Consider the following 56861-nt stretch of genomic DNA (forward strand, 5'->3'; position numbering starts at 1 on the left):
AGGAGGCTAAACAAGGCACCTATTCTTTAAGATCACAGACTTGTAGCACTGCCCAGAACCATTTATGTGGAGAACAGCAGTGCATGATTAGTGCCAATCATAACTACAGCTGTGATTTTTAGACTGTGAGCCCTATTGGAATAGGGAGCCATTAGTTGTTTGATTTTTCTCTGTAAACCACTTTGTGTTGAAAAGCAGTATATAAATACTATTAATAATAATGCAGCTGCAACTTCCATACTGGCTGCTGACACTACAACAATAAAACACAGTTGGCTCTAGCCACACCAAAACAAGCGTGAATGAAGATTTTCTGACTTAGGGCAATCTATGCATATTTTGTCACACCACAAAATGAAACAGCCTAACCCCACGTCTACCCTGACCGGTTTCAGATTTTGTAACATGTAAACATAATTAGCTGGCTAAAAGGCAATCTATTAATAAGTGTTTCATTGGTTTATAATTGGGGGAATAATTAATTCGTTGGTTTAAAATGGGGGGAGGGTTGGTTTCTAGAAGAAGCTCTGAGGGTGGCATAGCTTAGATCATATTGATTTTGAACTCCTACACTTTCTTCTCCTTCTGCTCCCATTAAGTTCCACTTGAATTTAATGCATCAGGGCCTTCAACAATCTTATCAGCCAGTACAACACCAGTCAGTCTTGCTGTGATGGTGGGTCAACTAGAGAAAATATATACATTTTGTACGTAAGAACTTTCACAGGAGAAGAAAAGGATTTGCAACACCAGGGTTGCAGTCATTCTCATTCTCAGCCAGAGCACCCCAGAGCAGCAGTGGCACCAGCAGAAGAAGGTGGTATATGGTGGCAGGCAGAAGAGGAAATGTAAGAGGCGTTGCCTATACGCTATTCTACCACTAAACTTGTGAGAACATGTTGGTGGGCTGGATACAGCTAGCAAGCTACAGTCTGGGGCCTCCCACCATAGATATAGGCAGCACAATCCTGCATGTGCCCCTTATGCAATTATTATCCTGGAAACACACGTGGAGGATCATACCAACTTTTACATTAGGAAAGATGGCAGAAAACCCCTGTCTCTGAAACGTACTCAGAAGACTGCAAAGTCACTCAACCCAAACAAAACTTTGAGACTATTAAAAAAAATTGCCATTCCACAGCTCTACCTCTCCCAGCTGAGCTAGGTTCAGTCCTACTCCCTCCTACTTAGCCCCTTTTGATGCCTGACTAGTCTTTTTCAACAAGTCTTCAGAAGTTACACTTTAGTCTCCTGTTAACTTCCTGCTATGTTTTCAAAAATTTCAACTGGTGCTACCCACTTTAATTGCATCATTTTGAGATGTACACCATTTTCTATATTCCAGAACAAGAAGGTACTAAATTGTTTAGATTTTGTTCACTCTGCTTATAGTCCCAGGAAGAACAAGTTGTCATCTATGTCTACCCCCCCCCCCAATGTAAAGGGGAGAGGAGAACCTAGACAAACGTGTTCTGAAATGACACACATGCTCACTCACATCTACAGATATCTACCTAACAGTCTTTTCATAATTCAGGCATTCTCCACCCTAGAGAATGAACAGCATCTATAGATTACTCATAACTGGAGTGTGATCAGTTGCCTCCTTGCCAGAAAAGGACTGGTTTGAATGTTAAGGGGAGGAAGAGGACTGATGTTGTTCTAAAAGTTGTGGAAGATAGTAGGAATTCCCTTGATGCGCTAGCAGAGGGTAGATGATAAACATGAAAACTTTTGATAGCCTTTCAAAAATGGCATTAAAAAAGCTACAGAAATAAAGTGGCACAAGTACACAAAGCAATGGTGGACATCCTGTGAATGTTAATTTCCATCTACAGAAGAGAATTACCTAAGAGTGAATTGCTCAACCCCTTCCAGAAGAAGGAAGAACAGGATTCCCAGTTCCAGATCCACCTTTTTGGGGTGCATGTGGCCAGCATGAATGACTAAAATTGTCAAGGAAACAAATATTGCTTTGACTCCTGTGTTCATAGATGAACCATCAGGGGAAAGAACAAAAAAAAAAAAAGAACTGCAGTGGACAGCTGCAAACCCAAACAAATTTTCAGAGCTGAAGCACTGTGAGAAAAACCCTGTGGCTTAAAATGGTCCTAATCCTTTGTGATGAGAGCTCCTCCCACTGAAGAGGACCAAGCAGGAAATAATCTGCACAGCTCTACCTCAAAGGTAAAGGAAGAGTGACCCACTTCTAGGTAGCTAACAGTAGAGAAGTTAGACGCTATATGAGAGTTACTAAAAAGATGTCTCCCTGATCTGTAGATTAGCTAAAACTAAGCCACCCTAAACTGAAATTTATTTAGTTTTTTGGATGCTTTTTAAACAATAACAAAAATGTCAGGTAATTCACATCTTCTCCCCTTCTCTATAGAAACCAAATACTGCTGCCCAAACTTTGCTTGACAAATTCATGCATGAAATTCTAGCATTGAACAGTCTTCTCTCCCTTTTGTGCAAAATATGCATAAGTACATTTTTCCTGAATAAGCATTAGCATCTCCCAAAAAGGCTTCAGTATAAGCTACAATACCGTTTCCCTAGAAGCCACATACTTTCTTCCCTGAAAAAGGCCTGCTATCAACATTGCAGTTTCCTCTGCCTGGGAATTTTTTTATTGTAATTTTTCTTTATTGTTCTTAAAAAAAAAAGAGCAAGACAGACACATAAAAGGGGGAGTTAAACTCCCCTTTCAACCAGGTTTAAAATCAAAGCCCTCTATAAATAGCAGTGGCTGTTTGGAGTCTTTCCCCCTCCCCCAATTAGAAACACCTTTAAATAAAAAGTCTTGTTATGACTGGATACAAAAAAGCAGTGGGGAACACGGGACAGGACACACAGGGGAAGGGAGCCAACAGAGCCAAATCCTCTTCCTCCTTGGATCACTGCTTTGAAGCCTTTTTTAAACCCTTCCAAATAGAATCCATGTTTAACACGATTTGGGGTTTCTGTCCTTCCAGGTGGCAAGGGCTGATCTAGGAGGTATCACGAAGAGCAGCTCATAGCTTCTCACTGTGTAGGTGGGACTGGTGTGGCCGTGCTGGGACTGGGAGCGATAGGATCCGACTGCAGTGAAGGTCCTTGATCTGAATTAGAGGAAAGGCAATGGGACAGGTTACAGCAGGTTTTTAATGACATACAAAAGAAAAGTGCATTGCCACAGACACAAGGAGTACTTTCCTGTCATCCTTTTTCTAAGTATGATGAATAAATATGGACACAATGTGGTTTTGGTTTCCCTTGTTGCAAGGCTTGGAGCAAATTCCTAATGAAGGAATATCTAAACATCACATCTGTTTTTAAAAGGCTGAAAAGTAGGTGTGACTGCTACGTTTTATATACTACCAGGCAGCCTGTTTAAGCCCACTGCCCGTTTAATTTGATCAGATATTTCAGTATGGCTTCTTTATGTAAAGAACTACATAAATGCCATTCTATCTGTTCTCTGTTCAATAACCCTTCTGCCTTCCCAGCAAACTTGAAAAAGTTATCATTTTGTGATTAAGTATACTGGGGTCTTAATGCCACATATCATTTGAGCAAAAACCCAAATCTAACATTTCTAACTGACTAGCTCAAACGATTTACAATGGAAGACAGATGGAATGTAAGAAAGAACAAGGTTCACAACATGGTTTTTGGGGTGCTAGAGAAAGCAATTAAACAAAATGGAGGGCCCAATCCTATCCAATTTTCCAGCACCAGTGCAGCCGTGCCAGTGGGGTGTATGCTGCATCCTTTGGTGGGGAGGCAGTCACGGAGGCCTCCTCAAGCTAAGGGAACATTTGTTCCCTTACCTCGGGCTGCACTGTACCTGCACTGGTGCTGGAAAGTTGGATAGGATTGGGCCCTAAGATGGCTCAAACAAGTGAGCCATGATAAATCACAAAGAAACTTCATTTTCAAGCACCAGCCCACTGCTATGCATGTAATATCCTATTTCCATCTGTTCTCATTTTTGGAGCTTAGAGCAGTGATTCCCAAGCAGTACACCACGGCACCTGAGTGTGCCATGGGATGTTCCTGGCTGCCTCTTCTTCCTGGCTCTCACAGGTGCCAGCATTTTGGATTGTGCAAGATCTCATGTGATTCAAGATGGCGGCGCCTGGGACAGCCAGGAAGGCCACCACAAAAGAAGGGCATGGTGACCATGATAAGTTTGGGAACCACTGCTTTAGAGGAATAGAAAAGGTTCAGTCTCCTAGAAAATTATTTATATAGTGATTTCAGCATACATGGTACCTTACAGAGTGTCCTAAAGTACTTAAAATGCAGGCAGTTTGGTTAAAATTTTCAGGATCAAAGGTAGATCCTTCCAGCAAGTCAAGAGGGTAGGATTGTTAGGCTGCAATTCTACACACACTTACCTGGAAGCAAGACTCATTGAACACAACTGGACTTACTTTTGAGTAGACATGCATAGAATTGTGCTGTTAGAAAGTTTCAAATGGCCAAAAGGGTCCGAATAAACTGCATATGTTTATATGCATGTAAAAAATAGACACATACATATATGTGTGCATTTACACTTATCCCAGCTGCAGAATACAATGGGGGACACACACCAGTTCTTGGATTACTGAAGGAGTACGGCAGATTCTGTCCCTAGTTCAGTAATTTTTGTCTGTTTCAAATGAGAAAGGTGCATAACATGGTCACACATGTTATAGGATAAACTGGAAGCAGAGTTCCTTTGTAAGGAATAATTATATCCTCTTTTCATATGTAGGAAATCCTCAGGTAAATTGGTGAGGTCAACTAGAAGCTCATGGATTTGTGCTAGTCTTTGGCTGGGCTAAGTTTGTCAGAGGATGCACAATGCATGCACAATGCTATACATGTTTACTCAGAACTCAGTCCCAATGGGATTTACTCCCTAGCAAGTGTGTTTAGCATTGCAGCCTTAGTCAACCCAAAACTTAACAGGTCCTAATATATATTACACACAACTTAGGTGTGGCATTTCACATAGATATACAAAGGGCGACTTCTCAAATGACACTTGTCTGACATGAGCATAATATCTGTGTAGGAAACAAACACGTAATATCCCGTAGTGCAATACAACTGCACGGCACTTGACAGAAATACACAAACTGGGAAGACACTGTAGTGCCAAATGAAGCAGCCCTGAGCCATTTTATGCTAGAGCCTCTTGAACTTCTCATGCATGAAATCACATCTTTCCCACTACCATCCCGCCAACATGCCTCAGCCAATTCTCACCTGATCCAAGACCAGCATTTGGAAGGAGGCTGCCCTGCATTGCCGCCACGATAGCTGGGCTTTGGGCAGCGGCAGAACTGTGAGGCAGCGGGGCGGCAGGAGGGTGCAGGGTGCTAGAGATGTTGATGATGGGCGGATTAGCCATGCTGCACGCAAGGTTACCATGCACTGGATGGATGGGCGTGTTAGCAGGGAAGTTAATGCCGATGGAGTCTGTTACGTTACTAGCCATGCTAAATGGGATGGAGGCAGGCATTCCAAAAGGCAGACCCGAGGGAATATTACCAGCCATGGCAGGGTGAACGATTGCTGGGACTGCCCCGGGGAGAATCTGGGATGACGGCTGCTGACTGGGGAACGGCGGCTGGGCTTCAGAGAGAGATAGAGAGAGACAGCCAATTGAGCATGACCACTATTAAGGCAGGCAAACATTTGACATAATTCATTAGCATGTTAGGATTGTAAAATTCTACTGCTTTGTGTTTCTAAGCATGTGCGATCAAGGCAATGCAAACCACAACCATCAACTTTTCAGTAGCATCAGACTAATCAACAACTCATCCAGCTTCATATCCTAAATTGGGAATGACGATACTTCAGAGAGAAATGTGAAATCCCCTACAAGAGATAGATGCTGGATGCCGGGTCTTTTTATGACTTTCACCACATCAAAGGAGTCACAGAGGAGCAACTCTTTTTTTATCCATTTGAAAATCACAATAGAAATTATGCCCCCCATCCCTGGCATTGAAAATCTGAAGGCTCTGAAGAGCTATGTTGATCTCTGCAAGGATTTCTTCTCACATCAAAACATTTGGGGTTTGATTCCCTGCTGTCAGTATGGGGCACTGCAGAAAAGGCAGAAAATGGTGGGAACTGCAAGGACATAAACATCTCCAAGTGGAGACTTGGAAGTGAAGGATGGATGAGGTTCTTGTTCATGCAGTGCCCCTTCAAGGCCATCCTTCATCTCATGTTCAAATGTGGTTAAAGAAAAAGCAGCTATTCTATGGCTAGTTGAATGTGGCCATAGTAACAAAGGGACCATCTCAGGAAGCAATCTGGAAGAGAGCTATAGCAAGGGAAGATAAAATCTGCTGCCTGAGAACCCCACAGCTGGAAGTATCGCAACTGGTCATTTAGTAGAATCCCTTGTTTTAAACTCCTCTCCAAAAATGCTTCTCCAACCATCTGAAAGTCTTCAGCTCTTGGATCCCATATTCTTACTCCATTATTAACACTAATAAGTATAGGGTAGCCAGATGTGTATCATCCAGGCACTGACCAGGCTACATCTATGGTTTCAGCTGCATAACTACAGCATATGCCTACAGACACAGAATAACAGCTTGTTCCATCAAGTACTCCCAAATTCAGAATCCAGCCCAGTCGATACATAAACATATGAAGCTGCCTTCAGTGCCTATTCAGTCCAATATTATCTAACAACAGGGACTCTCCAAGGCTTCAGCACATCTTTCCCAGCCCTGCTATATAAGATGCCAGAGAATTAATCCTGCACTCTACCACTGAGCTGCAGCCCTGTCCTTATCTTGGTGGGCCAGGCCAATAGTTGCTCTCACTTACCATGAGAACTTGCAGAAGGCTGCCCAGTGGGACCTGGGCCTGTCTGTGGTGCTCCAGCAGCTGTCTGCTGTGGCTGCGCTGCCCCTGGCTGCCCAATCTGTTCTGTCTGAGCCATGCTGCTGGGTTGGCCTACAGCACTGGTGGCCAGCACAGGTGTCTGAGAGATGGGCATGGAGTGGGCAGCGGATGCCAAAGGAGCCCCCGAGGAAGGGAGGGGCTGTGAGCCTGCTGGGAGAGGTGCTGGTGGCTGCTGCTGTTGCTGCTGCTGCTGCATCTGTTGGAAATGCTGCTGGCGAGCACGCATCTCGGCATATTTGAGCTGCTCCATGTGGAAGGCCTGTCGATCAGCCAGGAGTTGCTGCCTCTGGTACTCTAGCTATAGAGAAATTAGCAATGGTTATGGCATGCCAAGTCTCCCTGTTAAATCCCCTCATACGTGTTTCCCCTGTTCCCATTTTCTTTCTTCTCCAAACTACTGAATTCCACATTCTTATCCTTACTCAATTCTTACCCTAATTAACCACAGGCTTGCCAGGCAGTCTGTCATCCAGGCACTACGCAGGCCGACCTACTTAGTTTCACAGCAGGTGAAACTAAGTTTTGCAGCAGGGTGTCTGCAAACCATTTCTGGTGCCTAGAATGTGGATTACTCCCCGACTTACAAGTAAAATGAATTAGGGCTGTTTACAGTCTTGAAATCTAAAACAGGAGCAGTCATCACACACTCCGATGTACCCAGATTTAAGAAACATTCTTGCTTCAAACAACTGCAAAACAGAAACAAGCCCAGGGCACATCCAACTGCAAGTTGTATTTGAATATCAGGATAAATGGGCATGAATATAGAGATGTCAACTGCACTCACAGCCTCACGTTCCCGATCCATGATGGTCTCCAGTTCCTCAAAGTGCCTCAGCTTGATCTCAAGCTTCTTCATCTGAGTCTCCACCAGCAAAGCAACCAATGACTTGATTTTGCGCTCCTCCACTGCTGCTAAGTGCTGAAGAGAGGGAGAAGAGAATGGATTACAGTGCCCCTCTGCACTGTGTTCCACAAAACCCCAAAAGATTCAGAGAACATCTAACAAAGATGCTGGGACAGCAACATCTTCCTAAGACACATTTTCTTGCTACATCTTCAGATGCTTTTAACTACCACGCGCCTCTAAGTTTCAATGTCCAGAACAGGAATGGGAGAACGGCACATAATATCTAGCCCATGTTTTGCAGACTCCTTCCCTGGATGAGATATAAAGGGAGAGTGTCTGAATGCATGAGAAGGTGACCAACTGAGTGACTCCACTAACTACACAAAACATTTTTAAAGTGCTTCACACACATTCTCTCTCAGTAATTCGGGGGGGGGGGGGGGCCTCAATTGTAGAACACCTGTTCTATAAGCAGAGAGACCCAAGTTCCAGTCTGGCATCTCCAGATAAGGCTAGGAAAGACCCCTACTTAGAACCCTGCAGAGCCAGAACCCTACTCAATGTAGACCGAACTGGGTGAAGTGGACCAAGATTCTCACTTGGTGTAACAAAGCTTTCTATATCCTTCACCACAATTCTGTAAATGCAGGTCAGTACTATGAACCTCATATCGCAGAGGAGGGGTAGGCCAAGAGTGAATTCCCTGAATGTAACAAAGGAACATCATTACTGAGGTGTGCTTTTGAATTGGGGATCTGCCAACTTGGGCTCTCGGCCCTCACATCTTCTGAGAACTTCATGTTCTTCCCGCTATACATTCAGGACAGAATTACGGATCCATTATTGCTGCCCCACACTTCAAACTACCTGGGGAATATGGCAACATCTAACCATATCCCTGGCCACTCACCTTTGCTTTTACTGCTGCAGCAGCCAAAGCAGCAGCTGCTGCTGTGGAGAGGTTACCTTCTCCAATGTCCCTCTCCACTTTGGTCTTCCGCTCACCCTCTGGGTCTGCAAGATCCTTGGGTCCTTCTTCCTGACCATCCTTGGGTTCTTTCTCCTTTTCTCCATCAGCTAAGGGGCCAAGAAACACATTGTGGAAAAGAAACCAGGTCACTTATGCTGCCATTGCTTGAATGAAGTGGTATATGCATCAGGGTCCAAAAGTCATCACTTCTCTTTTGTTCATGCATACTCAGAGGCTGACTGGACAGCAATCAGACTGCAGCGCAGGAGGACAGTGCAAAGCTCATAGGTGCAAGTTTACTTCTCAGTACTTGTTTTTGATAGCTGCAGCAACATGACATGTTGTCCTTTCAGTTTGCTTTCCATCACAAGGCCCTATACACCCATCAATGCTAACAATTATAGCTCCTGATTTTCTACTGTGGCAGAGCTCCTCGCCCTTTACCCCACATTAGGTTCCTAAACCACGAGAAAGCAAACTGTTTGCTGCACTGCTCTGAAAGCAATAGCCCTGGGTGAGATTTTAAGATGTGGCCTCAGCACCCCAAACCAGTTCCACTCCTGTTAACTAGCTACAGTATGAGCCCTGCCATTTCCTAAAAGATGGTACTCACTCATGTTGTCACCATCACTCTTGTCTATTTCCTTCTCGCCATCAACCTCTTTTCCTTTATCCTCTTCTTTCCTAGGCACCTCTCCAAGTTTATCTTTTACTTCCTCCTCCAGGGCTCCTTCTCTTGGTTCCTGCATTGTAAGAAGAACTATATTCTGACAGCTGTCTAGCGTCTGCTAGAAGGTTCCTATTTATTCCCAGGGCATGACTAATAGGCATAGCATGGGACACGAACCTCATCCCCAACACTCTACAGAAGACCAGTTGGAATATGTCATGATTGGAGCAAGATTATATAGTAAATTATCCAGGATTCAGGACAGAAGACCATGAAATTCTATATCCAAAGCAAGAGGGAAGGGCTTTTGGAATAAGAATCCATTTGCTAGATTAAGTGAAGGCACCATGCAGTGAAAAGATCTGCACTGTGTAAAGACACTGTGCCACTCTTATGACCATAGGTGTTTCTAAAATGGCATGTACTTTACTCAGAAGTAAGCCCATTGTGTTCAGTAAGATTTAGGCTGCAATCCTGTCTCAGTCACCGGAAACAAACAACCCTACTTATGACCCAACACCTCTCCCTCAGCTATCCCTCATAACCCATGCCCACTTTTGCTCAATATATCTTAAGAATCATCCATGCCCTCCCGCACCTTCACCTCTTTCTTCTCCTCCGATGGTGGTGGTTCTGTCCGATTTTCATCTGTGCAGCTCTCTTCTGAAAAAGGAAAACAGGACAGGACAAAGTATGCCAATGTTAGTGTCTGCAAGTAAGGCTTCCACCCACACCCACAGGGGGGAAAAAATGAGTTGGAACAATTAACAGTGGGGAAGGAATGCATGAAAAAGGATGAGAATGGAATTGTCAAGTGCCTTCACAAAGGATGACACACAGCAAGCTTCTTTCAGAGACTGCTGGCCTTCAGACTGGAGACAAGATTAGGATGGGGGGGGGGGACCTCTTGAAGAAGAAATCCAAAACTCAGTCTCCACCTTTGCTCAGTTCCAGCTTAAAACCAAACATCCCTTAAGAAGGAAGTTCCCACATCCCATTTCTCTACTCAACTAAGCAGCCAGTATCCAACTGGAGGCTAAAAGTCATATATCCCAGCCCATGATCTACCCAGTCTGACAGGATGGGGGTTAAATAGAGTGACAATGGGGATCCCTTACCCTGTGCCAGGCGATTGAGTGTGAGCTCCAGGCCGGAAGCCAGGCCGGCTCTGGTCTCCTGCGTCTCGGCACCCTTCTTAGTCCCCACCGCACACTGGGCGAGGTCCAACGAGGGTGCTTCGCGGGTTGAAGTGCGGAAGGCGCCCCGCTCGCCCCCCTCACCTATTCTCTCCAGTTCATCCGATGTGGTTCCAGCAATTCCGCTGCTCTCCAACCCAAATGCTGGGTCTGCCTTGCCTGTCACTTTGGCGGCTTCCTCCACTTTGCGAACATGAGCTTCGACCAAGGCTGTAGGCACCTCTTCTTTCATCTTGGAGAACTCCTCTGCAGAAGACAGCCTCAGAATCAGCTGACAGGCTCTCCACAGAGCAACAGATGACAAAATAATGTGTGCAAAGAGAATACAGGGAAAGGGTAGAGTGGGCACTGGAGCTGTGGCCAGCAAGAAACACAAGTGTGCCTCTCCCACAGTTAGGGAGTGGTTGAGACAAGCAAGAATTACAATGCACAAGGAGCTATAGGGTGGGTCCACTTGTGATACATCAGCAGCAGCAAAACTGGATCATTCAGCAGGATCTGACCAGCTGTAGCAGCTCTGACAGGCCAAATGTCCACCATACTAACCCCAGCCCAATTCCTGGGTGCTGGTGGGTGTACCTTTCGTGTGTCAGAAGTTTCACATCTTGTGGATAACACCTGGCTCTAACACAAAACATGCTTTGTGGGTTCATGTTCCTGTAATATGCACTACTTTAAAAAGTGTTTTCATACAGGTATCTGCCACAAGAAGTTTCTGATTGACCAAAGGTTCTTGAAGCATATGCCTGTTCTGTCAGATTTGCATCTGAGTTGCATCAAGAAATGTCACCTTGCATCTCCTGTGAGACACAACTTTGGAGTGGGGTGTTTAAGGAGTGACAGCTGGGCTTTCAGAGAACAGCATACTTGGACACATGAAGTTGTCACAGTCTAAACCACACCATTCAGCATTATCTGTACTAACTAGCAGCAACTCTCCAGAATTTCTGGTGGGGTCTTTCCCAGCTATAACTCGCAATGTCAGGGATTGAAACTGGGAAGTTGAGACACATGGGGAAATGATGCTAAACCATAACAAAAAACAAAACATCGAGGTGAGCCAGGAGTTTTCACTCTATGCTCAGCCTGTGCATACTATTATGTGCAAAATCACACATAATAGCAGAAAGTCTCCTTACTGATTCCCAGGATATTGGCCCAGTATTCAGCATCCTGAGATTTTCAGCGTCCTAAAAAAAACTTCACGTTTCTAGTCCTTCTAGCTGCAAAAAAAAAAGCCTTGGAAAAACTGCAAGCAGTGCACTGTGAAGACTCAGAGGATACGGGTTGGACAGAATTTCCAGGAGTTGATGGTGCCAGGAATAACACTATGCATCTCTCCTTACAAACCAAACAATTACAGGCTCAAGATCTTCTCTCTCCCCCACCCAAAGTTCCTGTAAAAAAGTGTAAGATTCTGTAAAAACATCAGGTTTGGAAGCAGAACGAATTGCTCCATTTGCCTGATGTATTTAGCTTGCAGAATCTGGGGGTACCAACTGGAGAAGGAAGAAAGGGTGTAGCCCTGCTCCCAGGAGGCCTGCTCAGTTTTACCTAGGGCTGACTTGGCTGCTGCAGATGCCACACGAGGGTCCACAACAGAAGCCAGGAAGGCTACGGTGCTCATAACTGGGTTGCCTGACTGACTGAAGGGAATGGGTTGGTAGGCCAGGGGCCCAAGCGAGGCTTCTGAATCCTCCAGGTATGGGTCCTCAATGGGGAGGCGCAGGAAGTGCAGAATGCATTCATCCTGGGTGCGGCTGCCAACGTGCTCAGAAACCTTGTTCCAGTCATCCTTGTACATCTCCAGTGCCTAAAAAAGAATTAAGAGAAATAACGCTCTCATATTTGCTTATAAGTTGCAGAACTAAGACATGAAAATTAAGAGGGATGACTAGTCTATCAGTCTAGAAAAATGAAAGGAGATAAGGACAACAGCACCAGTCCCTCTAAGTTGCATGGCTAAGTGGCTCTAACAAAAGTCCAGCACAGATTTGCTTTTGCATTCCAGAGCTTGGGGATGACATCATTGCTTAGCGCTCCAAAGCACCCTCTGCACAGCTCTGTTAGGGCTCCATGCACTTAGAGGTAAAGATTAGGGAGAGCACTGGACAACAGGCCCTGGTGACTCTTGGACATGACTAGAGATGCATTACTTAGAACAGGGTATGCAACCTGCAGCCCACCGCCCAAAATCATCCGGCCCATAGTCCCAAAAATATACATGCACCCAGCCCATGGTGGTCTCAAAAAAAGAATTCAAGTTTGTAATTCTATCTCTTTAAGACTTACAGTGTAAGCAGACCAAGGGCACAATCTTCTTTGAGCATCATTCTCTGTTTGAGCATCATCTCTCTGCACGATGCCCATCTCTTTTTTCTTAGCTCTATGGCCTAATCAGGAGGTTTGCACATGCACATTGAATTCACATGTGTTCTTACTATTCATAAACCCGACATCTGGTATGAGGAGGAAGGTTGCCAACCCCTAACTTATAAGATAAGCACTGTCGTGAATATGTACACATTAGGCCTTGGTTAGCATGTGGAGCCCGAACCAAACTAAGTCAGTAACTAAGTCGAGAAGGTTCTGTCCTCAATAGTTTCTGATTGGACAGTCTAAATAAGTATGAAGTCACCTCAGTACTATTAGCATAAAAAGTATAATAATTTGGCCCAAAGGGTGGGTTCGGTCCCTTCTTGGAGAGAGTTTTTGGTTGCAACAACCTGCATGCTATGAGCTCCATTGTCCAACATGGGCATCTGGCCTCACAGGTAGCCTGGAGCTAAAAGATCTACAAGAGAAGCTGACCCAGGTGAGAGATAGGGATTAATAGAGATAGCCAGCTAGCTTTATTATTTTATTGCTGACATGTTTCCTAGATGTTTATGCCTCTAGCATTTGCTGCCTTATGTAACCTTATGTATTTAATAAACTAAAATCTCTTTTACTAAGTTGTTTCATTGTCTGTTGGGGACAAAGGTTCAGAATCCCGCCTAGCCATTCAGCAAACTACCAAGTGCTCATTGAGGTCTAGTAACTTGAGGACTGAGGCTTTAATTGGCGCTTTGCTCAGTGCCTACAAGGGATAGAATTAAGCCTAGAGGGTCTCAGTGTCCCTGAACTGAGGCACTGGCACATACAGGGTGGTGGCAGTACTACTGAACGGGGGGCCTTGAGGGCTTTAGGATTCGAGAACCAAGAACTCTGAGCACCCCAAACCCTCCCTAAGTTTGCGACAAGCAGGTCTGAGCAAAGATAGTTACACATGCTCCCCAAGTTACAGACACCTGCATCGGCAAATCAGCGCAGGTGCACTACATCCGTTGCTGGTGCTTCCAAACAACAGTGCTGGACTGGCATGAACCAGCTATTTCCATAGCATTCACTTAAAACTGATGCAATAAAAGTGATTTTATTATTTTGGGTTCTCTGAAGCTCTCACTCTTGTGCATGAACATATGCACAGCATAATGTTGTTGTCTGAGTCTAGAGTGCTGTTATTCTTTTCTTCAAGGTAGTTATGTGGTGGAATTGGCATTCTTTCCAACACCATTCATCCAAGTTAGAGGCCACTTTCAGAAGATTTTGAAGAACATAAAGGGTCACAGCCTTCAACGTGAAGGTCACTGATTATTGAGCAATAATATCTACAGAAAAAATATCTAAGATCATTTTCCTTCTGTTTTGACTTGGATAACTGAGGACTTGTGCAGATAGAACACTTAATGTTACATATCTGAAAGCCCTAAACCATGATCAAGGACTCATCACACATACCAGGATGTGAATATGTGGTTTGAAGTGAGTTTACAAACCATGGTTTGTTTCAATCATAGCTAATTACTGCATCTGAATAGAGCAAACCAAGAATAAAAATGCTTTCCCTATCTCTCTGATGTATTCCTGCAGGTAGGGCTTAGCCAGGCAAGTTCAATCATGATCTTGATTGATGTCCATGAGTATCATGGCATCTCCCAGAGTTGTCATAATCAGAGTTATGGCATTAGGTCATGGTTTGGACTAATAGTTAAGTGTTTCACTGCACTGGTCTGGTTATTCAAAACAAAACCATTTCAGATACATGAAGTCCCTTATGGAGAAGTCAGGTTCCAGATGTCCACATGTAACTTAGGTATAGGTCAGAATACTCCATTTTCCTTTCATCAAGAATACTTTACATAGCTAAAAAAATTCGTTTGTTTTTGGTGTAGAACATGAAAATATCATTGCTGAAGGCTTGGTACTTAAAGCCAGGGTAGGCATGTGTCGATAAACTCAAATGAAAGGTTACTAGTAATTGTGAGAAAGTATATCATTGTCTACCATCAATTTAAGAAAAACAACAAACTTCTGCCTGCTCACCTCCAGCAGCAACAATGTCTCCTGCTCTGTCCACTCACGAGTAGCACTGGCAGCAGCTTTGCTCTGTGGGGAAAACATACATGAGACCACATGCCTCACTGGGTGAACATATGAGCAAATCTACCTTGTCTCTGCTCCTTACCTTGGAAGGAACATTCTTTTTGGTGTACATGTCAGTGCGAAGACCAAAGTTTTGCATGTCTGGAGGCTTCTCCTTGCTCTTGTCAGGGAAGTTCAACATCTGCTGGGAAGCTGTGGTCTGCTGTGAAGAGAGGAGAATGAACTCCATATGATGCAAACCAAGCTTTACATCCGAGTCCTTGGAACAGCTTCTTGAGACCTCCCTGCCATCCAGTTACAGAAAAAAACGCAACCAACTTAGGCTCTTATTTGTAATCCACTCACAGCACAGAATACACCATGCTTGGGAGCAACCTTATACCAGTACTGTGATGATACAAAGACATAGGAAATGAACCTCTAAGATACTAGGCACCAAAATTCTTGGATGTTTGAATTTTCAGCAGAAGGAACATGCACAAATGCTTATCTTTTACATGCCTTGGTAAGACTCGCTTTGCTCATCCTCCAACAACGAAATTATGAAGTTAAGCAACCTATAGGGAAACTGCATCCTGTGGTTTTTAACAACCCCCTAAAGTAAGAAATGTGGCAATTCCCTTCTTATTCATTCTGGGCAAATCAGCAGTCCAGTTCAGCCTTTGGTCACATGAGGCCTCAGCTCCCCAGACCACAGTAAGTAATCCACACAGTTCCATGCTCTTAGCAGCCATGAACACTGACAATTTATAATCAAGCTCCACTTTCTCCTACCATCTCAGGTTTCCCCTTCACTGTCTCCGTGACAAGGTCCTCAATCTCCTTACTCTTCCGTCCGGTCTTGGTGTCGCCATCACTCTGACGACCCTGAATGGTAAGCAAAACTCTGCTCTAAGCCCCATTTCCATTTATACAGGGTCACCATTTTATGGACTTTTGTTTTTCTTATGGGGGTGGTGCTTCTATGTATTTATTTGTTTATACCGTACCATCCATATACACGACACTTTACATAGACTGAAAAGATGAGTCCCTGTCTCAATGGCTCACAGTCTAAAGAGACACAATGGAGACAATGGAGGAAGGAGATGGAAATAGATGGAGGGAAAGACTGGGACAGCTTGCTGTCAGAACAAAACTTGAGATGGTTACAACACACAGGTCTTCCCTGACAAACCAAACACTGACACACCAAAAGGAAGGAGGTAGGACAATGTCAAGATAACAAGCTTTTTCTACCATACACAGACCAAATGGAGCATAAATTTAAAATTTCTTCTCAGGTTGATAACAAGCCCTACCTGGGGAGTTTTCGGCTGCAGTGGTACCAATCCTGATGGAGTGTCAGCCAAAACATGGAAATGAGATGTAGGTGGTGGTCCCATGGGTGTTGGTCGGCTCTCTGCATCAACCTGGTAATTAATAAGCCCCCACTGTTCCAGAAAGGCATGAACCCTGAAGGAGAGGACCAGAGTTAGTGCCTGGCATAGAACCAAAATTACTCATGTGGCAAATTCTGTTCTTTACTTCTAAGAGGATAAGGAGCTGCACTCACAACCCTAGACAAGAATACTGAATTTTACTGACTAACCAGGTAAGTCTCACCAGAATAAAAGATCTACAGTTTTGGTTTTTATCAGGATACTTTATGATCATTTTCAATTACCCCAGCACCACCTATAGATTTATTTTTACTATTAAAGTACAATTACTGTAGCATCAACTAAGAAACAAGACAAACAAGCAAATCATGGTCCCCAGGATGCTGCCTCCTCCCTGCCTCCACCCCTTAAGGGGGCAGAGGCCAGGGCCTTCAGGTTTCAAAACCACTGCATTAAGGGATGTATAAAGACAGAGTGCAGTAGTCAGCCTCTGTCCCAAAGATCTTCCTATTCGGCCAGACAGTGCACATTCAAAAGTAGGGAATGGAACTCAACAAGCAAATGAGATTAGTGGTAGATAATAAGCCTGAATTTGGTCAGCAGGCTGCTTTTCAAGTACATACACAACTTGCTATAGAAAAGCTGGCTCTCAAGTACAGTACAGACACTACTGCATGAAAACATCCAGTTCTGAAGAAAATTGTGCTTGTTTTTGGAAGATGCAATATTTCAATTCCTCCACACCCATTAACATTCATGGAACTAGGCTTTCCCTCCCCAGAGATGGGAGAGGTCATTGATGCCCCTTTCCCCACTACCACTTGTACGCTCACAAAATTCAAGGCAGTTGGTCTAAAATGCTGAATTGTCCCCTCCACATGGTTCTTGTATAGCCAACTGTTGCTATGCTCAGTTGTGTCTACACAAACCTCATGATGGCGCAGACGTCCCCAGCCAGGTTCCGACGACAGGCTGTTGAGGTTAGGTACTCCTGGGGATTGAGCCGGTACGTGTCAATCATGAAATTGCGATATGCCAAGTAGCTAGAGTGTGGCAGGAAGAAAATAGAATTATTTTCAATTCATTTCAGTTTGTAAACTCTTTCCATAAGATTAAGCCTTTCTTGTTGATAGCCTTTTCTCTGACTCAAGATTCTAGGAAATAAGGAAAGACTTCCCCAATTTCCCCTGCTAGGAAAAAAAATTACCACATTTGCTACCCCAGGATAAATATGTTTATAAGAGAAGTCTTACATTTCTGGAGTCTTGGATTTGTTCTTGCCATTGAAAAATTCTGGAAGGGCTCTCCGCTCAATGGCATGGACACTGTGAAGGAAGCACAATGAAGTGTTAGAGCTGGCTAGAAGGATGAAGGAACTGCAGGGACAACAACCCCACTCCCCATTCCAGCACCTGTTATAGTCAAACCAGGCTGCATAGCTGGGGATGATTATGTGATGGGTCTGCTCGGTGACATTATCTTCATGGAGGTCAGGGTTCTTGGTCTGCTCTCCTTTGTTTCCAGCATTGCTCTCCTCTTCATCCTGAAACCAGAAATCGCTTGAGTAAGCAACATGTGTCTCCAGGATCATCTTACAACTGTTGTTCCTAAACGTCACTTTTAAGAGGAGCCTCTAATGGAACTGCTCTTTCATACAGTGGGCCAAAAACCTAAGTCTGAACTGAAAGCTCGCAGACCACTCTGCACACAACTCAGAGGACGATGGTATGCAGGTGTACAGAAAAAACCGCAGAGGGAGGAATCAAGCGAGATTTGCTATTTGAGAGTGTGCTAAGCCAGAAGGATAATTATGGGTGGTCTCCAAGGAGGTGCTCTTCAGTGTCTTTTCAGCACTGACATAATGGAATTGTGTTCACTGCTGTGGCCCAGACTAGGCCAAGAGGAAAGAACAACAAAAATATTAGCATGCTTAAGGGGAAAAGAAGAGCAGACCTAGCACAAGGTGAATCTTCTATAGAAGACTCTGAATAAAATGGATGACAGGCAATAACCAGAATACAAACAATCCTACTCAACCTACCTTGCCTGCAGTCTCCATGCTCTCATCCTCTGGCTCATCTGGAAAACAAAAAAGGCACAGACAATCCAAATCAGGGAAATGGGAAACCAAAGTTTCTACAGTCTCCCTTTAGCCCATAAAGGGAGCCACAGAGTAAGGGAGCCACAGAATCAGGCTGGATACGGAGATTATATGCACATCCCTAAATAAGTAGTGAGCCATGAGTGGCAAGGGTGGGGAAGTAGGTAGATTATTTCAGTGGGTGGAACTACTAACTTGCTCCTTCATTACACGATCTTTATTTTTTACAATTATTACTGCTTTACTCCTTAGATTGTCAAACTTCACATTTTTTACTTGAGGACATGAAAGGCACTGTATCCTGAGTTCAAGGTATAGATGGGTTTCTAGATATAATGCACAAAAAATTTCTAACTACTAGAAGTTGTAAAAGACAGGCAGAAGAATTTAGCACTGGGATGTTTTCCTAAAACATTTCAATATTTTGTATCTATTCTTCACATTTTTCCCCAAGTACTTTAAGCAGAAAAAGTAAGTAAAACATTTATAAAGTAACAGGAACATAATTGTTGGGATCCAAAGAGCAGCTTAAATTCACACAAGACTCTTGCCCAAGCCCTAAACACAAACTCTTTTTGGGTATTCTCTCACAGTGAAGAAGCAGTCTGCCATGTAGCACAGGGAGAAGCTGTTAAAGAAAAACAAGCTTGAAATTCTATGGGTGCTACAGAACTAGCTGCATGATTCTTTGGATTCTGGTCAATAAACCCATGGCGTCTTATATATCTTATCTAGAAGATCTTACTGGTGATTCCAATGTGGCAGCTTTTATAGTCTATATAAATCATTCACGCACAATATGCTCACAGGACAAGACTACTAGGTTTGCCAGCTCAGTTTACTTTAGCAGACACATAATCAGACTAAGCAAACATGAGTCAGATCGAAGAGAGGTATGGGAGTCTCCTTCTCAAGTGTTTGCTGCTGAGCCACCTGCGGCGGGAGCCTGGCGGTAAGCCTCACAAAGGCACCTTATGGCACGTTTGCAACTGTGGTTCGCGCCGCAGAGGTGCGGCATGGACCACAGGATTGGGCTCTTGGGCAGCAATCCTGTACAGTAATACCTCCCATAATGAGGGGGATAAGTTACTGGAGAGTTGAGCATTGTGTGAAATGGCACTATAGGGAACCTTGTTAAAGATAAGGTTAGAAACTGACATGCTTTGTCCTGCTTTCCCAGAATGCACTGGAAACAGTTATGGAGCATTACCTTATTCCTAGGAGTAAGTGTAACTGAATTTAATGAGTTGTACTTCTGGGAAAACATGCATAGGACTACACTTGTTAATTGCTTAATATTGTTATTCAATGCCTTGCAAAGTTTGAGGAGTATATCCTCATATTCTCATCTCCCTACAGAGAGAGAGAGAGAGAGAGAGAGAGAAGGCAAAAGGTCCCTTACCCAAATCAGTCATGGTGCCACCCTTCACAGGAGCAGATTCGGAGTCTTTCTTGGTGTTCACTATGCAACAGAGAGTGAAGAAAGAATATTTTTTTGTGAGAACATTCTCAAAAGATCTTGACATTTGCTCTGCTGCAGAGTATGACAGAAGCATTTCCTAACAGATACATATTTCCCCATATTGCAATACAGACAGCAGATATGCACACTCATTGAAAAGTAATGTTTTATTTATTCATCAGATTGATGCACAAAGAAATGAAGTACTGCTACTTGTGAGGAAGACTCCAGCCAGTAGCATCTTGAACCACAGATCCTAAGCTAGGGGAATGAGCATGGGAAATGGTTGTGAGATGGGTGTTCATCAGCTGTGGTACTGACCTGTTTTTGGTAGTGTGACTTCTTCAACATTGGGGACAGGGGAAGGTTCATCCATGTCTTTAGTGAGATCTTCTTGTTCCTCTTCACGGTGGCCACGCTTGGATTTGGTGTAGGGAGTGGAAGGCCTGTGAAGGAATGTGTAGTAGGAGAGATCCACATTATAGACATTCAACACAATTCCATCTTATCAGACATTACTAACACCAGATGGTGCCTGGCAAATGTTATTTATCAAAATTTTTGACCAAAGGAGCAGCACGTTGTCTTCCAGTTGAAGTGCTAGCTGCGCTGCTTTAGCCCCACGAAAAACTGAGCTAAAAGTATCAGAGATGAACTCTTATATACAGTAAGGGCAGGGTCTTCAGGTATGGGGAGAGGCCCTGGTTATTCCAGGTCAATCTCTCCCAACCATCTGTTCCCTATAGAACACAAAAGGAAGGCTAGCTGCAGAAAGTTACCTTGGCTTTTATTTATTTTATTTACGAATTTATATCCGGTTTTATATTCCAAATGGGCATTCAAACCAGCTTTTGCAAACCTTTATCTTTTATGTTCTTTTGCAAACCTTGATTTTTCTTAAGTGGCAAAGCAATGGGCACCCCAATTCTGAGCACCGAAAACAGCTGCTGCCGGATCCTGCATGCCTTGGGACTTTTGTCCCCTTCTCCTGGGTAAGGGAAGCAGCCCCGCAATGCGGCTACTCACTTTACCGCCGACCAAAAGGTCAGTGGTAAAGTAAAGCTGTTCATGTAGGGTGCCAAGCCCTCCACAAACGGACAGGATCCGGTGGAGCAGAGCTCCACCGGATCCGCCTCCCCGCTGCTTCCCCCTGGTATGCCTCCCGTCCGCCCTCTCCCCGCCCCTGCCTCCCCATCATGCCTTCCATCCACCCTCTCTCCGCCCTCCCCACACCTCCCCTCTCTCCGGAATGCCTCCTCCCCGCCAAAGCTTACTGTGCCACGGCTCAGCAGTCCATGAGACCGCCGAGCGACAGAGGCTGGGCATCTGCCTCGTGCTAGTCCAGTGCTAGCCCAGCACCAGCTGCTGCTGGGCTAACACAGGCGGTAGCCCAGCGGTGAGGCTTACAAACCTGCCATAAGGCACGTTTGCAACAGTGCGCGGCAGCACGAAGCTGCGGCACTGAGCCCAGGATTGGGTTCTCAATGAACAAGGAAAAAGTACGTACATGCACGCACGCACACACTAACAAAATCAGTAGCGATATAAATCAGCAATCAAGAGGGGCCTGTTCTGCCTCAGAAGCCCTTACCCTTTCTTGGCATTTTTCTTCTTAGCTTCTGGGGTAGGAGAAGGAGAACGCTTCCTCTTCTTGTAGTTTCCCCCCTTCTTGTCCCGTCGGTCCGAGTCAGGACTGTTAACCTATAGACAGTGAAAAGAAGGCAATTTGTTACGAGCTATTGATGATCAGCACCTACTGAGGGGAAAAATAGTTTTCTTAGGGATCTACTCCTACATCAAGATACTGGGAGGGAGGGTTGACAATAAGTTTCCATCAACAGTCAGGGGCAAAATAGACAGTAGGCTTGCATGATGAATCTATCATGGGGCTATTCCACACTAGACTGAAACTGGTCAAATGAATGCTCCCCTAACTATAAACCTTCCTACACATGCCATGTAGAAAGGTTAGCTTAGTTCCCTCTCTAACAGGTTAGTCCTGTATGTGTGCTTTTTTTAAATTGGAGGAACAGTCAATCATTCAGTTCCCCATCTGTAATCTGAAGTGATGCAGTTCAGCAACAGATGAATCATGTGGAGTGGCTGGTCACATAGCACATTCTGAACAGCTAGAACAACTGCTTTTCACAAAAGCTTTTAAGATATTCCAGAGATACTGACACCTTATGAGAAAGAAACTAAGGCTGAGAATGAAGTTGCTTCTCACCAAACCCTGTATAATATCAGAGTTAGGAACGTGACGACACCATTTCAGACCGTAACCCGTCCACCCCTTCTTCTTGTCTTCATACCCTAAATCAAGGTGAGCTAACTCATGTGCTAAAACAAAAAAGGTAGAAGCCCTATAGTCCACTGTTTAAACTGGGAAGCAGGGCTACCCAATCAGGATCTCTTAAAAGTTAAGACATAACACTAATCTGTGTTATTATAAACCTGAGCATACACTCTTGCTTATAAATATGTCCTGTTTGATCAGACCAAAGTTCACCTAGTTCAGCACTCATTACAAAAATTCAAGCAACCAACAAGTGCTAGATGGTCTACTACTGCCAGTGGCCCAGGAGATAACTTTGATCACCTTCTGCCTATTCTTGCCTTAGACCTCACTAACAGTTCAGAAGTGGGACCAGAGTTTGCAGGGTACCATTGCTCTAAAACAATTCCTATTCTCCAGTCCCTCCTCCTTAGACCATGATATCCAATTCCCTTGCAGATATCTCCATGATATCCAATTCCCTTGCAGAAGGAGAACCTAAAAGAAACAGACCTCATCAGTTAGAGTCTTGGCGGAGATTTTCTTCCTCCGAGAAACAGGGTTCTTCTCGTCATTTACTTCATAGTCTTCTTCATTCATCCACTCATTGAAAGTGTCTGTATCCAGGATCCACTTAGCGTGAACCTGGATATTAGAGGAAAATAGGTTCATCCCTTGGCACCTTGAGCAGAGAACTGGAATAAACATCTTCCTAGTTCTAAATTACAGTCACAAGGATCAGAACAAAGGATGTCTCAAGGGACATTTGTTACTTTATGGAGCTCCATTAAACCCTTCAATTGTTGCCAGAAGTGATTCAATCCCAGATTCTATTTATACTTGAAAATCAAACAAAGGTGTAACTCCCATCTTACCTTACGGGGTTTCTCTGGTGTGGGTGCATCTTCGACAGGGGCTTCAATTTCACTTGCTGGGATCCATGTGTCATAGCTATGAACGAAGACAGGTTGATGTTAAAAAGCAGATTCCAATACTCCCCTGCACACTATAGCCCACCTCAAGAAATGCACACAGAATGGAATAAGCAAGTTACAAGTTGATCTGTATAACATCAGAGTAAGGGAAACAGATTCAGTTTCTAAAGATGTGTCTTGTGTTCATAAGTAGGAGCATGAACTATTAAATAACAAATTCAAGACAGAAGTAGAATTCAAATAGATTATCAGAAAAAACCTAAGAGGAAGCTTTCTGCCAGTTCCGTATTCTGGAATTATACCTGAATTAAGGTGTTAATAGGGGACAGATGTTACTCTTGGGTCCTACTCACCTGTCAGGGTAATAGCCCCAGTGCAGAAGGACCTGCTTGTCTCTCTTCATGATGGGCCGAACCCACTCTTCTACGAGAAAAAGTAAAAGTGGAGGCCTTATTACTATAGTATCAGTTTATACCAGAAATGTCTTATTCTGATGATGATTGCTTTATTATTGCTACAATAAAAACAAAAAATAATAATACAAAAAATAATATTTAAAGTTTGGAAAGCACTTCACATGTATTATCTTGATTATTCCTTACAACAACCCTGTAAGGTAGGTGACTATTATTATCCCCATAATGAAGATGGTTGGCTGAGTTGAAGAAGAAGCAGCTTATCAAAAGCCACCTGGTGAGGTCAGGGCAGAGTGGAGACTGAACTGGGGAAGCCTTATTCATTACACTACACCTGCAATTCAGTGAGGCAAGACGGGCATCAGATGAGCAACAGTATGATGCAGAGCAGAGAGCAAGCTGATTTGGCTAACAGATCATCAGATTTCTGTCATCATCCACTTGAACACCATGGAGCAAGAGGAGATGAAGCACTATGCTAGCATCTCTGATTCCGGGTTTTCCCCAACAGATTTCTGGATATTGTATTATATTTACATTATTATTCTTAATGAATGTTTATCCCTCCTTTCTCCCACACATGCCTTGGCAGTGGCACAATCTGGAGGTGCTGCTGTTGCCCCTCCCATTAAGGGGGAATGCAGAGGTTCCGGATGCCGTGGGGGATTGTGATTGGGAACCACTAGTCTAAGTAGATATGATTTAGGTAAACATGGTTTAGGCAACTCCCCTCTTTTTCTTGGTGGCACAATCCGGAAGTGCCGTCATCACTGTGTCGCCACCCCATGAAGCCTGGAAAACAGTGGTTCTCCAACCTTTGTGTAAAGGTTGGAAACCACTGACTTAAACATTTATTCACCTCATGTGACTGTTACAAGGATATGCAAGATGCAAACAGTAAGGAACTTCAGACATGTAAAATTGCCACAGAAAATAATACTTATAAATATTTTAGAGTTAAAGATGTAATATCCCACTTTCCTTCTTTACTGCAATTGAGCCCCTCCCCCTTTAAAAAACAAGTTATTTTGTATTATTACTGTTTTAAATGTCATCTCTCTTGCCCTAATCACTTGTGTGTCATTTCCCTTTGAAGCTACTAGAACAGTGTTTCTCAAACTGTGGGTCGGGACCCACTAGGTGAGTTGCAAGCCAATTTCAGATGGGTTCCCATTCATTTCAATATTTTATTTTAAATATATTAGATTTCATTCTACTATGGCATGTGACTGCACTGGGGAAATGTTACAGATCTGAACTTTTAACAGGCTACTCTGTATGTTGTTGGCATCCTTCAGTCTCGGAAGACTATGGTATCGCGCTCTGAATGGTGGTTCTGGAACAGTGTCCTCTCCAGTGCGCGAAGCCTGGGTAAAGTAGATATGGAGGACAGACCGTTTCCCATGCAGCAAATCCACCCTCTCCACGTCGCTGAAATGGTCCAATGGAAAGGCAGAGTCCAATACGGTTGGTTCCAGCGGCATCGCAGGAGTTGCCAGAACGTGACTGTGTTCAGCCATGAACTGCCTCAGGGGCTCCGGATTTTGCCTCAAGGTTGACTCCTGAAGCCTTTTCCATAACTGGATGTAGCCACAAGTCAGTGGAGGTTTGGGATCAGAGTTTTCCTTCTCTCAGATGAGCTGCCTTCCCAGGCTAACGAGTCCCATCTACCCGTTGGCTGTTTAGTCGCCTTTGCTTTCAGCAATTATAGTAAATGGAGCTTACTCCTGGGTAAGTGTGGATAGGATTGCAGCCTAGGATTGTTGAAAAAGTTCTTGCTTGATTATGTCACTTCCGGTCATGACATCACTTCCGGTGGGTCCTTACAAATTCTCATTCTAAAAAATGGGTCCCGGTGCTAAACGTTTGTGATCCACTGTACTAGAACAAAAGCCAGCAAAACCTAATGGGAAGCAGCACTATATTCAGAAGACCGCTCACCAACATGCCTACTCATAATTTAGAGTGGCATAATTGAGTATACGCTAACCAGTGACCTTTCATAACTTCTAGCAAGAAAGCAACTTCCAGCAATTAAAACCACAATACCACCCTTAGATTCTAGACAGACAGAAATCTAACCTTCCTCCAGGCTACCAGGAACAGGGAAGACGACATGGGAAGCATTGTTCTTATCTTCAGTTACCGTTCCCTAGAAAGAGATCAAAAATAATAAAATAATAATAATAATAATAAAACTTTATTTTTATCCCGCCCTTCTCCCAAAAAGGGACCCAGGGCGGCTAACAACATATAAAACAGATTAAAACATAATTTCACAAACAGATAAAAACATATTAAAAAACACATTAGCAGAACCCATAAAAACAGTAGTCAGAAGAGTCAGAATAAAAGAGCATAAAACAGCAGTTCTTAGAGGAATCGGGCCTGTAAAAAAGCAACTAAAAGATATATAAAAGATGTTAAAAAGGCCATAACATCAGAAGGCTTGGTTAAACAACAAGGTCTTCAGGCCTCGCCGAAAGGTCTCAAGAGAAGGAGCCATTCTCAAGTCAAGGGGAAGGGAGTTCCACAACGTTGGTGCCACTACTGAGAAGGCCCTATTTCTTGCCGCCGCCCCACGTACCTCCTTAGGCGGCGGCACTTGTTAAAAGGGCTTCTCTGATGACCTGAGAGGATGAGCCGGATTGTACGGGAGTAGGCGATCTCTAAGATAACCTGGCCCAGAGCAGTATAGGGCTTTAAAGGTCAAAACTAGCACCTTGAATTGGGCCCGGAAACGAATGGGCAGCCAATGTAGCCCCCGGAGAAGCGGGCTGACAGAGTCAAACCGCCTAGCTCCAGTGACCACACGGGCCGCCGCATTCTGCACTAATCGCAGTTTCCGAACCATCTTCAGGGGCAGCCCCACATAAAGCGCGTTACAATAATCTAACCTCGATGTCACCGTAGCATGGATCACCGTGGCCAGGTCTGCACGATCCAAGTACGGACGCAGCTGGCGCACCAGCCGAAGCTGAGCAAAGGCCCCCCTAGCCACAGCCGCCACCTGGGAATCCAGGAGCAGCTGCGAGTCCAGGTGGACCCCCAAGCTGCGGACCTGCTCCTTCAGAGGGAGTGCAACCCCATTCAGAGTAAGCCGATAATCCAGCACCTGCATCGAGGATTTCCGAACCAGGAGAGCCTCTGTCTTATCCGGATTTAATTTCAGCTTGTTAGCCCCCATCCAGATCCTCACTGCTTCCAGACAGCGCTCCAGGCCCTCAACCGCCACCCTGGAGTCTGGAGGAAAGCAGAGATAAAGCTGGGTGTCATCAGCATATTGATGACACCCCACTCCAAACCCCCGGATGACCTCTCCCAGCAGTTTCATGTAGATATTAAATAGCATGGGAGACAGAATTGAGCCCTGCGGCACCCCGCACCTCAATGGCCAGGGTGTCGAACAGGCATTCCCCAGCACCACCATCTGGGACCGACCTTCCAAGTAGGAGCGGAACCACCGCAAAACAGTGCCTCCAACTCCCAACTCGGCCAATCGGCCCAGAAGGATACCATGGTCGATGGTATCGAAAGCCGCCGAGAGGTCCAGCAGGACCAACAGGGACGCACTCCCCCTGTCCAGTCCCCGGCGTAGGTCATCCACCAAGGCGACCAAGGCAGTTTCCGTCCCAAAGCCCGGCCTGAAACCAGACTGAAAAGGATCCAGATAATCCGCTTCATCCAAGACCCTCTGGAGTTGGGCCGCCACCACCCGCTCAATTACCTTGCCCAGAAACGGGATGTTGGAGACTGGACGATAGTTGTTCAACACAGTGGAATCCAGGGAGGGCTTCTTCAGGAGGGGGCGAACCACCACCCGCTTCAAAGCAAGTGGCAATGTCCCCTCCCCCAAAGAAGAGTTGACCAACCTCACTGTCCACTCAGCCAGTCCACCCCGGGCAGCTCTTATCAGCCAAGCTGGGCAAGGGTCAAACAGGCAAGCAGACGGCCTCACACTCCAAAGGAGTCTGTCCACATCCTCAGGCTGTACAAGCTGAAAAGAATCCCACAACACTGGACAAGCAGTTGCCAAGGGGACATCGTCAGACACTGTCAATGTGGCATCCAAGTCGTGACGAATACGATCGATTTTATCTTCAAAATGTTGCGCAAACACGTCACAGCGGCTGACCGTGTATTCCTCCTGGTCCACTGGCAGGGCCTGATGGAGGAGGCCCCGCACCACACGGAACAGCTCTGCCGGACGGCTATCAGCAGACGCAATGGTAGCAGAGAAGAATGATTTCTTCGCTGCTACCACCGCCACGGAGTAGGCTCTACAATGAGCTCTACTCCGTGTCCGATTGGATTCATCACGAGTTTTCTGCTACCGTCGCTTTAGACGCCTGCCCTGCTGCTTCATCATTCGCAGCTCCTCAGTGAACCAAGGAGCCACTCCGAGTCTGCGACACCATTTAAAGACGTCTAAGACGCTGTGGTCTTAAAGCCATTTAAGGACCAGAGGAGAGGACATCTGATGTCCAAGATGAAATACCACATTGCAAGGTTATAGGATGAAAGCTATCCAGAAAAGTGCTTATTCCACTTAAGCTCTGCTTCCTCAACCCCACGCCACTATTGAGAGACCCAACAAGTTGACACAACCACAGAATCTTCACTGCTGATCAAAACTACTCAGGTCTGGCTAAAGTATCTCTTTTTTGGGTCTGTATGCAAGAAGCCTGCAAGCTTTTTTACGGGCTCTGCATGTATTAACATTTCTTAATAAAGGGGACAGCATCCCCAACAGCAGATCATTTATTGCTCTACAATATGCAAATGTGCAACAACCATTAGTGTAGACCAGGGGTGCTCAGTACGTCGATCGCGATCTACCGGTCGATCCTGAGGCAAAATGAGTCGATCTCCGAGCCCTGTCTCTCCAAACTGGCGCGGGAGAGGCAGTGCTGCTGAGGCGAGGAGCGAGGTGAGTGGCCGTGGCCTCTGCGCAGCCCTCCCCGGGGGCACCTTGTTAGAGCCTCAGCCGCAGTCCCTGCATCAGGGGCTGCTCTTGTAATGCGGGGGCGCTCTGCGGCAGGACTGCCCTCTGCCTGGCCCCCCTTTTGTGGAGGCAGAGATTAGAGGCGAGGCTGGTCTGAGAAGGGGGGAGGGCGCCTTATTAGAGCCGGAGCCGCGTCGGGGGGGGCTGCTCTTGGGCTGCACTACTGGGGCTGACTCCTGAATAGACAGGCAGAGGAGCTGCTCTCAAGCTGTTCCCCTGTCCATGCATCCCTGGGATGAAGCCCCCTTGACTCTGCTGGGGTTGACTCCTGAGTAGACAGGCAGAGCAGCTGCTCTCCTGTCCATGCATCCCTGGGATGAAGCCCCCTTGACTCTGCTGAGGCTGACTCCTGAGTAGTCAGGCAGAGCAGCTGCTCTAATGTCCATGCATCCCTGGGATGAAGCCCCGTTGACTCTACTGGGGCTGACTTACCTTTCCCCTGTTTTTGCACTGGTATGTATGGAGATCTGCCCCCCCCCCACTTCCATCTGTTGGTTCTGTGTGCAAGGGGTTTTGCACTGGTCTTGCTGTGATGTCTATACAGAGATCTTCCCTCCCCCACACCTTTCCCCTGCTTTTGCACTGGTATGTATGGAGATCTGCCCCCCCCCCAACTTCCATCTGTTGGTTCTGTGTGCAAGGGGTTTTGCACTGGTCTTACTGTGATGTCTATATAGAGATCTTCCCTCCCCCACACCTTTCCCCTGTTTTTGCACTGGTAGGTAAGGAGATCTGCCCCCCCCCCTGTCTTGTCACAGCTCCTCCCCACTGGGCCTTGTGCCCGCTTAAGGCTGATTAGTTTTCCTGGGTTGACTCACCAGTACAGCACGCAAAAGTCAGAGTCCAAAGTCAGCAAGCCACGTCACAGTCCAGGGTCAGTTTGTCAGTCAGTCAGTCCAATCAGTCAAAGGTGCCAAGTCAGAATCCAAAGTCAGTAAGCCAAGTCAGTCAGTCAGTCCAAGATCAGTTTGTCAGTCAGTTCAATCAGTCAGTTAGTCTCGTCTCTCCTCTCCACATTCACTCCTCCTACAACCCACAATCCTTTCTATCTCAGGTGCTCCTTATATCCTGAGGGATCTCCTTTAGCCTCTAGTGGCTGCAGCTGTGCAGCACACCTCCAGCTACCACCTGGGCCTTAATCCTGCATTCACTTAGAGCAAGGGGCACTGTGGACACCACACCCTATCTCCTCGGTAATATCTTCCGCAATGTCACTACACTCCACCCCTTGGTGTCACAGTGGCCCCCCTTGATCGATTGTCTGCTGTTTCCTTTCTTGGTAGTGTATAGGAGTCCTTATTCCCTACGCTTAAGCTTTCCTATATCTAAGCAGACAGGGGACTCTGCTCCTGCTATTAGCACCCAATATGTGGCCCCTGGCCCTCGGCTGATAATTTCCCCAGCCCTGTTTGGCTGGTGGGGATATATGATCCAGACTTTTTGCCCGTCACACAGCTCCTTGTCAGTGGAGCCAAATCCTTGGTTCCCCCTGGCCGTGGGCTTCCCAGGGCCATCCACCTCTTGAATGGCTGGCCTACTATATTTTTCACAGATCAACTGCGCAATTCGTTGCCCCGCCTGGCAGGTGATGTCACTTTTACTCCCATTATGGAGAATGACTTTTACCTCCCCCTGGTAGTCAGGGTCTACCACCCCTCCTAACACCTGTATCCCTTGGAGTGCAAGGCCCGATCGGGGTGCAATCCTCCCATATGTTCCTGGGGGTACTGTCACCCCAATCCCCAAGGGGATAGTGATCTGCTCTCCTGCTGACACAATTATTTCCTTTGGCGTGGCCAAGTCTATTCCAGCACTATCCGGGGTTGCCCGTATGGGCAGAATGCCGTGTTTCTGCGTCTTCCAGACTCTCAAACTTGGTATGGGGGTGGGAACCACCAAACCCACCATGCGCTGCAGGGGTGTTTGCCCTCCTACAATGGGCCTGCTGTTAAGTTCAAACTCTGCCTGGTCCAATACTGTGCTCCACTTTTTCAGAGTATGGTCAGGGGTCAACTGTCTGATCTTTTGTTTGAGCAGCCCATTCATTCTTTCTATGAGGCCAGCTGCCTGGGGATGGTGAGGGATGTGGAAAACCCATTGGATTCCCCATTCATTTGCCCAGTCCTGCACAGCAGCCCCTGAAAAGTGACTGCCATTATCACTCTGCACCTGCGCTGGCACCCCGTATCGCCTTATTAGTGATTCCAACCCTCTAATTGTGGTCTGTTGGGTGGCTCTAGCCCCAGGGTGTACTAATAGGTACCCCGAATATGTGTCCACCATGGTCAGCAGGTACTGCCATCTCCCTGACTGGGGCAGCGGGCCTATGTAGTCCACCTGCCAGACTTGCCCTGGTCCCTTTCCTCGGTGAAGGTGGCCTCTGGGAATTTTAGTGAGAGGGATGTCCTTAATTCTTGCACATATATCGCATGCTGCTGCCACTGTGTGGGCAGCGTCAGCTGAGCAGGGAATGCCCCGCTGCAGTGCCCATTCTCTCGTGCCCTTTGCCCCCAGGTGGCCTGACTTTTCATGGGCCCATCGAGCTATGACTAATAGTTCATCATCCTGATTTTGGGTCGGTGTGGTAGTTCGAACACGGGCCAGCCGATCAACTGCTTGATTGTACTCTGCCTCTGTAGTCCCAGTAGAGTGCCCATCTACATGTCGAGCACGTACAATCAAATGCTGTAGACACTGATCAATTCGTAACCACAACTCCCGACCCCACAATGGGCGCTGATAAAGAGTGAAGTCATCCCTTTTCCACCTGGGGAACCACACTGTCAGACCTTTATATACAGCCCAGGAATCTGTATATATGTATGCTGTTTGATCTCGTTGCTCTATAGCGTGCTCCATTACCATTAGGACTGCCATAAGTTCAGCATACTGGCTGGACTTTCCTGTCCCAGCCCGTGTTAATGTGGTTTGTTGCCTGGGATTGAGTGCTGCAGCCTGCCAAACTCGATTCCCCCCACTATATCTTGCCGAGCCATCTGTGAACCATGTGGTATCCTCCTCCACCTGGTCATAAGGTGGGGCCTCTTTTACGGGGGACTCCCCCAGTGGCTCTGCCTTCACCATCTCTACCTCCTCCCCCACTGGTGTCAGAGCCAACACTTGCTCCTGGAGAGCACTTACCCCCTGAGGACCGGGGCGTGCCCTTTCTGAAATGTACCACTTCCACTTTATTATGGAGGACTGTTGGGCCTGGCCTATCTTTGGACTGGCAGAGTCGTCCATGATCCAATGCATAATGGGGATGCTGGGTCGCATCACCACCGGGTCCCCTCCCGTAAGCCTCTCGGTCTCCACCAGAGCCCAGTAGCACGCCAGCAACTGGCGCTCAAAGGGGGAGTAATTTCCCGCTGCCCCAGATAGTGTTCTGGACCAGAAGCCCAGGGGCACCTTTTTCCCTTCCTGCCCCTTCTGCCATAGGCTCCACATTGCTACCTCTTGGTTGGCAGACACCTGCAGTTCAAATGGAAGCCCTTTCACAAATGGACCAAGCGGCATGGCTGTAGCCACTGCGGCTTTGGCGGCAGCCAGGGCGGCTTGCTGCTGTTCTCCCCACTCAAATTCCGCCTTCTTTCTAGTCACCCGGTAAATGGGTCGAAGTATCTGGGCCAAGTGGGGGATATGCTGCCTCCAGAATCCCATTAATCCTACTATGCGTTGGGCTTCCTTCTTTGAGGAAGGAGGAGGCAAGGCTGCTATCACGTTCAGTACTTTCTCAGGGATATGTCGTACTGGCCCTGACCACACCACCCCTAAGAATTGGACTTGTTGGGCTGGTCCCTGTATTTTGGCAGGGTTAATCTCCCACCCACGAGCCTTCATGTGGGCTACCAGGGCAACTAATCCCTCCTGCACATCCTGTTCTGTAGGGCCTGAAATCATAATGTCATCTATGTAATGGGCTAGGAACAAAGTAGGGTTCAAGGTTAACCGCCCCAGGTCTCGTGCCACCAGCCCATGGCACAATGTAGGGCTATGCAGATACCCTTGGGGCAAGACCTGGAAAGTATATTGTGCTCCCTCCCAACTGAATGCAAACTGGTCCTGTGATTCTTTACTGATGGGGATGCTAAAGAACGCATTAGCGAGATCTATTACGGCATGCCAGGCTCCAGCGTTTTTCTCTATGTGCTCCAGCAGGGTCACCATATCAGGAACCACTGCAGCCAGTGGTGGTGCTAGTTTGTTTAGTTGGCGGTAGTCAACGGTCATCCGCCAACTACCATCTGGTTTTTTTAACTGGCCAGACTGGGGAGTTAAATGGTGAGACTGCTGGCCTAACTATCCCAGCTTCTAACAGGCCTTTTATAGTCTCAGTTATTTCTTTGTGACCGCCTGGTAGGCGATACTGTTTCACAAACACTGGTCTGTCTGGCGAGGGAATGTGCAAAGGGGTCCATTTAGCCTTCCCCACCAGTACTGCCCTCAGTCCAAAGGCGTATCGCCCTTGGGGAATTTGAAACTCTTTCCCCCTTAATAGGTCCATGCCTATTATATACTCCGGGACCTGTGAAATTAGGACCGTGGCTATGAATGGTGCAGACTTCCCTATTGCTAAACGCACCTGCGTTTCAGTTGTCACCTCTTCTCCATCGCCATAGACATTGACATATCTGATAGGCCCTGCATGTTTCTTTGGGTCACCATGCAATAGGGTCACTTCTGACCCTGTATCCATTAAGGCCAGGACTGTCTGCACATTCCCTTTGGCCCAGTATATAGTTAGGGGGATGTGAGGGCGTGGGTCTCCAGGGATCGCTGTTTTCATGGGCCTTACCACTGGAGCCCGCCCACCTCCCTATTCCTGGGGTTGGGCTACATCCCACCCAGATGTTGTGAGATCCTCCTCAGAGGAAGCCGGAGAAATCTCATCCTCATGGTGCACTTCCACCACGAGGTCTGTGGGACTTGCCTGCCTCACTTGGGGCTTTTTCTTCCCCTTGGTGCACTTGTCTCTCCAGAGCTTACGTAGCTCCATGGTAGAAAGACCATCTATCTGGTCCTTGGGGACTCCTTGTTTCAATAGATCAGCCCATAGTTTCCACCGGGGAACTACTTGCTCAGGATGGGGCGACACCTTCCCCTTATGACTTCTCCCAGTGGTCGCCCTCCCTTCATACTCGGAGGGGTGCCTCTCATTTTGTACATTTCGGGCCCTTGGCCGGGAGAGGCTTTCTTCGGGCATATCTTGTAGTTGCCCTAACAGGAGAACTACATCCCCAACATCATGTCCCTGGGCTGGTCCTAACATGGCCACTATGGCACCTTTTAGGTGTGGCGGGGCCCCCCTTACCAGTCGTGCCCTCATCCCAGGTGAGAAGGGCTGAGAATCCGGCCCTACGAAGCCTGGCACATACATGCCTATTTGCATGGCCATTGTGCGCAGCTGCCCCATTGCCTCGTCTATGGTGCGCCAACCTGGCAGGTTCTCCTCCCAATCCAAGGGTGAGGGATATCTCGCCTTTATCGCCAATCCAACCCAGGCGATCAAAGAGGTAGGTGGACCCTGAGCCCCCCGCAAATAGCTGTTAATTACAATGTCCCGTGAAAGGGCCCCTAATGCTTTTAATTCCTCTGGGCTTAAGTGGATGGCACCTGCCCCTTGATCATATAGACGGAGCAACCAGCTACTCAGCTGCTCAGTAGGGCATTGCCTCATATCCCGACCTATCTCCACCAATTCCTGTGAAGTATAGTCCCGCACGGTCCTCACTGTTTGTGCAGGAGCGCCTACGGGACCCTTGGCCTTGTTGGTAATCAAGGGGCGTGCCCGTAGCACAGGTTGTGCTACCCTCCTAGTTTTTTCCATACCCTGCCCTACCGAGGTCCTGGGCGTATCTCCTTCTGAGGAGGGATTCACAGGGCTCTCACTGTCTTCCCACCCTTTTGCTCCAGGCTGAGGTTTAGCCCTTAGCTCGATCAAGCGCTCCGTTAGGACCTCACCAACACTTTCTGCTACCCTAGCAGCTTTGTGGGCCCTTGCTAAGGCCTCCGCATAGGCTGAGTTTTTTTCTCTTTCCACTAGGATCATCTTTTTTAATTTGGCATTTTCTGCTTTCAGGGAGCGTATCTCCGCATTCTCGGTATATGACAAGCTCAATTTCCTTACTGAAAGGATACCACGCTTGACTACTCCTCCCATACACCAGACCATCTTGACCAAAGCCCACCCTAAACTGAAGACCATCCATGCCTTCCAGAAGGCATCAGGGACACTCATGTCTCTTACCATAAGGTCCATTGTATCCCACATCCACCAGGTATCCATTCAGCCTGTTTTCCCTGGTTGTCACACTGGGCGTGCTGCAGGAAACTATACGCCCTGGGTTCACACCCCACTCCTGGTACCAAGTTGTCTTGTCACAGCTCCTCCCCACTGGGCCTTGTGCCCGCTTAAGGCTGATTAGTTTTCCTGGGTTGACTCACCAGTACAGCACGCAAAAGTCAGAGTCCAAAGTCAGCAAGCCACGTCACAGTCCAGGGTCAGTTTGTCAGTCAGTCAGTCCAATCAGTCAAAGGTGCCAAGTCAGAATCCAAAGTCAGTAAGCCAAGTCAGTCAGTCAGTCAGTCCAAGATCAGTTTGTCAGTCAGTTCAATCAGTCAGTTAGTCTCGTCTCTCCTCTCCACATTCACTCCTCCTACAACCCACAATCCTTTCTATCTCAGGTGCTCCTTATATCCTGAGGGATCTCCTTTAGCCTCTAGTGGCTGCAGCTGTGCAGCACACCTCCAGCTACCACCTGGGCCTTAATCCTGCATTCACTTAGAGCAAGGGGCACTGTGGACACCACACCCTATCTCCTCGGTAATATCTTCCGCAATGTCACTACACCCCCCACTTGTATTGGAATGGAGGAAGATCTGGTGAGGAGATAGATGTGGTGTCAGCAGTGGCCCCTTTAAGGGTAAGCCTGGGCATCCAGCAGAGTGTGCTGCACAGCTGCAGCCACTTGAAGGCAATAGGGCCCTCAGGGATATAAGAGCACCTGAGGCAGGAAGGGTTTGTGGGTTGTAGAAGGAGTGCAGGTTGACTTTGGAAGCTGACGTTGTGTTGTGCAATATTGGCTCATGCGGTTATGCAAGTTACACCAACATACATTGTACACATAAATGTTATATGTTATGATGGCATGAACATTGTAAAAAAACTCTGGTAGATCTCCAGGCCTTGCTGAGTTTCAAAGTAGCTCTTGAGCCAAAAAAGTGTGAGCACCCCTGGTGTAGACTGACAGTTCAAGGTTTTACAGAGGCCTAGGCAGAAGTCTGAAATGCCCTTTTAACAAAGATTTTTCAGCAGAAGAGGATTAATAAATCATCATGTGCCATTCTATGAGCCATGATTATTTTTATATTTTAAAATGTACTTGCAAAAGCAGCTGAGATCACACCATGGTATTTTATCCCTGAGAATAAGTTAAAATTGTTTAAGAATAGGGTTACTTAATTCACCTCTGAAAAAGCTGTTTCGGGGAAAGACAGGTCATTTAGGAAAGCAAACAGGTGTGTAGCTATATGTCACCTGGGCCCAGCCCAGGAGCTCCCTAGGAACAGGGGCCTCCTCTAAGGTAGAGGCCTCCTCGGGAGTAATACCCGAGTACTCACAGGACTGGGGTCCCTTACAGAGCACCTCCCTGGGAGGAGGAACAAGGACCAGCTGGGAACACCAAGCAGGCACGTGGTTAGAAGGGGTGGGCCCGGCCCAAGAGGGAAGAGGCCTCACAAGGAGCCTGGAGAGGGAAGAGGGAGGTCACTCCTCTCCAGAGGGGAGTAAAGCTCAAAGAAAGCCAGAGGGAAAACAGCAGCCCTGCCTAAGGAGAGAGGCCTCCAGAGGGAGGAAAAGGACGGCTGTCCTGGAGAGAGAAGGTTGGGGGGGGGAGACTTCCCTGACCCTAGACCTGCCTGGACCCAGAGGGTGACCCCTAGAGAGATGGGGTCGTGGAGACAGGGGAATGGAGCCAACTATACCCCGGGGGAGCCAGCTGGAGGGGAAGCTAGACCAGAGAGAACAGGGGCCCTCCTGAGGCCTGATAGCCGGACTCCGACTGCCAGGGGGACAGCCTCCAAAAGCCTTGACCCCAGGCCAAGGGATTGGGAAAGGAAGGCTGTTGCTGACAACGCCCGGGAACGGGTAGGGTCAGGTCCAGAGTCCGCCAGACGAAGACGACGACACGTCAGCATGATGTCTGTAGGTTTGTGACTTAACAGTCCAAATGAATGTAAAATGGCTGACGCTATTAAACCGCCTGTGTCAAGCAACTATACCTGCCTCCCGTCCGTTAATCCGCCGCCGACTGTCGTTCAAGGACCGGGTAAGCCCCTCACACTCGCTTGCTACCCCAGGGGAGGGGCCTCCTCCCGCTATGGACGCTACACTATATTATTCTGAATCTCAAATAAACATATCACTAGATCAGGCTTTCTCATCTATACACATCTCACTGAAGTTTTGTAATATCACAATTGTATTGATTTAAGGGTGTTTATATGCTGCTTCTGAACACATTTCTCAATGTGATTTATAAGTAAAAGCACAGATGTATAACAACAACATAAGCACAGCAGTTCAACTATTAATCTTCAGTCTCACCCACCTGGTGTCGTTTGATGATGTCTTTCAGCTTGGCCTGTAATTTAGGGTCAATGTCTGGATGCAAATAGATGTTAGGTCGGGAGAGGCAGTTATTCTAGAGAAGAAAGAAACATCAGAAGTGAACATCTGGCTGCCAGAAAAAAATGGCTTCTACAGGGACTGAGAAATCATGTTACCTGGACCAGAGATTTTTCGATGGTCATGAACATCTCCACATTGCGATCCATTCGTGATGGATTCTGGAAATCGAAGCGTCTCCTTTTTGGAAGAAAAGAGCATGAAAGTCACAGTGCAGACTTCCTAAAGAAGTTATTTTACAAATCTTGAATTCAGAGAAAGAAAAGTGACATGCCACAGAAACTAATGTCTTAGCCTGGAGGACCTGATAAGGCCACAGAAAAGCACCAGAGACAGATTCATCCTGAGAGGTACAGCCACTAATCTAAGAATCCATAGGGAGTATAAGGGCAGTACAGGTTGAGTCTTGGTATCAAGGGTTCCATTCCCAGGACCCATGTGGATATCAAAGATCGTGTTAAAGGAAATCCATTCAAAAAACAATGTCCCTTTGCTTAGTGATTTAAAGACAGCCTTGCTGACCTTTATACAGCACTGCTGACCTTTGCACAACAGAGGCATCAGGCAGGCAATCATTGTCTCTCCAGATACTTAGAAAGGCTTCACTCTGAGGCAATGACCCCTCCTTTCACTGGGAGAGCAGCTGGGGGGGAATGCAGAGGAGGTGACAATCACTTGCATTCTTTCACGTGCTGGGGGGGAAGAAGGGATCGCTTGCCTTGGAGTGAAGCTGTTCTAAGTGCCTAGAGAGAGAATGATTGATGGATTATCTGTCACTGCCCTCTCCCACACTAATGAGGGATCGCTTGCCTTGGAGTGAAGCTGTTCTAAGTGCCTAGAGAGAGAATGATTGATGGATTATCTGTCATTGCCCTCTCCCACACTAATGAGGCTATTGTTAAACAACTTTTTTTCCTTTAAAGGCCCTTCTCATTGCGCTGAGATAAAACCGCGGGTGAAAAATCCAAGGATGATTAGGTTATGCCTGTACATCCAATCATGTCATTGCCTTTGGATGGCAGCTTAGACATGAATGCAAATATTAGATGAAGCAACCGTTTCCCCCACCCCAAACACTTCCTTACAACCACCATTGCCTTGCAAATTGTATTGGAGTTCAAATATTGTTAACCACTTGGGAGAGGAATGTCAAATCCAAGGAGGTTTAAACTTCTCAAAACAAGTTACAAATACAGTGCAGTGGGCCCTCTGTATCCACAGGGGATAGGTACCATGACTCCCTATGGACAGGGAAATCCACAGATAGTGAAATCTGTGGGGGAGGGGGCTGGGGTCACAGTCCTGCAGGGATACACTTGGGGGTGCTCCAGGCCCTCTGGAGGTCGCACAAGCCCCTCAGTGTCTTTAGAAGGCCTCCTGGACGTGACTGGAAATAAATTCTGGTTCACATCTGGCACTTCCGGTTGCATCTGGGAGGTGTTCTGAGGCCCACTCCATGGGCCTTCCCTAGACATAGAAGTCCTCCCAGACACAACTGGAAACAACTTCTGGTTGCGTTCAGGAGGTCATTTGAGCTGGGATTCAGCATTCGCAGATGCTCATATTTGGGGGTGCCAAGCTCACGGATGATGAGGGCTGACTGTATGCCATTCTTTTATAAAACCATCTTCCCAGAAAATGAAATGATGGAGGCAGAGAAGTGGTGTTAGCAATCTTTCACATACATACTGCTATTTGAAGATTCAAATGACCTCTGCATGACAAGCACTACATCTCTCAATTGTCTCTTCAATTCAGTTGATGCACATAACCAATAACTCCTGCCCTATGAACACCACATAGTTGAAAGGGAACAGCTCCCATTCATGTGGGAGTGAGAACAATAAAGAAGGAGCTTACCATCCTTGGTCACTCTTGAATTTATAAGCTGCTGCAAGGATGTGACAAAGGGCACCACCAGCTTTGAAATCCAAGAAGCATTTTATCTACAGGAGATAGAAGCAGCCAGGTAATGAGACCTTCTTAGATTTGGGGATCAGCTACATCTGCCACAGAAGCCTGCCTTCTCAATAGAAAACCTCAAGAGTTTTCCAGCAGTTAGGCTGGAGAGTAACCAGAGCATGTCATTCAGCCAGAGAGTCCTACACTTGCAGTGAAGGACCAAAATATAGTTAGAAGGCTTAGCACCAATTATCCAGCAAAATGAAGTGAGTCCATTTCAACTGAGCTTGGATACAGGATACTATTTGGATAAAGACAATGCAATAAACCCAGAGATTGTTTCCTAGTGGAAACAAAAGAACTGAATCCATACTTGGGAAACTAATCTAAAGTACTTTATCTCTACTGCAAGAAGGTATGAACTGATACCAAGTATGTTACCATAATTAAAGTAGTTTTTAATGGAACTTGCTTTGATTTTTTTAAATGGGTATTTATATTACAGATGATACTGTAATTATTATTATATGTCGAGTACAATTTGTTTTCCTGTGCAATTTTTTTCTGTTGCTCTATTATGTAAAAGTTCCCTAAATGATAATGATGTTATTATTTACGCAGCACTATCTGTGTGCGTAAAAAATTTATGAGGGCACACACACACAAACAGGGCCCTAATTTTCTGTTTTTACGTTTTTTAATCAACTAACTGCCAAGCCAGCAAAGAGTTAAGACTACAATTAAGCAGAATCTGTCCTTGTCAGAGCTGATAAAAAGTGATGCAATCATGTCCTTTGAGAGCACTGTAATTTAGTAAGAGCTACCTTTCTATCTTGCCCTTTCTTCAAAGTGTAAAGGGCAGTATACAAGATTTCACCGCTCCCTTTTTACCGTTTTGTGACATAGGTTAGACGGAGAGTAACTGGCTCAGGGTCATCCAATTAAGCCTCAGAACTGAGTGGCAATTTGACCTTGATTCTTCCTTACAAGATCAGGGTGGCATCAGGGTTGGCCAGTTCAAGGTGCTAGCTGAGAGCCCACTTGGCCAGAATAACCCTGAATCCTCACTGAGGAAGTGGTAGCGCTCAGTGTGGCATCAGGAGATGGGGGGAGTACCATGGGAGGGGATCCAATGCAGTGGTTTGCCCCAGGTCCACCAACAACCTGGTGCTGGCATGAATACAAGATTTTAATCACTACACCACTGGCTCTAGGTAATTGATTATTGTGATGCTCCACCCTTGAGTCTAAGATTCTCACTGGAATCAAAGAGTATGATGGTATCTGCAAGTGGACACCATGCAATCCCACAAAGAACTAAACCCAGTAAAGCACATCCCCACCTTCAGGGGCAGTTCTACATCTATGCAGAATGGGATGGCAGCTTGCACTATTGAACCTCTGAACAGTACCACTTCAGCCTAAACACATGGGGTCTTTTTTTTCTTCCCCTTTAAAAGCTCCCTCATGTGAAAAGCTCCCACCATGAATTAAACTTGGACATCAGGGGGAACAGTCTGCATATTCCTCTCCCCAATGCATTAAAACTTACTACAGACAGGAAGCTTTTATGTCAGGAAGCACTGAAAATGACTCCTCATCTGTAGTATGAAGTGATATGGTCTGAAATGCTATAGAAAGGTGAGAGGTTGAGGTATCTCCTAGGCAGAAAGGTGGAAAGACCACTACCAAAAAGCCTAGCCACTGCCACTCAAGACTGATCACACTGGGCTAGATGGACCACTATTCTGTGTAACAGAGTGAGGGCCCAATCCTATCAAATTTTCCAGTGCTGGTGCAGTTGTGCCAGTGGGATGCGGGCTGCATCCTGCAGTGGAGGGGCAGTCACTTGGGCCTCCTCAAGGTATGGGAACATGTGTTCCCTTACACGGGTCTGCATTATGGCTACACCAGAGCTGGAAAGTTGGACAGGATTGGGCTCTAAGACAGCTCCTCAAAGGAGCTGGATCGGCTGGACTAAAGAAGGCTTATTTCTTTTGCCACACAGAGATCAAGAAGGCTGTGGCACTCACCGGTAACTTTGTGAGAGGTGCATTGCTGACATGCTTCCCAAATACTTCCTCTTGGAACTGTAGTAACTGGACCACCAGGCTAGACAATGACTTATTGGTGGGTGGCTCTGCTTGGATGTACTATGGAAAGAAAGACTGAGGTGTTAGATAAATCCCCTCTCCAGATACTGCTCTAAACTCAAACCAAGACCCTATGCAACTTAGGTATGCAACACGCACAGTGTTCATTTTCAGTTTGGATCATGCATCGAGCAAAAGCAAGTTATGTCAATAGTAAAGCACTTCTCTTTTATATATGTTCGTAGGTTTTCATGGCCAGCAATAATCCAACAATTTGACGTATATACGCTCTCTAGCAACGTGTCCTGTCTAGGTGCTGAAAAAACAGAACGAAACACTGGACTTTTTAACAACATGGATTCTAATTCTTTGACACAGCCATGGTCTTCTCACCTGAATAAATTTATGTCAAATTGTTGGATCATTTTGTTTTTTTTCTCCTGTCAGAGAAAGAACACAGAGAGAAAGACAAGTACGTATAAAAAGAAACATTAAAAGTGTATCCTACTTTGCAAGGTAGGATTAAATATGTCTTCCAACTCCCATTGAAGACTATTAATTATACAGGAAGCTTTCTCAGAAGCAAAGAATAGCACATCTAGAGAAACAAAATTTCTCACACAAAATGCACATGGTCTTTTTTGCTAGATTTTCTAATTATTAGATGCATTGTGGCAATATTGAGAGTTCCCAAAAGAATTGTGGGTGTGCATAAGATGGTTCCAGCCTTCAAAATCTGCAACCAAAACAGAAATATTCAAAGGTGGAGTGTCTCTTGCAGGAGAGTGAAATACTACCCTAATTTTAACAGCTTCATTTACGGTATTTCCACTTTGCTTTGTTATCCCAGGGGCAACAGAACTCTTACACAAATAGATTATCACTTCCCATTGTCTCAAACTGGTGCAAGGATTTGAAAATGTGAGCAATGGAACTCTCAGCTCCAGAGTATACAGTCTGCGTGGAAGCGAATTTTATATCAGTTCAGGTGGTCCACAGATGAGAGTGTCATCAATATTCTCATATACCTGCTCAAAATATTCTATGGCTCTGCTCAGGGAAAAAGGCACCTCATCAGTGTTCCAGGTTATCTCTGATGTATGCACCACTGATCTAGCCTAGTACAGCGTTAATCAACACACCATTTTGAGAGTTGTGTTCTCAACTGAAAAGATTTTAGTGCTCAGAATAACTTCCAGTACATGACTCAGTTACACAATTATACATTACTACAGACAAAGTTTAACTGGACTCAGATGGTCCAGGGAGAGAGCAGGTGGAAGTAGTTCATAAGATGTTACTAGGGTTGCTCTCAGATTTTGCTCCTTCTTAATTATCCTAATCATCTACTGTGCCATCCTTTCCAGCTTGTATCCTGGGCACACCAGCTGAAGAGGATGGGAAAGGACAACATTTTTGTTTCTTCATCAACAAAAGGCAGGGACTCTCATTTAAGGTTTGGGGGAGTGGCAGAGGAATATTCTCATAAAAAATTAGCTCTTGGATGCATTCAGTACTAAGTTGCAACTCCTTCCTCTTACCACCACCAAATTAGGCTGCTAAAACAAAGAATGTTAAGATGGGGAAGGGTGATTACTAGGATAGATTTTTGTGAGAGATCAGGGAGCTCAGTTCCGGTTCTGAAAACAAATTTCTGGGCTGTGCATGGACTCAGAGGCAACTATTAATAAATTCTAAGTAATTCTACCCTGCCTGTCCTCAATTTTGCACCGGGCTCTGGCCCTCAGGTTTCTGTTTCTAGTAAAAAGAGGAGATGCTGCAAGCTAAAGTCTGCTCACCCCTGAACTTCAGTGACTTTAACAATGTGGGTCAATCACTTTTTTATTACTATTAAGCAAAAGGATTTGATATTCAGTACAATCCTATGCATGTTTATTCAGAAGTTAAGTCCCAGTGTGTGCAACAGTACTTCCTGTCAAGTAAATGAGTGTAGGATTTCAGACTTTGGCATGTGGATCTAGTACTTAGAGCCACTGAATGGCATATAACAATGGCTACTGATCCACTGGCCAAAATATAGGCATCCCTCAGAAGAGGGGGGCAGAGAGAATGGCCTCCATCTAGTCTCCTTAAAGGGCACCATTGCTAAAGGGTGACACACACCTCCTTCTTGACTTGCTTGATGTACAGTTACTAATTTAAGCTAGAAACATGCAATCTTACCTGGAAACAAACCCCATATTATTATATACCATTTTTAAACAAAAATATTCTCAAGGGAGTTTACGCAGAAAAAAAATGGTTCCCTGACTGCAAGGGGCTCATAATCAAAAAAAGAAATGCCACAGACACAACAACCACCAAGAAGAATGCTATCCTGGGTGTAGAGACAGTTGCTCTCTCCCTGCTAAACTTAAGAGGACCACCTCTTTGAAAGTTGCCTCTTAAGGCACTTAACACATGCCAATCACATTTACTTTTGTGTAAATATGCACAGAATTGGACTGAAGGGTATATACCTCCATGACAGTTACCACGGCCAGAGCATTTCAGCTATGCCTTAAAACAGTCCTCCCACACCTACCCTCAAAAAAACAACTGCATACTGCATTGCTTCTGTATTTGTAACATTCCAGGAACTGAATGCTAGGGGCTGTTAGTGGTCTTGAGTTTTACACTTAACTTTTGATAGTAAACAGCTAGGGGACTGGGGAGAGACTTGAACTTTGAGCAAGTGGTGAACATCAAGCCAGAAGCCGTCACTCCAAGTACAGAGGGAACTCAACCACTCTCTCTCACTTGAAAGGTCAAAGGTAAAAGCCTGGGAACTAAAAGCCATGCTGCCTGCAGAAAGGATGCAGCTGTCAAAGAGCAGACATTCAAAGACAGGAAAGTTACCATGTGCTTTCATGTGAGAAGGTCATTTCCCATAACACAGTAGTGAAGAGCACCTCCTCCTGTATACAGGAGGGAAAATCTATAGGCAAAATTCCATCAAGAAATAGCTTTCATTTTAGCTTCTGGGCCTTTGGCTCATCTTAACCTGTCAGAGGACTAGGTAGGAAAACAAGCAAAAGTAAGAGATCTATCATGCACATGATATCTGAGAGAACACAGTCACCTGAGAAGTGCGAACCTCTTCTTGAATACCACCTCTTTGTAAGAATGAGGTTAAGGGTTAACTGCCACATATAAAGCATTTCCTATTTCTGTTGAAAAATATACACACTGGAAAAGACAATGGAAGCAAAAAAAGGCACCCAAAAGAGGTAAAGGGGAGGCTGCAAATCTTTCCTGGGGGAACAGAAAAAAGTGCAAATCCATAACACACCACCCATTTCAAAAGGAAAATGCTTCATATCTCATCGACTTTTACAAACCAGAGGCCACTGTTACAGTAACTGGGAAAGAAACCACTGAGGTTAATTGCTGGTTGCTTCAGGAGAAAGATAAACAGTTTGAATGAATGAATGAATGAATGAATGAATGAATGAATGAATGAATGATGCAGTGATCAAACTGACAGAAACCTGTGCAAAATCAGAGGACAGGAACAAAAAAGTGGACTGGGACAAGGGATGGGAGAACATGGGGCAGCAGGTGAAACCCAGAAGTCAGAGAGGGTGCAAGAGAGTGTCTGGGCACAGGAGGTCTGAAGGGAGGCAGACTGAGATGAGAAGTCAAAATAGGATTCCCTCACATTGGGAATGTGCAGGGACAGGACAAGGACTGCACAGGACAGGACAGGGACAGGGAATGTCCAGAGACAGGAGGGGAGAGCATTCAAGTGACTGAGAAGGGAAGAAGGGCACAATCCTATGCATGCCCACACAGAAGTCAGTCCTATTGTGTTCAGTGGGGCTTACTCCCAGGAAAGTGCGGCTAGGACCACAGCCTAAATGGAGAGGCAGGTAAATGGAGGGAACCTGTTGGGTACAAGGGTGCGTTTAGGCTGCAATCCCATGCACACTTTCCTGGGAGTAGGCCCCATTGACTATAATGGGGCTTACTTCTGAGCAGAGCTGCATAGGCTGGGGCTGCAATCCCATGCACACTTTCCTGGGAGAAAGCCCTACAGAGCTCAGTGGGACTTACTTCTGAGTAATGCACAGGATTGTGCCCTTAGTAGACGAGGAGGAGCTGGGCGGCGGCTTTGAAGCCCCTCCAGGCGGGGTGGGGTCGGTGCCCGGGGTGGGGAGCGAGCGCCAGGCCCTCCCCTCCCCGCCAGGCTCTCCTCACGCGTGGGGCGGGTGGGGGAGCCAGGGGCGGGCTGGGCGGGTGTTCCCGCGGCCGCGGGCCGGAGGGAAGAAGAGGCGCCCATTCCCCTCCCCGGCGGCCTCCAGAAGGCGCTGCCTGCGCGCCAGGGGCAGGGAGAAGGCCGAGGCCTGGCCGGGGGGGCGCTACCTTCTTGTAGTTCTTGCCCAGCCAGACGCGCGCGCTGTCGAACTGACTAACGGTGTCCGAGGCCTCGTAGTACTTGACGTTGGGGCCGCCGTCCTTCTTCCGCACCGCCATTTTCCCAGCGCCGCCGGCCTGGGCCGCGCCACTCGCCTGCCTCCCTCCCTCCGCGAGCCGCCGCGGCAGGCGATGTCCGGCAGCGCCCTCTGCTGGCCGCTCGCTCGCGCTGCGCCGCACCAGGCCGCCCCCCCGCTCTGCTTCGCCCCGCAGCGCCGCCTGTTGGAAGGAGAAGTCGCTGCAACCGCACTTGCTCGAGCGCCCCCTGCAGGCTGCAGGAGGGACCTGTCGACTTCCCCTTTCTGGTGTCTTTGGAACAGAGTCCAGCAGCTGCATAGCTGCTTCTACAGAGCTGAAGCTGGCAGGAACGTCAGTGGAAAATCCGCACTGGTCTAGTGGTTAAAGTGCCCACACTTAAACTTTTACCTACTTCAGTCTCAACACAAGTTCGAATCCCCAGAGACTAAACAATTAAATTGGAAAAAAACAAAAAGCAGAGAAAAAACTCAAAATAGTTTTTAAATAGCGCTGCACCAGGCCGCCCCCCTGCTCTGCTTCGCCCCGCAGCGCCGCCTGCTGGAAAAATAATAATAATAATAATAATAATACAGGTATTTATATACCGCCTTTCTTGGTCTTTATTCAAGACTTTATTCAAGGCGGTTTACATAGGCAGGCTTATTAAATCCCCATAGGAATTTTTACAATTTCAAAGAAGGTTCTTTCAAAGAGTTGATGTGGCCCTCCTGCCAAAAACTTTGGACACCCCTGGTTTAAACTATGGTTACTAACAACCAAGACTTACTGGTTCAGGATTGTTCACAGCAACCAAGATGACTGCACAGAGCGCTAGCTAGTATGTCGATTAGGAAGCTCTGATTGGTTCCTTGTCCAGTACGCGGGTACATACGCGCTATTTAAACAGGCACTCCAACTGGTGCATGTTAGTTGTTGGTAGCATTGGCTCCGGCATACTCATGGAAGTGGCCAGGATGGGGATGCTATTTGTGGCAAGCCTTATCATCACATTCATCAAGCTGGTCGTACTGCTTACAGCCTCCATTGTCGTATTTGCAAGGGCCCACATGTTACTGAGAAACATCGGTGGCTTATTTGCCACGCTGGACATGCTAACTGCAGATTTCAACATATGTGCCATGCTGCTTGTGCGCCTCATCACCAGGCCTACCTGGGTATACGAAGATTTCGTTGCCATAACTTATGGGCTGTGCATGCTATTTGTGCACCTCGTTGATGTAGTTGCCAGGCTGCGTGTTCTTCTTGCAGACTTCATTAACCTCTTTGCCAGACTGGCTCTGCTATGTCAAGACTTTACAGAGCTATACTTCAATATCCACATCTAGATACTATAGAGAAAAATATTAACTTTGTGGCAAGGGGAGTGAATGAAAACAGAGAGGAATGAATAAAAGAAGGCTATGATTGCTAATGGCTTCTTTACGCACAACTATCTGAAAGATTTAAACTGGACAAAAGGACATACGGTTTTGAAGAAGTACTGGAATCTCAATTATGTACAGTGGAGATGTGAGTTATCACCAGGCTCTGTAAGATCCTATTGAAATATGAAACAGAAGAGGAGCAGGTTCAAGAATTTATGATGCAGTGGCGAAGATTGTAGGTCATGACATTCTAACGGAGCAGTTGGAAGCCTTATGAACTAAAAGACTGAAATTTACATTGAATATGAATCTTAAGAAAAACGTTTACAGAATGATTTATAGATGGTATATAACCCTGAGGGCGCAATCCTAACGCCTTATGTCAGTGTTTTCCAGCACTGGCATAGTGGTCCCAATGGGACGTGTGCTGCGTCCTGCAGTTGGGTGTCACTCACGGAGGCCTCCTCAAAGTAAGAGAATGTTTGTTCCCTTACCTCAGAGCTGCATTGCCCTTATGCCAGTGCTGGAAAGCAATGACATAAGGGGTTAGGATTGCGCCCTTAGTAAGTTAGCAAAAATGGACGAAAATACATCCGATAGGTGTTGGAAGTGTAGAAGAAGAAAAATATTTTTTTTACCATATGTGGTGGACATGTGCTAAGGCAAATGAGTATTGGATACAGACACACATGCAAATGCAGTTGATTCTAAAGGTAAATATTCAAATAAATCCTGAAGCATTCTTTCTGGGTCTGATCAATGACTATATGGGAAAAAATTTGGAAACTTTTATTTTTGTACATGACTTGTGCGGGGAGAACATAGTATGCACAATCTTGCAGGACTACAGAAATACCTTCCGTTGAGGAATGGTGGATAAAGATTCTGGACTTGGCAAACATGGATACGCTTACAATTTTACTTAAAGAGAAGTCAGTTAAAACTTTTATAAACAATTGGAAACCTCGCAATGATTTTCTGCATATGAAAGAAAAAGAGTGATGTGCTGATCTCTGGATTTGAGGAGGAAGATTAATTGAATTTAGCTCATTAAGTTGTTATTTAAGTAATATGCCATAAAGAACTGTCAAGGATTCACATTTGATATTTGGCGTTATGGAACATTCGGACAGATTATTATAAGTGATTCGGATATACTGCTCCACACTTGCATTTTATGTTCTTTACTGTATGTTACGCAGAGATCTTTAGGGACTTCTGTTTGCTGTCTATCTCATTTGTTATATCTCCTTTTTCAATTTTGTTCTAATAAAAATGAATAAATATTTTTTGAAAGACAACTGGACTGAGCTCAAGTATTTTGATCAGGAGCTTTGATTGGTTCCTTGTCCAGCAGGCGGGAACTTACATACTACTTAAACAGGGGCACTCCAGCTGGTGCATGTTAGTTGTTGGTAGCATTGGCTCGGGCACGTTCTGTACTGCCGTCATACTCACTGAATTGGCCAGGATGGGGATGCTATTTGTGTCAAGCCTTACCATCACATTCATCAAGCTGGCCGTACTGCCTGCAGCCTCCATCGGCGTATTTGCCAGGGTCCGCACATTACTGAGAAACATCAGTGGCTTATTTGCCACGCCGGACACGCTAATTGCAGATTTTAAGATTTTAAAATTGCAGATTTTAAGTGCCTTGCTGCTTGTGCGCCTCATCACCAGGCCCACCTGGGTATAAGCAGATTTCATTGCCATAATTCATGGACCTCCCATGGGGGCTAAGAACAGTCCCTCAGTTTGGCTGTACTTGTTGTAAGAGGAGACTAAACAGCCACCAGGTAGATGGGACTCGTTAGCCTGGGAAGGCAGCTCATCTAAGAGAAGGAAAACTCTGATCCTAAACCTCCACTGCCTTGTGGTTACATCCAGTTATGGAAGAGGCTTCAGGAGTCAACCTCGAGGCAAAATCCGGAGCCGGAGTCCCTGAGACAGTTCATGCCTGAACACAGTCACGTTCTGGCAACTCCTGCGACGCCGCTGGAACCAACCGTATTGGCTTCTGCCTTTCCGTTGGACCATTTCAGCGACGTGGAGAGGGGGGATTTGCTGCATGGGTAACAGCTTATCCTCCATACCTACTTTACCCAGGCTTCGCGCACTGGAGAAGACACTCCGTTCCAGAACCACCGTTCAGAGCGCAATACCATAGTCTTCCAAGATTGCAGGATGCCAACATGGAATTCAGGGACTGCACGTGCTATTTGAGCACCTTGTCGATGCAGTTGCCAGGCTGCATGTTCTTCTTGTTAGACCTCCAGAACAATTTGCCAGACTAGCTCTGCTACTTCAAGACTTCACAAAGCAATATTTCAATATGTAAGACAAGAATGGTCCTGTGCCATGCTGCACCCCTTACCCATGCCCAGCCAGATGCACATGCCGTCAAACCGACTAATGGTGTATGAGGCCTCATAGTACTTGACGTTGGTGCCTCCATCCTCACCGCTGTTTTCGCAGCTCCGCTGACCTGGTCCACATTTCCTCATCTCTTTCCCTCCCTTGTTCCATAACCTTTCGCTGCAGACAATGTCCCGCACCACACTCTGCCAGTGATTCGCTCACGCTGCATGACACCCAGCCACCAGGTTCTCTCCCATGCCACTCGTCTTCAACCTGCAATGACTCCTGCTGAGCGAGAAGACCTCTGCCAATCACTCTCAAAGCGCCCCCAGCTGACTGCAGGCTACAAGCTCAGCGCACTGGAGGGAAGGCCTCAGAACACGTGGGAACACAGGATGCCTCCATTCCAGCAGCAACAATGGTGATCAGATTCCCGCCTTTCTACAATCATGTTGCACTCAAGGCATTGAACAATCCAAAGCATTACAACATTATGTGTTTTTCCAATATGTTTTTAATTAATGTTTTTAACCATTGTTGTAAGCCGCCTTGGGTCCCTGCAGGCGGGATATAAATAAAGGTGGTAATAATAATAATAATAATAATAATAATAATAATAATAATAATAATAAATACAACCCAGGTGTTACATTCAGAATGTAAATTCTGTCCAGGTTATATGCTGTCTGGGACCAAAAAAAAAACACAAGCTTAAACCTGCCACTTTATAACACGAATGTTAACTCGCGTGGTCTGCCAGTTTTGCCTCAGGGTGTTTCCTCAGTGTATGAAATACAATATGTTTGAAATAAAACAAAAAAGTGTATGAAAAAAACTAAAAAGTTTTATACCACTTAGTAGGAAAGCTGCCAGGGCCAGGTGCCTTGGAGTTCTTCATCTTCTAAATAGCTGCTATAATTTCTTCATCTCCAATGGCTCTGACAATAATTGTTGTTGAGTGGCATCAAAAGTAGGGAGGGTGAGAGCTTAAAAAAAAATCTGAGTAAGTTAGCAAAAATGGATGAAAACATAGGGAGATTATAAATGCAGGTAAACCTTAAAAATCTCCCTCACAAACAGCAGTTTGTCCCATTAGAGACAATGGGGCTTACTCCCAGGAAAGTGTGGATAGGATGGGGCTGTGAAGCCTGCGAGAACAAAGCGAGTTCTTTCTATCATTTGTCACCATTGGCCAGACTAGCTGTGCTGCTTCCAGCCTTTAATATGCAGCACCGGAATGGATGACCCCGGCCACTCCGCCCCTCCCTTCCCGTGCCCAGCCAGGCGCAGGAGCAGCAGGTGTCAGCGCTGGGGCCGCCGTCCTCCTGGCTCGCCCCCCTGTTCCCAGCGCCGCTGGCTTGGTCCGCGCCGCCTCGTCTCTTTCCTTCCCTTGCTCCGCGACCTGCCGCCGCAGACCATGTCCGGCAGCGCCCTCTGCCGTCCGCTCGCTCGCGCTGCGCCGCACCAGGCCACACCCCCCCCCGCTCTGCTTCGCCCCGCAGCGCCGCCTGCTGGAAGGAGAAGCCGCTGCCACCGCACTCGCTCCGGCAGGCTGCAGGAGGGACCGGTCGACTTCCCCTTTCTGAAGCGTCTTTGGAACTGCATAGCTGCTTCTATAGAGCTGAAGCTGGCAGGAACATCCGCGGGCGACCCGCGCTGGCCTAGTGGGTAAAGTGCTCGCATTTAAAGTTTTACCCGCTTCGGTCGCAACACAAGTTCGAATCCCCAGAGACTAAACTAAATTGGAAAGAGAAGAAAACAAACCCTCTCGGCTATCTTGTTGTTGGCATCCTTCAGTCTCGGAAGACTATGGTAATCGCGCTCCGAATGGTGGTTCCAGCGCGCGAAGCCTGGGTAAAGTACCATAGGCTGTTAGCCATGCAGCAAATCCCCCCTCTCCACGTCGCTGAAATGGTCCGATTGAAAGGCAGAGGCCAATACGCTTCGCTGAAATGGGCCAACGGAAAGGCAGAGGCCAATACGGTTGGTTCCAGGAGGAACTCCGGCGTCGCAGGAGTTGCCAGAACGTCACATTGTTCAGCCATGAACTGCCTCAGGGACTCCGGCTCTTAGGACAAGTACAGCCAAACTGAGGGCCTATTCTTCTCCCCAGCCCCCAGGGGAAGCTATCAGCTATCTAATGCCACCATAACACAAGACAGAGGCCAGGATACAACAGAGAAAAAATTCAGACTAACCCCATATGCCTCCATCATAAACCCACTCACAGAGGTCAAAACTGAATTTAATCGGAAATTAAACTGGAAAAAAACAAAATAGAGAAGAAAACAAGAGGCCAGGATAAAAGAATAAACTCAAAATAGAGAAGAAAACAAGAACCATAAAACAGAGAAAAAACTCAAAATAACCCCATATGCCTCCATCATAAACCCATAACACAATCACAGAGGTAAAAACGGAATTAAATAAGAAAAAAAAATAGAGAAGAAAACAAGAGGCCGGGATAAAACAGAGAAAAAACTCAAAATAGAGAAGAAAACAAGAACAAGAGAACAGAGCAAAAACTCAGAATAACCCCATATTTTTCAGGCACTTCCATAAACACACCCAGGCCCGAGAAGGATCCCTTTCTCCGCGGTAGCCCTTTGTTGAGGTGGGAGGGCGGCAGCCAAAGAGGCGTATGTCATTTGCATCCGTGCGCTCCCCTCGTGCACCGCGAACCAGGGACGGAAGCATCTCACCAATATTTGCGAAGATTAAGGTTTTGTTTCGAAATAAGATATAGGACACAAATATCGTTGCGGTGGGATGAGGAATGAGGGTTGAAAAATTAGAGAGCAGACGTTTGATGCTCACCATAGCTTGAAAACTATTCAGCACTTGAGCCTTATATGCCGTTTGAGACACCCGCTCCGCAGCACAGATTAACTTTTTATTAGAAAATGTTTCCGTTTCATGAACAGAAAAACAACTGGATAGCAAATATAAGATCCCAGGACACGGCTACATACAGTGAGAGAGCATTGTCAGTCACAAACACAGAGCATTCAAGTCTGGTATGTAGGTCCCTTCCAGGGGGTTACAATTGGAATACTCTAATTTTCCAGCAGTGGTGCAGCTGCAGTAAGGTGCAGCCCTACGATAAGGGAACAAATGCAGCCTGGCAGGATAAAATTGTAAAAGAGGGGGGAATTCCATGGCATTGTCAGCGATGGGTTTAAGCAGTGCTTTTCCTCTTCTGAAGCTCGGCGAACACCGTAGTCTTCCGAGACTGAAGGATGCCAACCATTAGGGGGAAAAAAAGCTCCTTATTAGAAAAAAAAACAAGAACCATGACACAGAGAAAAAGCTCAAAATAGAGAAGAAAACAAACCCTCTCAACTCTCTAACTCCATATGCCACCAAGTAAAAACTGAATTAAATAAGAAATTAAAACAAGAACCATAACACAGAGGCCAGGATAAAACAGAGGAAAACTGTAATTGGGCTGACAGATACCTATACCTATAATCATCATGTGCCCAAGACATGGGAGAAAAACACAAACGATCGCTACACAAAATACAGCAAACTCACCACATTAACGACCCACGGAGAGAAAGGAAGGAACTACAGTTTAAACTAGGGTTACTAACACCCAAGACTGGTTCAGGGTTGTTCTCCGATTGGTTCCTTGTCCAGTAGGCGGGCACATGCGTGCTATTTAAAGGGCACTCCAACTGGTGCATGTTAGTAGTTTGGTAGCATTGGCTCGTTCTGTACTGTACTGTACACATTCTGTACTGTTGTCATTCTCATGGAATTGGCCAGGATGGGGATGCTATTTGTGGCAAGCGTTATCATCACACTCATCAAGCTGGACCTACTGCTTGCAGACTCCACTGTCGTATTTGCAAGGATCCGCACGTTACTGAGAAACATCGGTGGCTTATTTGCCACGCTGGACATGCTAACTGCAGATTTCAACGTATGTGCCATGCTGCTTGTGCGCCTCATCACCAGGCCTACCTGGGTATACGAAGATTTCGTTGCCATAACTTATGGGCTGTGCATGCTATTTGTGCACCTCGTTGATGTAGTTGCCAGGCTGCGTGTTCTTCTTGCAGACTTCATTAACCTCTTTGCCAGACTGGCTCTGCTATGTCAAGACTTCACAGAGCTATACTTCAATATCCACATCTAGATACTATAGAGAAAAATATTAACTTTGTGGCAAGGGGAGTGAATGAAAACAGAGAGGAATGAATAAAAGAAGGCTATGATTGCTAATGGCTTCTTTACGCACAACTATCTGAAAGATTTAAACTGGACAAAAGGACATACGGTTTTGAAGAAGTACTGGAATCTCAATTATGTACAGTGGAGATGTGAGTTATCACCAGGCTCTGTAAGATCCTATTGAAATATGAAACAGAAGAGGAGCAGGTTCAAGAATTTATGATGCAATGGCGAAGATTGTAGGTCATGACATTCTAACGGAGCAGTTGGAAGCCTTATGAACTAAAAGACTGAAATTTACATTGAATATGAATCTTAAGAAAAACGTTTACAGAATGATTTATAGATGGTATATAACCCTGAGGGCGCAATCCTAACGCCTTATGTCAGTGTTTTCCAGCACTGGCATAGTGGTCCCAATGGGACGTGTGCTGCGTCCTGCAGTTGGGTGTCACTCACGGAGGCCTCCTCAAAGTAAGAGAATGTTTGTTCCCTTACCTCAGAGCTGCATTGCCCTTATGCCAGTGCTGGAAAGCAATGACATAAGGGGTTAGGATTGCGCCCTTAGTAAGTTAGCAAAAATGGACGAAAATACATCCGATAGGTGTTGGAAGTGTAGAAGAAGAAAAATATTTTTTTTACCATATGTGGTGGACATGTGCTAAGGCAAATGAGTATTGGATACAGACACACATGCAAATGCAGTTGATTCTAAAGGTAAATATTCAAATAAATCCTGAAGCATTCTTTCTGGGTCTGATCAATGACTATATGGGAAAAAATTTGGAAACTTTTATTTTTGTACATGACTTGTGCGGGGAGAATATAGTATGCACAATCTTGCAGGACTACAGAAATACCTTCCGTTGAGGAATGGTGGATAAAGATTCTGGACTTGGCAAACATGGATACGCTTACAATTTTACTTAAAGAGAAGTCAGTTAAAACTTTTATAAACAATTGGAAACCTCGCAATGATTTTCTGCATATGAAAGAAAAAGAGTGATGTGCTGATCTCTGGATTTGAGGAGGAAGATTAATTGAATTTAGCTCATTAAGTTGTTATTTAAGTAATATGCCATAAAGAACTGTCAAGGATTCACATTTGATATTTGGCGTTATGGAACATTCGGACAGATTATTATAAGTGATTCGGATATACTGCTCCACACTTGCATTTTATGATCTTTACTGTATGTTACGTAGAGATCTTTAGGGACTTCTGTTTGCTGTCTATCTCATTTGTTATATCTCCTTTTTCAATTTTGTTCTAATAAAAATGAATAAATATTTTTTGAAAGACAACTGGACTGAGCGCAAGTATTTTGATCAGGAGCTTTGATTGGTTCCTTGTCCAGCAGGCGGGAACTTACATACTACTTAAACAGGGGCACTCCAGCTGGTGCATGTTAGTTGTTGGTAGCATTGGCTCGGGCACGTTCTGTACTGCCGTCATACTCACTGAATTGGCCAGGATGGGGATGCTATTTGTGTCAAGCCTTACCATCACATTCATCAAGCTGGCCGTACTGCCTGCGGCCTCCATCGGCGTATTTGCCAGGGTCCGCACATTACTGAGAAACATCAGTGGCTTATTTGCCACGCCGGACACGCTAATTGCAGATTTTAAGATTTTAAAATTGCAGATTTTAAGTGCCTTGCTGCTTGTGCGCCTCATCACCAGGCCCACCTGGGTATAAGCAGATTTCATTGCCATAATTCATGGACCTCCCATGGGGGCTAAGAACAGTCCCTCAGTTTGGCTGTACTTGTTGTAAGAGGAGACTAAACAGCCACCAGGTAGATGGGACTCGTTAGCCTGGGAAGGCAGCTCATCTAAGAGAAGGAAAACTCTGATCCTAAACCTCCACTGCCTTGTGGTTACATCCAGTTATGGAAGAGGCTTCAGGAGTCAACCTCGAGGCAAAATCCGGAGCCGGAGTCCCTGAGACAGTTCATGCCTGAACACAGTCACGTTCTGGCAACTCCTGCGACGCCGCTGGAACCAACCGTATTGGCTTCTGCCTTTCCGTTGGACCATTTCAGCGACGTGGAGAGGGGGGATTTGCTGCATGGGTAACAGCTTATCCTCCATACCTACTTTACCCAGGCTTCGCGCACTGGAGAAGACACTCCGTTCCAGAACCACCGTTCAGAGCGCAATACCATAGTCTTCCAAGATTGCAGGATGCCAACATGGAATTCAGGGACTGCACGTGCTATTTGAGCACCTTGTCGATGCAGTTGCCAGGCTGCATGTTCTTCTTGTTAGACCTCCAGAACAATTTACCAGACTAGCTCTGCTACTTCAAGACTTCACAAAGCAATATTTCAATATGTAAGACAAGAATGGTCCTGTGCCATGCTGCACCCCTTACCCATGCCCAGCCAGATGCACATGCCGTCAAACCGACTAATGGTGTATGAGGCCTCATAGTACTTGACGTTGGTGCCTCCATCCTCACCGCTGTTTTCGCAGCTCCGCTGACCTGGTCCACATTTCCTCATCTCTTTCCCTCCCTTGTTCCATAACCTTTCGCTGCAGACAATGTCCCGCACCACACTCTGCCAGTGATTCGCTCACGCTGCATGACACCCAGCCACCAGGTTCTCTCCCATGCCACTCCTCTTCAACCTGCAATGACTCCTGCTGAGCGAGAAGACCTCTGCCAATCACTCTCAAAGCGCCCCCAGCTGACTGCAGGCTACAAGCTCAGCGCACTGGAGGGAAGGCCTCAGAACACGTGGGAACACAGGATGCCTCCATTCCAGCAGCAACAATGGTGATCAGATTCCCGCCTTTCTACAATCATGTTGCACTCAAGGCATTGAACAATCCAAAGCATTACAACATTATGTGTTTTTCCAATATGTTTTTAATTAATGTTTTTAACCATTGTTGTAAGCCGCCTTGGGTCCCTGCAGGCAGGATATAAATAAAGGTGGTAATAATAATAATAATAATAATAATAATAATAATAATAATAATAATAATAATAATAAATACAACCCAGGTGTTACATTCAGAATGTAAATTCTGTCCAGGTTATATGCTGTCTGGGACCAAAAAAAAAACACAAGCTTAAACCTGCCACTTTATAACACGAATGTTAACTCGCGTGGTCTGCCAGTTTTGCCTCAGGGTGTTTCCTCAGTGTATGAAATACAATATGTTTGAAATAAAACAAAAAAGTGTATGAAAAAAACTAAAAAGTTTTATACCACTTA

The 56861-nt window shown here is 46.0% G+C and overlaps 1 protein-coding gene across 5 annotated transcripts; it reads right to left on the reverse strand.

Annotated features, from left to right (window-relative positions):
• Positions 1-2242: 2242 nt before the first annotated feature.
• On the reverse strand, positions 2243-45777 carry SMARCC2 (SWI/SNF related, matrix associated, actin dependent regulator of chromatin subfamily c member 2). 5 transcript variants are annotated; one of them, XM_066614261.1, is made up of 29 exons: positions 45643-45777; positions 41218-41337; positions 39143-39228; positions 37381-37462; positions 37206-37298; positions 25674-25743; positions 23529-23598; positions 23116-23191; positions 22754-22885; positions 21557-21666; positions 20287-20411; positions 19906-19965; positions 18444-18481; positions 17815-17945; positions 17656-17727; positions 17332-17445; positions 16322-16475; positions 15795-15887; positions 15103-15222; positions 14961-15023; positions 12150-12408; positions 10680-10841; positions 10004-10062; positions 9343-9472; positions 8670-8836; positions 7697-7831; positions 6832-7207; positions 5530-5613; positions 2243-3104 (listed from the first exon to the last, which is right to left on the reverse strand). In XM_066614261.1, the coding sequence occupies exons 1-29, from the start codon at positions 45751-45753 to the stop codon at positions 3028-3030; spliced, it is 3369 nt and encodes a 1122-aa protein (XP_066470358.1). In that variant the 5' UTR covers positions 45754-45777; the 3' UTR covers positions 2243-3027. The 5 variants fall into 5 exon arrangements, with proteins under 5 accessions (XP_066470358.1, XP_066470357.1, XP_066470356.1 ...); XM_066614260.1 differs by having other exon boundaries at positions 9998-10062; XM_066614259.1 differs by having other exon boundaries at positions 5245-5613; positions 9998-10062; positions 10518-10841.
• Between the last annotated feature and the right edge of the window lie 11084 nt (positions 45778-56861).

This window comes from Tiliqua scincoides, chromosome 2, assembly GCF_035046505.1.
Source record: "Tiliqua scincoides isolate rTilSci1 chromosome 2, rTilSci1.hap2, whole genome shotgun sequence".
NCBI classification, from domain to species: Eukaryota; Metazoa; Chordata; class Lepidosauria; order Squamata; family Scincidae; genus Tiliqua; species Tiliqua scincoides.

Bases quoted from the DNA above. Each gene is read 5' to 3' on its own strand.
- SMARCC2 (XM_066614259.1), bottom strand. From the start codon at position 45,753: ATGGCGGTGCGGAAGAAGGACGGCGGCCCCAACGTCAAGTACTACGAG. The intron at 21,667-22,753 runs GTCTGTTTCTTT...CACTGTCTATAG, and splicing joins CCAAGACTCTAACTGATGAG to GTTAACAGTCCTGACTCGGA. The intron at 18,482-19,905 runs GTAAGGGACCTT...TTTGTTTTCCAG, and splicing joins TGGCACCATGACTGATTTGG to ATGAGCCAGAGGATGAGAGC.